Genomic DNA, 71531 nt, shown 5'->3' with positions numbered 1-71531 from the left:
TGCAGTAAAGGACAGGACATTGAATCCCCGTATTATCGACCTCTACAAGCATGCATTGCTGGAACCCAAAGCCGCCGATGGATTCCTATTGAAGAAAGGACAAAGTGGCCTTCTAGGGCCAAATTAAACTCCAGCGAACTTAAGATTCATGGTAATGGGGCATCCTCATTTCAAAAGTTTTAAATGTGGAACACTTTGTTACATGATGTTATTTAGTTTCCTCTGAACATCTAATGATAGTGCTCTGTGTTTTATTAGGTTTGTTATCTGAAGCTCTTGCTGAGGATTCCCTTAACTGGAATTCAGCAGTTAACAATTATTGGTCACTTCTTTCACCTTTAATATTTTCCGATCACCCGAAGAGACCTGGTGATGATGATCCTTCTCCTCCCTATAATATGCTTAGAAATGTGCTGGACATGAATGCCCATTTTGGTGGTTTGAATGCTGCTCTACTGGATGCTAGAAAGTCAGTGTGGGTCATGAATGTTATCCCCACTAGTGGGCCTAACTATCTTCCCCTAATTCTCGACAGGGGATTCGTTGGTGTTTTGCATGATTGGTAATTTCTCTTCTCTTTCTCTAGTGAAGGAATCCACTGGATAAGTATAAAGTCTTAAAACATGCAACATTTTCTAGTTTACATGATAAAGAACGCTAGATGCATAAATCTTCTAATAATTGTCATACCTCACAAGTCATATTATTTGGTTGAACAACACTTTTCACTTTTCACAACCTGTTGGCAGATGTGGATACAAAATTTGAAGTTTATGGGTTCTTATAATGATCTCAAATTAATATACGATAAAATTGAGTTCACAGTCAAATATTTATAAATATTTAGTGGATTTCTTAATATATATCCATGGTTTTGTGCAAAAGCTATTGTGTTTCCGTGAACCCATATATTGTGTTCTAGATCCATAATTGCTCATTGGTTCCACGATCTATATGATTGTAAGTTGTAACTAGGTTCAGTGACTAGATTTCCTTCACCAAGACAGCATCTTTCCGCAGAATTTCTTTGCCCTTATTTACATGAAATAAATTTTTTAGCTTTGGATTTTAACACTTAAAAGCTGGAGACGTTTATGCTCACTAGTAACTCATTTTTTGTGATTGAGATGAAGAGGGAGCATGTATATCATAAATAAGGAGCAAAGTACTGATAACTGAGTAACATGTTTGCCAATCTAAACTCTAGCACTTCTATTGACTTTCTGGGATCTTCATTTTATCCACTCGAAGGAACTTTTGGGCACTGGTTTGTGCTTGATCAATTGTATTTCTGGTGTTAAGAGAATACTGTATTGTATTGATAGTTGGCAAGAATCATACATGCTTGTAGATGACTCGTGTTAGTACACTTGGACCAACTTCTAAATGCTTTCAACATCGACTTGTTTTCAGTAATGAAAATGTTGACTTAAAGAAAAAAGGTTGATTGCAAGTCACATAAAAGCAGTTCATCTTGATTCATAAACTTTATCAAAACAACTTCGTTTTATTTGTTTATTTAATTTCTTTTAGGTGGATTCTGTGACTAATTTTGCTTTCTATTTCCTTTGCAGGTGTGAGGCATTTCCAACATATCCAAGAACTTATGATCTGGTACATGCTAATGGACTTCTGTCAATGGAATTCGGCCAACATATCAGATGCCCGATGTTTGACCTGTTTATTGAGATGGATCGTGTTCTTCGTCCGGAGGTATGTATATTTGTTGCTACACTTCTCATTTTGTAACTATGCGGCAGTTAGATGGAGTTCTTGATAGTCAACAAGTAGTGAATTTTCAAGCTCTAATGTATATAATGGTGCAATAAGACTAGAACTATAAAAACTCTATCATGATTCATCCACTTCTTTTTTACCAGCAACCAAAATGTTGTTCTGGGAATCAGAGGCAGGTCTTTAAAGTCTTGGTGGGATTTTGGTCGCAAAAGGAGTTGTGTGATTCAGCTTCTCCTGTTTTCCACTCCCATTAGTGGGTATACTGAGAAGTCTTTTTTCTTAGCTAGAGAGGCATTGAAGTGGGCTCCATAAGTACAGAACATAGTGGTGTAATGATGCAGCATATAATGCCCCCTCCAATAGCTCTTCGTCTTAGTTCATCCTTTTCTATCACTAGTTTCTCCTCCTTTTTCCTTCTCGTCCTTTGTTATAAGCATCCTTTTCTTCCTCCCACTCAAGAGCACAGGATTCCCACTTTGAATTAGTTCGTACAAGTTATAATGGTGTTTATATTCGCTCTTTGCAACCTGAATACTATACGTACTTATGGCATGTCTTATCGTTTCTACCTCAACATGCCACCATTTACCCTTTGATCTTGTATGCCAAAACACGTAGACCCACTTTCAGCTGTTTTTAATGTACCTGAATGCTGAGTAACGCAACTTCTTTTTCTTCGTCTCTTTTGTTAACCGTTATCTGCATGCTGCAGGGCTGGGTGATTTTACGCGACACTGTCCCTCTTATTGAATTAGCAAGATCTCATGCAGCACGGTTGAAATGGGACGCGAGAGTTATAGAGGTAGAAAGCAGTGATGAGAAGCTACTAATTTGCCAGAAACCATTTTCAAGAAGACAAGCTAGCTAAAAATTGGCAAGGATCTCAAGATTTGTAGATGATAATAGTCATTTGTTTGTTGGATCATATTAATTATTAAACAGCAAAAATTTCACACAGAAATGGCGGTAACGAAAACGAAATTTTTTGGACAGTCAGAAAAGCAAGAGAGAGCACAAGAAGAGAAGACAACAGAATGGTTCTGCAAAGGGACCAAAACCACAACTCCTATGTAGCCGTAAGGCTTACATAGGGCCATGTAATTACACATTTGAGGCACAGTTGCAAATGGGAATTGTTTTAGGGGCTATAGTTTTTTCCTTGTGATGTCTCATTTTATAACTATACAAGCAAAAACAATATGTTGATTGAAATTGTGAAGGTATTATAGAATAACAGCAATCCTAGCTGCTGTATCTTATCTCAATTGCTTTGGCTTTTGACTCTTTTTTGATACTTCATTCTTCATAATCTGGCAATTGATTCCACTTCATTTTCGACCAATTGTTTTAACCTTTGGTAAAATGTTTTTCAATTTTCTCATATTTTTACGAAAAATATTCTTTTCAACAAAATAAGTTTCTTAAAAATGACTAGAAAACAAAGAACGTTCTAGACTAATTGTATATTCATCTTCCAACACACCTCCGACCTCTTATTCTATATCCCCTATTCGGCTATTCCCACCATCTCCATACCTTAACTTTTAGTCTGTCTCATAGTAGTTGTCTAGATTATATACTGAAATGATCAACCGGACATCGTCTTAGTAATGGGATATACTTTGGTTTTACTCTGCCTCATGGTATTTGTCTAGACTATATACAAATCATTTTTAAATAATGTTTTGTAATAAATTACTAATGCCTCCACTGTGAAATAAGAACCGACCTTAGCTCAGTTGGTAGAGCGGAGGACTGTAGTGTGCTTCATAGCAATCCTTAGGTCGCTGGTTCGAATCCGGCAGGTCGGAGTTTTTCTTAACAGTCATCTCTTTCTTCTTCATTTTTCTCCCTTTTTGGCATTCTTAAACCCTACACCTCAAAAACCAGAAAAATCACAAACTAAACGATACAAAAAATGACAGTTTGGCGTCTCTTTTGGACCAAATCCACCGCCATTTCTTCAAATTCAAAACCTTCACAACATTTCTCCTTAAACCCTAACTCAACTTTCTCTCAATTCACTGCCCACTTCAGACAATTTTCCACTTCCTTCCTCGTCACAAAAATCCCAAAGAAATTCCGCAAGAAGCGAAAGAAAAAGGAATCCCCACGTACCAAATTGGTTCAAACTCAACCAAATATCAATCCCCATTTCGAAAACATTCTTTTTCGTGATACCCATTTCAGATTTCTTACTAAAACTAAAGAATTCCTCTCCAAACAACCCCATCATGTACTTCCCCTTGACGATGCCGGAAAACTCCACCAGCAGCTGGGGTTCCCTCGTGGCCGGAAAGTTGTCCGATCCCTCCAACGACACCCTTCAATTTTCGAAATTTATCGGCATGATGATGGTAAGATGTGGATTGGGTTTACTGATTTGATGGAACAATTGTTGGATGAGGAGGGTAAAGTTATGAATGAAATGGAAAGTGATAGGGTTAGTGTAGTTAGGAAATTGTTAATGATGTCGAAAGATAAGAGAATTGCTTTGAGTAAAATTTATCATAATAGGCTTTTATTTGGTATACCTGAAGATTTCAGGGATAGGATAAGAAAGTATGAGGATTATTTTAAGGTGGTTGTTGAGGAAGATGGGAAAAGGGTAATTGAGCTTGTGAATTGGGATCCTACATTGGCGGTGAGCGCATTGGAGAAGGAGTATATGGTTGATGAGGATAAGGTGAAGAAGGCGTTTAAGTTTCCGATAAAACATGGGAAGGCATTGGATTTGGATGAAGGTGATGAGAGGAAGTTGAATTTGTTGTATACGTTGCCATTGGTTTCGCCTTATTCTGATGGGAGTAAGCTGGATTTGTGGACGGTGGAGGCGGAGAAGTTTAGGGTGGGATTGATTCATGAGTTCTTGAGCTTGACATTGGAAAAGAGAGCTTATATACACAACATTGTGGAGTTCAAGGAGGAGTTTTGTCTTACGAAGCATACTTATCAGATGCTCTTGAAACAGCCTCGGACATTTTACTTGGCTGGTACAGAAATGAATTGGTCTGTGTTTCTTAAGGATGCTTATGGAGAAGACGGGGTTTTGCTAAATAAGGATCCGCAGGTGCTGTTCAATGAGAAACTTCATAGATATGCAGACATGAAAGTAGTGAAGCCAAGCAGTGATGCCTATGAAACATGAAAGGTTGAATTAGCTTTAACGTCTAGTGTAACTTATGGTGATGATGGAGCGTCGTAGAGCAGAATTTACTCGAAGAATGCAGAAGAAGAATTATGGTGGACCTCATCCACCTATATTATATATCAAAGCAACACAAGTCTTGAGGTACCTAGAGTTGTTTCAAACACTCATTTACCATTTTCCTGCTGCCTATTGTTTTCAGCTGTAAATTTTTATCATGCCTGTACTCTTGTCATCTTCGAAATGTAGAGCACTACTGCATTCACAATGTAAGATAATATTGAGTATCCTACTATTATTTGAGAAGTTTGATTTAATCGAAACAAGACTTAGTTTGGGCGTCTAAATGAAATAATTCTTCAAGTTTAAGGAGCTGGCTGTGTATTAAGCCTTAGTTTAACCATGACTTCCATGAGTAGAAAATAAAACTGTATGATATGCATATTTTGTGAACTTTGTGCACTAGTTGGTTTTGGCACTACCATTATTTGAAGAGACAGAAAATAAGATGTATCAAAGAAAATAAAACTGTCCTTTATTAGGCCTTCCTAACCTTCGATGACAAACCTAGGATTGACCTCTTTTGTCTTTGTATTATGGTGGTTCAATCAATTTATCATATCCCTCTTCTTAAATTATCTACACATCTAACCTATGCTACTCAGGCTTTTCAAAAATGTCGATGGGGTCGTGTCAAATTCTCCAAAATTGTTAGATTCTTGGAGATCCGATAGCAACACTTGCGTAGAGTCCTAACAACATAACATCTAAGTAATAATTTCACTTTTTTTTTTTACAAAGATATACATCAATCAACGACAACCAACTATTGGGAATTCAGTGCCCTTGTTATTGCTATAAAGCCAAAGCTTAAGCTTGAGGAAACAGTCTTCCATGTCAATTTGAATACTAAAAGACTTGATTTTTCCGGATCTCGTCTGTTATTTTCAGATTTCTTATGTGTAAAACTAAATACGGATTTGTGAAGGACTACAAAATCAATTGGTCCAAGCTCAAGGAAATGGCGATAGCCGATATGTGTTAAATAAAGATTCTGGTTATTTCACCTGTCAAAATTAGTGGGTATTTTTTGTTTAATTTGTTCTTTCAGTGGAAAAGGATAGCCCAAAAATAGACAGAATTAACACTACTGCTTAGCTCTCTTAAATATTCTAAAAACAGATGGTGTGGTCTTAAACAAAACACATCTTTAAAGATTAAAGCATATGATTTATCAGTCTGGTGATGATTTCCATATGACTAATGAGTTGTCAATTTTGTCAAGAAGTTGTTATACTTTCCAATCTAATACAGTAGTACGTCTTCTTTTTAGTGGTTATCGTTGAAACAAACAGTCCACAAAAAGTTGGAAATTTAATGACTCCAAGAATCATTGCTTCTGTGGCTCTAACATAAAAATAAAATATCGACCCTTGAGATTTTGACGTTATTTACGCCTCTTTTACAATGCATCTTTTGGATTGTCTCTTCCTCTTTAAGTCAAAGATTCTTCTTTTTTCCCCTTTTTCATCATAAAATAAATGATTGTCTCTCCCTTAATAATTGAACTTCAGCTGCTAAACCTCAAATTTACTACTGTTTTGGTATATAGTGTTTTCTATTAGCTGGCCAGCTTACTACTGGGAGCAAAGTCCCCCAATATAAGAAGGGGTCAGGGGCCGTCTAAGCCTCGTCATCGTTGGACCTTGTTATCGTGTCAAAAAAGAATGTTATAGCGACCTTATGGGTCCTTGTAGTCAGGGGCTCCTGAATTGTTAAATTCATCATTGGACCTTGTTATCCTACAGAAAAAAAAATGTTGTACTTGTTATAGAGACCTTCTTGACTTGTCTTGTGCTGAAGATTTTTTGTACTTGAGCTCTAAGAATGAAGCGAGCAATTCGAGGTTAAACTGAAAAAAGAAATTGGAATGGATTAATCAAAAACTTTAACTTCACATTTTCAATTACAACCAATCCCCTAAGGAGCAAAACATCACAGCTTTGGACAGCTTATGTCTATGATGCATTTCTAACATAGATATTATTGCTTTCCTCACAATCTATCAGCAAGATACTCCCCAGAAGTGTACTTTACATGCGAATGAGTGAAAAAAGCAGGTTACTGATAGTTGTATTACTTCATAGAAAACCAAAAAGATCTAACACAAAATTCAATATCAATCAGAAGCAGAATAGGAATTCATTTATTAAGGTCCAAATCAATAAACATGCCAAATTTGAACAATCATAGAAAGCCATAACTACCTTGCTCTCAAACAGATTTTACAGAATGAGGAAGAACCTCCACAACTTTTAACATGAACGCCTAAACCACTCCCTAGCAGATAGATCAAGGCCGTGGAAGACTAAAGTTGAGTTCGGCTTCTTAGCCTATGCCTGCTCTTTTGAGAAACACCTGCGCTGCTCCTATGCACGCTTGCAGATGAAGAAGATCCAGTGCTTACCTTCCTGGTTGCTCTTCTATGAGTGCCCCGAGTGCTACTGCCCAGTGCTGCTTTTGCAACAGCTTCTGTTCCTACATCCCGTGCCTTTTGGGAATTAATTGGCTGCTTGTTCAGGTAGGCAAGTTTTGGGAGCAGGCTGCAAGCTGCCTTTCGCAGTTGGTCATCACTTATATTGATCTGAATTGGATTTCCCAATAGATTTAGAGCCAGAAGAGAATTGTAGTTTGCCACAAGCTGACCAAGCGCTTTAGTAGTTGTTATCTTGTTGAAACTCAAGTCTAGAACAGTCAGCTTTAGAAGTCTGTGCAGCCCTTCAATATCACTTATTTTGTTACCAGCGAGGTAGAGCTCTTTGATGAGAGTACAATTCGACAAACCTGATGCAATTTGAAGACAAATTCACATATTCAGGAGGTTGTTTAAGGATATAAAACTCGGATATTTGTGAGTCACTAGACGATATAGTTTATCTTTAGTGGAAGGTCTAAGGAAGCCACATACCTTGTCCAATTCGAGAGATTCTGTTGTAACTTAGGTCAAGCAAGCGCAGACGTGTCAATTCCCTCAGTCCTTCAATTGTGTGGATCTTGTTCCTTGATAAATTGAGAACATGAAGACCCTTTGGTAGTGATCCCGGAGTTATTTGAACTGCATTGTCCAAGGAAACATAAATTATGTTAATGGGGCTCTATGACCATTTCCTTTAGTCTAAATTAGTCTAGTACAAGTTGTCCTTTGTTTACATACCTATAAAGTTGCCTGATAGATTGACAGATCGAAGGCTACATAAGTGTGATATAGCAGGGATAACTTTCAGACCAGCGCTCGCGATGTGAGCAACCGTTGAGGAAGAATTAAGAGATCGGATGACTGTATTAGCATGTGCAACCTCTTCTGGGACATTCATATTTGGGTATGGGCTAATGAGAGGTGATTTACCAGCATCGGGCGAAGGCGAGATATCAACCTCATCTTCAACATGATCATGTTCATCAATTAAGCATGGTGGATGACTGGGAAGTTCATTCACCCATTCATTGATTCTCATAAACCTAGAGGATTCTTCAGGGAAAGCAACCCACTGGTTCTGTGGCCAAAATCCGCTTACTCCTCGGAATCCATCCAAAACCTCCTTGCCCTTGTCATTCCGCCCTTTGTTCAAGGATTCTGCAATGAACGAACCAGGAGATCCCAAGTTGCTCGAGTCCATGGCTTTCCCTAGTTCTAGTGTGTCCGAGGAGTACCCACCCTGCTGGTTTAGAGCAGTCTTAGCAAGGATTGGTAGTTGTTGGATACCACCTGTTCCTTGCACGTTCCTATGGCTCCATAGGAACAGTTTCCACCACAATTTTCTATTTCTGGATGGTAGGAGTTGGCTTGAAGAATGTTTCTTCAACATAACTTTGTCAGCACTGCGATGCGTTAACACAGAAGCTGGACTTCCTAAAGTCATCTTCTCAGCTAGTCTCCGCATTTCATCAAAAGATTTGGTCTTTGAGAGTGATAGCTGCTCACTCAATTTATTCACCATATCCCTCATTGCTAAATCGGAGCAAGAGCGTTGCAGCTTCGGAGAAGCCCAAGATTCTACTTTACCAAACCCCGGATCACTGATGTGTCCACTTTTCACAACCTCTGCATCTTTCTCAGATTTGTTATGATCCTGTTCATTCATTTCACTTCCAAATGAACAATTACGACGAATCCCTTCATCGAATGATTGATCATATTCTCCCCCTGAGCTACGACCGCGTGCTTGAAGATCGAAATCAGAGTTATCCCTTTTCATTGACAAGCTTTCATCATGCTCATCTTCCCCTTCATAAGCCACCTCTTCTACATCTCCCTTGACAGGACTTCCATGATTAGCCACCTCTTCTGTATCTCCCCTAACAGGACTGTCATGATTAGCCACCTCTTTTGTATCTCCCCTAATAGGACTGTCATGATTAGCCACCTCTTTTGTATCTCCCTTAACAGGACTGTCATGATTCATCACCTTAACATTGCTCCTAGAACTCCCAAAAGATAAAGGAACAACAAAGGAAGACGATTTCGAGTCATCTGTTTTCGTACTAGAGTTTACAGAACCTTCAACCACTACAACCACATCAGCAGTTTTTTTAGCTCCCTTCTCCCCCTAAATCAAGAAAACATACAGAATAAGCTCAAAACTTACTAAACTTTGACATGCATGTTCAAATTAAAGGAAGGCAGGGCTGTATTGAAAATTGAAACACACACCTTATCTTTCTTGCTTCTCCTCCCTACTGGACCAGAAAAGCAATTGCAAATTGCCATATCTTTCACTGCTACAAATCAAATCCTTTCCTTCAATCTCTTAGCTCCTCCTCTCAACCCCACACACACGCAAAAAAAAAGTTTTGATCTTTGAAACTTCCCAATTCACATATCAAACAAACAAGCAAAAAATCTCAAAAAGATGTCAAATTAGCCGTAATCAATAGGCAAACGCCAAAGCAATGAAAGAGCCCAATTTGACAAATATGGAGATGAAGAAAGGTAAGTTAAAAGTGAAACTCCAATAAATATCCTCCTCCTAGCCTCAACCCTATCCCATTCACAAGGGGTTGAGCCCTTCACTGGAGTGTTGGCCAGAGTGTTAACTACTGCTGCTTCTCTCCAGAAGCCTCACCAAAAATCAATCCCCTGCTCACACACGCACAAAATAAAAAACACCCATTAGAATTCCAAAACTAACTACAGATCCTTACCACAATCTTGGAAAATCTGAAAGTAAATACAAAAAAGCTGGAATCTTTATAAAGTTTAGAAACTTCTGCGTACATTACAAGCAGAATACATAGATGTTGTCAATCAAAATTGTACCTCTGAAAAAGAAAGAGTAAGCCAGGCTGTGACTTTGAGGTAAAAAAAATAAAAATCAGAAGAGAATATATCTGCTGCCGATAAATCCGAGAAGAATCAAGAAATGGGGTTCCAATTTAGCAGTAAAGAATGAGTCTTTTGATAAAAGAAGTCAAGAAGAGAATAGCGGTATTTTGTGATTTGAGAAGGAAAAGGCGATGTTAGAAGAGACCAGAAATAGCAATATAAATTTTAATACAAAAGAGCGATATATATGTACGCGCAAAATACACGGACTGAGACAACCATCACCTGCGGCCACACAACATGCTGTTGTTTGTAGCATATAATAAATACTTTTCTAAATCGACTTCAAACCCTAAATATGGCGAAAATTCTATTTAAAATATCAATTTGATGTATTTGAATATAATCAGAGTTTTCGTAGAGGATATGAATATCGGATATAAATTGTCATTTTGTATCTGATTTGAATATAATCAGAGGAAGGCTATGAATATCAGATATAAATTGTCATTTTAATGGATTTTGTATCCGATTTGAATACAATTGTAGCTTCAATAAAGGCTGTGATGGTAGATAGAATTTTTCTTTTAATAAAAGAAAAGGCTCTTTAAATAAAATATTTCTTGTTAATTTTAATTTATTCGTCATATATATATAATTTTAATAATTTTTATGATATAATAAAAGATAATAAAATTTAAAATATAAAATTATTTTAATATATTTAAAATATCCTAAAATTAAGATTTCATTTTTTTAACTTTTATATTTTTTAATTTCTTGAATTTCATATTTCCTTGGAAAATGGTAAATTTCAAGTGTTTGTTGGGATAGATTTATTTTAGGTGCTTTTAAGTCAAAATAAATTTTAAACAGTTTTGAAGTCTATGTTTAAAGTTAAAAAAATACTTATAAACACTTATTTTAAAGCCAAAATAACAAAAATAAGTCAAAAGCCAGAAATTCTAACTTAGGACTTTTCGCTTATAAGTCATGAGTCAAAAATCAAACCAAACAGGCCCTAAAACTTTTTTAAAAAAACATTATATCAAGTCAAAATCGAAAAAATAATATATTTTGGATTATTTTTTTTTCGTTTGTGTTCAGGTTAGATGAAAAACGACTTTCATTAAACATGGTTTCTTTTTCCTTAAAAAGAGGAAAACATTTAGCTTGGAATTATTGCTTTTAAAAAGTATTCTACCCGTTCTAAAATAAGAGTAGTTTTAATATCAAAAAAAAATATCCAAAAATAATTATTGCTTTAAATATAAGATAAAAATACATTTGGTTAATATATTGTTAAACTCAAAGTCTTATATAAAACTATAAAATTGTGGTCCAGTATCTTTAATAACATAATGATTTCTTAAATTTGTTATCTGCTGGCAAATGATAACGTAAATATTTAATTATGTTTGTCCCACTCTCCTTAAATATTACCTACTTTATTCAATTGTATCCAACCACCCTTATTAGTTATTAACATCAGTAAATTTTTTGTTAGTTAATCAGCACCAAGTTGTTACATTAAAATAAATATTGTTAGTTATAGTCTTGTAGAAGTAATCTAATAATTAATAATTAAATTAGTAGAATATTCAGTTTGTTTAATATTTAGTTGTAAGAGGAGTATACTATTTTATTTACGTGGCTATACAAATTCAAAGTCTAATATTTAATGACTTTTTTTTTGTACAAAAATCCAGATGATTTCTTTCTTTGACTTCTTTTAACATGTATATACTCATGGGTCATGCACTTATAATTAATATAATTCAACTTTAAAATAGTCCAATTACAAACAATTTTTTTTATGAGTATGATAAATTAAATATTACTTGCATCAGGCATGAATTCTTACAAGAAGAATTATATATACTTGCAAACATTCGTAAGTATAGTTGATTTGATGGTTTCATTATGCCTTAATGTATCATTCAATATTTATTGTATTTTTAAAAAAATTATAAATTCAAAATTCATTAGTAACTAATGAAAGTTCTATTTACCAAAAAAAGAAAAGATAAATGTAATTGAGTTAATGCATGGACATGATACGTTGCATGCAGTGGCTTAGACGGTATCACTGTTAAGGACAAAAATGGCTTAGGAAGAAAATCAATGAAAGTTTTGTTTTAGGCCTCTAAATTATTTTATATTTTATTTTATATTTTATATTTTATATTTTATATTTTATTGTAATAAGTGGATAGTAAAAAAAATAAAGCTGTTATTAGAAATAAATAAAATAAAAATTCAAGCTCATATTAGAAAAAAATAGAATAGCAAAAAATACTAACCTGACTTGGAAATTCAAGACGCCGAATAAGAATGATTGATGAAAAATTCACGGAGAAAAGAACAGAAAGAAAACAACGAACTCAAAAGTATATAATTATAATTCTAATTGACAAAAGTGATTTTGAATTCTATATTAATTCTAAAAATAAAAAGAATTGTTAGATTTCGAATGAATTGAAGTGAGATTTTATTTTATTATGAACAAATAAAATAAAAATTCAAACACGTAATAAAAAAATAAAAATACCAAAAAAATACTAACCTGAATTGAAGATTTAAGATGCCGAATAATAATATTGATGAAAAAGAATAACAAAGAAAATTGAACAAACTCAGAAATCAAAATATATAAATACACGGATTTAAGGCAACACAATTCTTATGTAACTATAATTGTAATTGATAAAAGAGATTTTGAGTTTTTATATTAATGCTAAATGTAAAAAAAGTTGTTAGATTTTAAATGAATTATACTAGAACTATAATTCTAATCGATAGAGTTTGAGTTTTATATTAATTTTAAAAATTAAAAATTAAAAAAAAATTATCAAACTTTGATTAAATTAAAAGTGGGTAGATAGGTTTTAAATGAAAGGACCTTCGATATGCTTAAATCTGCCCCTGGTTGTATGCTACTTATATAATTCGATTTTTAAATAATTCAATTAAATACTATGAATTCAATATTTATTAATTATTTAATAATAATTTTACATACACAGAGGAAAAGTCCCACTCAAAAAAATATCGGATTCGATTAAAGTTTCAACGATTAAGCTTACGTCCACCCTGTCCACATGGTGCATCCTAGCAATATTATATCGTTCAACTTTTGATATAATTAGAAGTAAGACAAATTTTATAGCCCGTTTGGCCATAAATTTTTTAAATAATATTTAAGAAAAATTTGGCAAATAATGTTTGTCCATATAATTTGTTATTATTTGGCAAATATTTTTGGCAAATATTTCAAATTTTCAAATACTATTTTTTTCTAGTATTTGGGCCAAATATCATTATTTGGGATATTTTAAAAATTAAAATTTTATCCCAATCTTTTATCTTTTACAAAAACACCCTCTCTAGTATTTGCTTGCGTTGTATTACATCATTTTTTACGTGAACACCAAAATAGTGATGAAATATTTAGTGAATATTAAATAATGATATGATTGTTGATGAAAATTATTAAAAATTGGTTTTAGGTGACAAAGTCATGTATTTTATCTACTTCACGATGTATGGAATAATTCTTGTTGCACTCACTCCAAATTACCACATTGCTTCAGTGTCATGGACATTATTTGTTATTGTTGTAACTAACATTCAATTGACTTGTAATACAAACTTTTAGTTAGTTTTGATAGTTTTTAAAACTTGTGTGTATAAATCATATTTTTATAAAAAGGTGAAATATATTTCCCAAATTTTATGGTCAAACACATGGTAAAATTTCACTCAAATAATATTGCCAAGAATATTTGGAAATCTATGGCCAAACGCTAGCTTAGTGAAATTGAAAAGTACTTTCATCAAATTAGCTAAAATATTATTCTCCTTATCTCAATTTCTTATAACTATTTGACTTAACATATAGAAAAAAAAAGATTTAAATATCGTTTAATCAATTTATATAATTATAAGAGACAAGAATATATTTCTTTTTAAATGACATTTATTTATTAAAATTAAACAAATTTAAAAGAGGCAAAATATAGTACATAGTACAATGTAGAAGGTGACAATGCATCGGAAATAAAATAAAGACTACAATAATAATAATAATTAAGTATTATTTTATTGATTAATTTTTTATTTTTTTTTATTATTATTATTATTATTGATTAATTAGAAACAAATATTTCACTTTAAAACTTTTAATGAGAATCTTTTTCATGGGTCCACAACCACGTGGCGAAGTAATACGGTTTTTGGGACCAATTTGACAATAACAACTCCATTACTGTTCCACGTGGACACGGCTGAAAACGTTAACGTCATAAAAAGCAGAAACGATGTCGTTCCGTACGGTGTACGACAACAAAATTTTTAAAGAAAACGTTACCATTAAAAGACTGATATAAATAATAATGATGTTTCTCTTTTAATAAGAGATTTTAAATTCAAATTAAGATATTAAAAATCATTAATAAAGAGCAATTTTTTTAAATTATACGATACTAATTTAAAATAATCAAAATCCAATATTAATAATAAACACAAAATGAAAAAGTCATTTGAAAGGATCATATTTTAAAAGCAGCTTTTAGCAAATTTGAGGAGCCATTTAAATCGTGTTCTTATCTATAATTAAATTTGGAGATAGCTACATATTCCGCTAAATCTTTATTTGAGATCTTTATTTGATTCTCATGTTTTTTAATTGGAAAAGGGTTAAAAATATTTTAAAATTATTTTAAAATATTTTAAAATTTCTCTTATTCACTTATTGGGTTAAAAATATCCTTTCATCTATCTTTCTGGTTCACAAGTATCTTTAAATTAATAATCTTTTTTTTAAATTATTATTATTAATAATTAATATGTGGCATTATTGGATAAATTTAAAATTCAACTCACCAAATTTTTTCTACCATTTGATCTATATCCATATTCTTTGACCCAAATCCAATTAAAAATTTTATCGAAAATAATAAATTTCATCATCTCTTCTCTTTTCTTATTCAACAATTTCAAAATAAAATTAATGATTGAATCAATTAGTATTTGAAATTTGAAATTGACATAATGGTATTTGAATTTGATCGTATCAAATAGAACTAAAAAGCTCTTTTTGATTGTGCTTGAATTTGTCTTTCTTGATTCTTCCTTTTGGTTCATACCATGTGAAAAATTATTTTTTTTTTATGAGGAAGTTGCACTAGATAGCTCTTCTTAATCGTGCTTTAATAGTGAAAATGAGATAATTTGAGTTGGGTATTTTTTTTTTCCTTTTGATTCACATCCTTTTCAAAAGATTCAATTTTCATGGTTGAATTGCAGTAAAAGAGTTATTCTAGATTGTGTTTTCATGGTGGCATTGAGGAAACCTGAATTGGGTCTTCTTATTTACTTCTTTTTTTTGGTTTACTCTTTTCAAAGATTCAATTTTTCACAATAGAGTTGCACTAAAAAGCTCCATTTTATTGTATTTTGAGAAAAGGATCAAATATGTCTCTAAACTATTCCAAAAGTTTAGATATACCATCCGTTTAAAGTTTGGTTCACTCATGCCCTTACGTCCAACTTTTGGTTCAAATATGCCCTTATGGGCGTTAGTTGTCATGTTGACATATCAAACTCATTTTTCATTTATTTAAATGTCACATCGAATTATAATGTCATTTTAACCTTACTTCATGACATTTATATGAAAAAAGGAAAAATATTCGGACTCATAAATACCTAATCCGATCCATAATTCAAACCCCTTTTAAATAAATTATCCGACCAATTTTTAATAATTTTGTTTAATTTTTATTTTTTCGATAAATTTCAAAAATGAGTAATTGATAAATAAAAAAATATGAAAAAAATATATATAAAATTAACGCAGAAAATTCACTAATAAATATAGTAACCATAAATCTAACATTTCAATATTTTTTAAAATTTTTTAATTTTTTCGGTAAATCTAGAAAATGAGTAATTAATTAATAAAAAATATGAAAAGCATGAAAAAAAATATAAATTGACGCCAAAAATTCACAAATAAAAATATAACATTTAATTCTACAATTTTTTTCTAAATTTTTATTTTTTTCGACAAATCACGAAAATGAGTAATTTATTAATAAAAAGGGAAAAATATGAAAACAAAATAAAAAATTTACATCAAAATTTACAAATAAATATAGTAACCCTTAAATTCAACAATTTCCACAATTTTTTTATTTCATATCTTTTTCATATTTTCCTATTTTTTATTTGTGAATTTTTTGCGTAATTTTTAAATTTTTTCATATTTTTTGTTAATAAACTCATTTTTGTATTAGCCGAAATAATTAAAAATTAAAAAAAATATTGAAATTGTTGAATTTAAGGTTACTGTATTTATTTTTTAATTTTATATTTCTTTCATATTTTTAATTAATCAATTGCTCATTTTCGAAATTTATCGAAAAAATTATAATTTTTTTTAAAAAAACTGTTTAAATTGAATTTAAGGTTACTAAATTATTTTTGAATTTTTGGGGTTAATTTTATTATTTTTTTATATTTTTAATTAATCAATTACTCATTTTCGGAATTTATCAAAAAAATAAAAATTAAACAAAACTGTTGAAAATCGATCGGATAATTTATTTAAAAGGGGTTGATTTATGGGTAAGATTACGTGTTTATGAGTCCGAATATATTTCTATTTTAATATAAAATGTCATGTGGTAAGTTCAAAATGACATGACAATTTCATGTGGTATTTAAAGAAATTAAAAATGAGTTGGATATGTCTAACATGACAACTAACGCCCATAAGAGCATGTTTGGACCAAAAGTTGAACGGCGAGGGCTTGAGTGAACCAAACTTTAAACGGAAGGTATATTTAGACCTTTTCGAATAGTTTAGAGGCATATTTGACCATTTTTCTTTGTATTTTAAAGGTAGCATTTACCAAATTCTAACACAATCAAGAAGAGCTTTTTAGTTCTAATTGATATTAAATTCACTAGTTATCATTGATTGAGATTGTATATAGTGATGAGAAGAGAACAAGTTATTAGGTTGGAATGGTAGAGAAGAAATATTTAAATCTTTTAATTTTGATGAATTTTTAATTTGATTTGGATAAAAAAAATGTGGATATGAGTCAAATGGGTAGAAAATTTTTTGATCGATTGAAATTTAAATGTATCCAAAAGGAAGATGTCACATAATAATTAATAATAATAATAATTAAAAAATAAAAGATTGTTAACTTTAAGAGTAATTATGGACCAAAAAAATGAAAGGATGGATATTTATAAATCTTTTCGGATAGTCCAAAGATATTTTTGACATTTTTTCTTTTTTTTTAACTAACAATTTGGTTTGTTTTTTTGTTTTAAAAAATTGTAAATGATGAATAAAATAATTTTGACTATATTTTCATCACAAGAGAATCTTCTATAGAGTTCGTTAGGTGGTTAGTCAAGAAACATGTACCATAGTATTTTATATGATATTTGATTATTGATTTACAATTTTATATAATTAAATGTGTATAATTATAAGTCAGATTAATTTATGTGTTATTTTATGTTTAGTAAAAGATAAAATAATTGAAATATAAATAAAATTACGAGCAATCTGTCACAAACTTAGAGTCTTTCACTAATGTTTCGTGTGACATTTGATAATTTGCACAGACCATTTACTCACATTTGAAAAGATCTATTTTTATCAAAAATTTTAGGAACAATCTGTCACAAACTTAGAGTCTCATTAATGTGAGAAGCTGTTTTATAGATCTATTTTTATCAAAAAATTTATGAGCAATCTGTCACAAACTTAGAGTCTCACTAATGTTTCGCGCCGCATTTGATAATTTTCACATTTGACAATTTAGTCACATTTGAAAAGTTTTGAAAGAAGATCTTATATTGCTTGAAAATTGATTACAAATTTTTTTGGATGTCTTACAAATGAATATTTCGTCTATTTATACAACAACCTTGGGATAAAGTGTAATTTAAAATTGCTTTACAAGTTCATAAAGTATTTATACTTTGATCTCTCTCTAGAATACTCTACATATTCTTGGATCTTCCATGGCCTTCTTTAAAAATCTAACGGGTTTTAGAGTTCTCCATAAGCCTCTCCACAACTCTAGAATCTTCCACTCTTATATGGAGTCAAAATTTCACTAACAAACTTTCGGGATATGACAAATCAATCAATAACTAGAAATTTGAAGATTCTGCTAAATCTTTATATGTTTTTACCCACAATTTTGGCTGTTTCAAGGCTGCAAAAATTGTTTGATTTTAAAAAATATATATAAATTAGAATGAATTCTAACACAGTATGTTGTGATTTGTAAATGATGAATAACATAATTTTGACTTTGTTTTCCTCACAAGAGAATACTCAATGTTAAAGTTTGTTTGGTGGTTTGTCACGAAACGAAATATTCATGTACTAAAAAGTTGTTAAAAAGGAAAAAAGACACACTTCAAATCACAGAGAATATATATTAAAAAAAAAATTTAAACAACGTATGTATACACGTAGAGCATGCTTAATATAATCAATGAAGGAGCTAGAAGTTCAATTACGAGTTCGGACAAATTTAACAACTTTTACTCTAATAATATATTTATCTAAAAATATTCATTGTATATATTCTTATATTAAATTTAGAATCTAATTATTAATATTCCAATCATTATTTCAAAAATTTAATACCATAAAATTTAAATTCTAACTTCCCCTCCGATATATAGTATTCAACTTTGAAACAGCCCAATAACTAACCAGTTTTCGTGCAATTGAAATTGATAGTACTATTGTGCATGAAATTTTAATGATTTCTTTGCTCAACTTTTTTAACATTAATATATACATAGAGCATACACTATAGTGTTTGCCTTTTAAATAAATTAAATCTAGAACATTTTATTTTGAATGAAATTGAATATTATTGACTTTTGTTGTTATATTATGTTTCTTTTCTCTATTGGATTTAACACGATTTTTTTGTAGTTATTTTGCTTTGCACATTTAATTTGGGGTATGTGTTACTTAAAACTGAGATTTTATGAAAAATAATATTTTAATTTCTACTCTCCTCAAAGAAATAAGGTTTGCATCGCTCTATTATTTTGAGATCAAACTTATGAAATTATATTAAATATATTTATTGTTGATTTTTTTATACACAAAAGGAAAAATTTAATGGCATATCGAACATATTAATTAGAAAAATATATATAATAAAAAGCTTCAAATATATTGGATTGCCTAAATTTTTTCCTCTTTTAAGGTTGTGTTTGGTGCGATCAAAGATATTTTTCATAAAACATATTTTTTAAAAAAATAAATTGATATCTGACTTATTATCTAATATTTGATAAATAAATAAAAAATTATTATCTTTTAAGAAACAATGTAGCAAAATACGATATAAGGATAGAAGGCAGATGGTGGGGAGTGTGTATCCGTGTATGACATTCTAATTAACAGTTATATAATATTATATTATTTTATTATATGATAGAAATGACAAACAACTTAAAATTTAATAAATGAAAAAGGGTGATATCCTTTCCAATTTCCAAGTGCTTGATTTGAAGAAGTGCAATTTGGTTTATTCAAAAGATTTCACTTTTTAAAATATAATAAAAGAATAATCAAAAGTAAACAATCAAGTTGTATGAAATTTTTCCACAAGATGTTTTTTTTTGTTTTAATAAAGAAAAAAATATTGAGGTCTTATTATAGGGTCTTTGTCTATCGTAGGTAAAAGAATAGGTCCACGTGCATTTTACTTTTTATTCTTTTTGATCCGTTTCAAATAATATATTACCTGGTTATAATAAAAATAATATAATTTTTTTTTATTAATAAAATAATTTATAATTATATAAATATTAAATAATTTTTTAAAATTTTAAATTTAAAAGAAAAAATATATCATACCAAGCCAAATGACAAAGTTGCTACTCTTGTTTGACCTGGTATGAAAAGAAGACTTTGAAAATGCATGATACAAGCCTACAATACAATCATGGGGGACAAGAATTTGATCTAGACTTATACGTTACTCGATTGAAATTTATTTGTACGTCAACTCAACGTTAAAGTATATTTTAATACAAAAAGTTTGATGTAACTTGATATAATGTATTCCATCATTTTTTCTTAAATCTCGTTCGTTTTTTTCTTACCATCTCAATTTCACTTGCTTTCTCTCCTCTCTCTTCCAATTTTGCTCGCCTAGTTTTTGATTCAGTTATATTCATTATATAAATTAATTGTAGGAAATGGTGATACAATATATACATGTATTCAACTTTTCTCTTATTTGTTTCTCAAATTTCGCTCATCTCTCTTAATCTCGTTTATCTATCTTCCCTTCAAATATATATGTAAATATAATTCACATACAAAGAATCTATAACTATAATCAAACTAGTCTTTTTTAAAGTTGTTTTTAAAGATAATTAGTTCGGACATTTGGTGAATTGATTAGATTAGGGGCAACTTTCACATACAATAAACACAAAATGTATATTTGTATACTATAGCAAAGTTTGCATAATTTTGCTCCATAGTAAATATAAATATGTATAATCCTCTATATACAAAGAAAATAATTGTATAATTCGCTATACATATACAAAAAATAATAATTGTATACAGAAGATCAATTGTTTAATTTATGTATGTATAAAAAGAGAAAGAGAGAGACCAAAAAAATTGAGCAGGAGAATATTTATATTGTATAATTATAAGTGTATAGGACGAATATATATGTATTTGCATGTGGATATACAATTTCCTCTCGCTTTATACAAACAGAAACGTTATTTATACATTTCATTTTTGTTTGTAAAAGCGATATAGGTGAAGGTGGGGAGCGAGATCCGGGAGAGGGGAGAGAGGGGAACGTGTGTGTGTGTGTGTATATATATATATATATACACACACACACACACATAATTAACTAAAACGGTAAAATCATCTTCAACTTCACTCTATTTTATTTTACATTTTTTATATTTTAAAAATAAATTAGAGAATGAAAAATTGCACGAATAAGCAAACATAAACTATTAGTTATCTAACATAGTTATAATTTGAAATAATTAAAGCTCGCAACTTACTTTTAAGTTATATTTCCGTCACCTCTCTCCTCTCTTCCTCCCTCTCGCCTCTCTTCTCTTTTATACATATACAAAGACAAATTATCAAATACAAATTATATATATAAATATACAATTATATGTTAGATATACAAATACAAGACTCTCTTCTCTCTTCCAATCTTGCTCGACTCTCTCCTTTCTCTCTCAACCTCGCTTGCTAGATATAGTAATAATATATATATGTCAATTAAATATATACAATTATTTTGACAGATATACATATACAATTTGCCTCTCTCCACTCTCAGTTCTTTCTCCTCCCTCTCCCAATATCACTCGCCTCTATCCTTCCTCTAACGTGTAACTACATATCGCAATTAACAAACTATAATTATAGAGCATAATTAAACTATTTTTTAGTGGCTATAAGTGAAAAATCCCTTAAATTGGATCTCCAACCACACTCTAAAAAATTATCTATTCTCTATACCATAGGCAGATGACATATGGCATAAGAGGGTTATTTTTCAATTCACTTACTCAAATAGAAGAGTGTTTTTAAAGCGGTTAATAGTTGGAGGACTAAAGTGATAATTCACGACAAGTTTTGGATTGTTTTCAATACTTATTTCAATACAAAATATTATTTTAAAACTAAGTAACTCTAGAAATAAAATTGAGAGCCATAAACTTCAAATTCTTGCTCTGCCTCTGCTATCAGAAATGACAAGTAGAAGCCTTAAATTTAAGAGGAAGATTTTTGGGCCCTAGTGTTCTGAATTAACAGGTCAATGGGCCTTTGAAGAGAATTGAAAAGAAAAAGTTTGGAAGAGGGCGGCCCAGATGATTGTGCTCTATTAGTTGGGCCCAATGACATCTCCTTTTGAAACTAGATTTACAATATTGATCTTAAAAATGAGAGAGTGGACTATAGTTTTGACTTCTGATCTTAAAAATAAAAAATCACAATAATTAATGTGGCGAACTTAAAATAAATATTATCTTATTAAAAATAAAATGTTTCTCTTGATTTATGAATAAAATTAACAAACGTTACAATTGATATGTTAATTGTGGACTAATAAGAGTTATGATAGTGCAGTAAGTATTTCTTTATAGGAAAAATTACATAAATTAGTATATTTTAATAAATAATTACTGATTTTAGCAATACTTTTTATTTATTATCATTTATGACAATGCTATGTCAAATCTACAATATGAATTAAAAGTGAATTATGTATGCAATATATATGAATTATAATTGTTTTTTGAAACATATTATGTTTGTTTGTTAAAAATTTGACATATTGTATTATAAATGTATTAAAATATGCGATAAATGTATTATCCATTATTAAAATTTGTATTATATATGAATAATAAATTGTTATTTGTAATATGTATTAAACTTGTATTAAAAATGAATTAAAAGTGATCAAGTGAAAAAAAGATATTATTGCTATAAATGGTAAATATTTTTTTATTTTAGTATATTTATGTAAGTTTCCCTTCTTTATTTTTAATAAACAATTTGGAATTCGAGTCTTTAGGGTATGAGATTTTGTTAGTGGAAGTTTTACCTTTTAATGTGAATTTTTTCGACGTTAATCCACATTTAATTTCATTCCAATAAATATAACGAATACAGTGAAAGAAATCAATTAATAAAACACGTTTTTAGGTCAGCCAATTAAACATAGTTGGTATGCATTGAGTGTTGAGAAATATTTCTCGATACTAAGTTTTTATTTATTAACAAGTAATTAAGAATTTGAGTAAATGTTTTGAAATTGATAAATACAAAGAATTTGAGTAAATATTTTGAAATTGATAAATACAAAGAATTTGAGTAAATATTTTGAAATTGATAAATATAACAAAAACACACCTATTAAAATTTCACAAGTTGTTTTTGGAGAGTGTTGAGTGTACACATATCTTATCATTAGCTCGTAAAAGTAAATAAATTATTTTCGAATATTTTTTTAATAAACGTAGAAAGAGTAAAATGACAATTACAATAAGTTTGAATTCTAGGGTGTGACCTAGTGGTTCTAGATGCTTATTGGTTGATTAAGTTTGAATTTATGTATTGTAGATTCGATTTGTCGATGTTATAAATCTGCTAAATCGATAACCAAAAAAATAGATTCTAGTTATCAATTTTCGGTCCTTAACAATTTGATTTTTTATTTAACTGATAAAGAAAATGCTCTTCTAAATTATTTACTCTTGCTTTATCCTATTCTCATTTGTATGAATATAAAGTTGAATCTCATTAAATTAATAATATTCAAAAGTACAAATATATATAAGACTATTTAGTGAAATTTGATTCTATTATATTTTTTTTGTTAAAATTTAAATTTAGTATAAGTTTATCTCTAATTTTTTTTTTTATTGTATTCAAAAGTTTTTGTGTTGCCACGAATACAAAAAAAGAATTGTACATGTGGAATAATCTCTTTTGTACACACATAATGTTTTACATATTTGATTGTTATTATTGATTTTGATACTTTTAAATGAGAAGCCATTTTTTAATATAGTTTCAAAAAATTTCTTCTATTGTTTATATAGTTTATTCTCTTATCATCACACATTGAATATTTTTAATAAATAAACAATGAATATTATTTTATTATTTTAAAAAATAAATATTATGTATAATGAATTTTTGTTTATAATGAATCATTAAATTGTTTAATTTATTTTGCAGTTAATCATTTAACTAAAAATTTATTACATTGAATCATACACATTGTACTTTATGTCTAATGAATTCAATAAATATGATATAAAATTTAGTAAAATATAAAGTATAAATATATTCTAGCCTATTTAGTGAAATATAATTCTATTGTGTGTGTGTTTTTTATTAAAATTTAAATTTGATTGGAGTTCATCTTTAATTTTTCTTATTGCATTCAAAAGTTTTAGTTGTGCAACCACTACGAATCTTTTTAGGTGCATGTGAAATGATCTGTTTTTTTAACACACATAATGTTTTTACTTATTTGATTTCTCATTGTGTTGATTTTGTGACACATTTTAAATGAGAAGCCATTTTTGGATATAGTTTCAAGAAATTTAGTTTATTCTTTTACCATCACACATTGATTATTTTTAGTAAAGAATATTTGATTATTAAGAAAAAATAAATATTATGTATAATGAATTTCTGTTTACAATGAATCATTAAATTGATTAATTTATTTTATAATTAATCATTTGACTAGAATATATAATTCAATGAATCATGTACGAATACACAATCTTGCGTTTTTAGATTCAAATCATAATAAAAGACATTCCAAAAGAGAAATGTGAATATTAAAAGAAATAAAAACTATTCCCAAAAAAGAAATGTGACTATCATTTAGTAAACAGAGTTATATTATATATATAAACAAGTTGACAAAACTAAACAACAAAATAGTAGTAAAATCAAATTCTCCTTTCCTCCTAAAACTTATACAAATCATTTTCATGGCTTCTTCCGCCACCGTAGCAAACGGAGAATTTGAAGCAAAATCAATCAGAATTGTTGATCTCCGCCTCCTTTCTCAATCTGAACTTTACTTCCTCTCCCTTTGTTCCATCACTGATTACAATTCATGCCGAGATGACGAATTCATTATCCCTAAAATCGATCGTTCTGTTTTCAATGAATTCGTTGCTTCCCCTAAACGAAATCATTTTTGTATCCCCTATGCTTCCCGTGCTTTCTCTTTTAGCCGTAATCGTAATCGGATTGATAATTCTAAATCAGGCAATGTGAGTTCAATTCGGCAGAAAAAGAAACGAGCTAGAAGAATAAGAATGACATGGCAAATAAGGCACTGAAGCATAATATAGCTTAATTTGTACTTCGTTTATGGTAGGCACAACTGAATTTTGATCATTGATGATGAAGTACAAGGGGAATAGGATAAATCGTAGTATTCAAAATAATATGCATGATATTAATTTTGAAAATGAGTTGCTTCGTATTTGCTTATAAAAATATCATTCAATTTATTTAATTTTTATTTTGTTTTTATGTTGGCAAGCTTTAGAGCTCCCATCAAAACAGGCTCTTGGTTATTTATTTTTTAAGATATTTTGTTCATTTTATTTAGCTTAAATATTTTACTATTTACATTTTATGATAATAACATATGATTGTCTCCGTTTATAATTTGGCTCAAAAATATATTTATCTTCAATATTTTGGTTCAAAAATATCTATGTAGTCAATACTTTGGTTCAGTAATACACGTATAATTATTAAATGGGTCAAAAAATCCGTTGACCGGAATTTTGACCGGTACCGGGATGAACCGGACCGGAATTACCGGGATGGTTCATCGGTTCCATCCCGTTCCAGTATATACCGGGACGGAACCGGAATGAACCGGAACGGACCGGGATGGAACGGGACGGGATTAACGGGACGATATTTTTTAAATTACGAAAATATAATTTTTTTTAATTTTTTAAGTATAAATTAATAGTTTTTAAATTTATACTATAATTTTTAACTTAAGTTTATTTTAAAGATATTTTATTAATTTTTTTTATTATTGTTAAGTTTGCAAGTAATCTAATAAAGTTTTCAAAATTTAAATCTTTTGAAGTTTATACTTTATAAGTTATTACTTATATTTATTAATATTTATTTTATAAGTTATATTTATAACTTGTATCTTGTAAATATTAAATAAATAAAATTTGTAATTTTAAAAAAGTAAATTAAATTATAAAAATTAAAAAATATCAATTTAATTTATTTAAATTTGTAACAAATTACAATTTCAATTTACAACTATTAGTAGAGTACATAGCTTACGCAGCCACCTTCTAGGAAGGGTTCTGTTTCAACTATGTCTCGAATGTAATACTAATAGTTGTATAGTCCCGTAAATCCTCTTTCTAACTCAGCTAGGGATTGATTGTGATCAACTTCTGGTCTTGGTAAAGCTCGTTGACGATCTTGAATTTCGATGTCATCATCACTACCACATCCAATAGCTGAATCTATGAAAAGTTCAAATTGACTATCTAACTTTGGAAGTCCTTGATTTCTACGCTCAGCATTTATCCAGTCTCTAAATAACACTGATATCTCCAGGCTGTCTTCTGCTAACGAATATCTGTGGTCTCCAATTTGAAATCTTGTCGCGCTGAAAGCTGCCTCCGAAGCTACTGATGATCCTTGAATTGCAAGCACATCCTTCACCATCCTACTAAGTTTTGGATATTGAGCTCCACGATTTCTCCACCAGTTCAATATTTTCGGTATACCATTATCGTTTGTAATATCATCTGTACCCTGTTCAAGATATTTAACAAATTCACATTTATTAGAAGAGTCAAGACCAAGTTTATGTTTCACTTGTCCATGAGCACCTACTTGATTTGTAGACGTTTGAGGATTTTCAACATTATCTAAGAATGAATATTTATCATACATTTCTTTTGCAAAGTATTTTATACTATTTTGACATGTTACCAAATCAGGTTCTTCTTCAGGTTGAATATCTAAATTCTGATAAATGCATTCAACTAAAGTTTTTGTACCATATTCTTTATATTCGGGGTTGAAAAGAAGTGCAGTTAAATAAATTTGAGGAATAGGAAAAAATATTTTTTAAATTTTGTAATCATAACTTCAATAGCAGAGGTGAATAAAGTATTTGTTTTATATTCAGAAAAAATAGATGAAATCTCACATATGTGTATTAAAATTTCAGAAATAGTAGGATAATATATTCCAGAAAAAATTTTAGTAGCATCATAAAATGATTTCAAAAATATTCTAAGTTCATTTACTTCATCCCAATCACTATCATTAATTTTAAATTCAGGATAAGCATTATGATTATTAAATAGCGTAGTAATAGGTTGCCTATATGCATAAGCAACTTCAAGCATATCATAAAAGGAATTCCATCTAGTTTTTACATGCTTCAGAACTTTTCTAAACGGAAGTTTAAATGCATTACAAAGTTCTTTAAATTGATTAATTCTACTACTACTATTCATATGAAAAATGTAAAAACAAGCATTATCAATTTTATCACAACTATTTTCAAATAATTTCACACCGTCACTAACAACCAAATTTAATATATGCGCGGCACATCTAACATGAAAAACATATTTACTAATAGGACAAAGTCTAGGTTCTAGCAAATTAATAGCATTTAAATTAGCAGAGGCATTATCTAAAGTAATACTAACGACTTTATCACAAAGACCAAAAAAATCTAAAATTTCCAACACAGTAGTAGCAATATAAATTCCGGTTTTTTTCTTTTGACAAATTTTATAACCAATAATTCTTTTTTGTAAATTCCAATTATAATCGATCCAATGCGCAGTAACAGTTAAATAATCAAAACCATTAGGACTACGACCCATATCAGTAGTAATAGCAACTCTACAATCCATTAGTTCAAAATAGGCACGTAAATATTGACAATGTTTTTCTTGAAATTCGAAAATATCTCTTTTTACCATGCTTCTTGATAAACCTTGAAAACTAGGATTATATGTTTCACGAATATAAGCAATAAAACCCGGATGTTCTCCAAAACTAAAAGGTAAACCACAAACAACAACCATTTTAGCAAAGTTTTCACGATCACGATCCTTGTTATAGGTTCGATGTGTAAGAGGACCACTTGGGTTCGAAGTATTTAACTCACTTTGAACCATATTTGATCCTCTAACCGATTCTTCAACATTACAATTTCCACCAACTTCAAGAGAAGACATATATGCAAACCACTCTTTACTATGCTTGTTAATCAAATGTTTTTTTAATCCCCCCGTTGAACCTCCCGTCCCACCAGATGTATATTTAAAATGTTGTTTACAAAGATTACATATACTAAAAGTTTTTTCTTCATTCAAATAACAAAATTTCCACACATGTGATTTTAAAGAACGTTGTACCTTGGTCTTACCTCTAGTTGGAATAATAAGGGGACGAGTAGTTCCAACCGGAGGTGGAGCTTCAATACCTATACTATTGACTGTATTGAGGTTGGCGGCGGGGCTAGTCGGTGTATCATCTAAATCTACTTCTTCATCTAAATTTAATTGTTCATCCGTTTCCACTTCTTCATTTTCTTGATTAATACCATAATATCTTTCATAGAGTTCATGGGGAGTCGGACTATCTGAATTAATATTTATAGGACCGGGACGGGAAAAACTAGTTTCATTCACATGCGTAAATTCATCTGTATTTATTCTAACAAGAGGAATTTTAGATTTAGACGAACTAGCACCTTTGTTAGTTTTTTTAACTAATTTTTTTACTGATTGTACTAGACCTTTTTTACTTCCACTTTTTTTAGAAGACTCCATGATATAAAATTATAAATTATAAAATACGAAACTTAACAAGAACAACTTACAAGTTAAATAATAAATACAAAAAATAAATATAAGATTAGAGAGTGGAACGAAGTTACCAAACGTTTGTATAAGAACAAACGATTATAATGAAAATTAAAATATTGATGTCGAAACTTGAAATTTGAAGAAGATTCCTCCTCCGAAATACACCAAATGACCAAATGATATAAGTTATAAATATGAATGTAATTTGGAAATATATATTCTCTCAAATACTCAGATTATATTTGTAAGTTGTAAACTTGTAAATAAAAAATTTTTACACACAACTCTAATTTATACAACAAAAAAACTAGCCGTTTTAATTTTTCCGTTTAAAATTTAAGGCTGTTCTTGGGAAAAGGGTAGGGGGGGGGGGCCTGCACTGCAGCTGCAGTGCTGCTTTATGCAGACTGCAGTCTGCAGGGGCGGGCAGGCGCGGGAATTTGAAAAAAATTTAAATTTTAAAATATAATTTATAAAAAATATAAATATAAATTATATAAAATATAAAATATAAAAAAATTAATATATATTAAATAAACCGGACCGGAACGGACCGGACCGGAACCGGAACGGACCGGACCGGAACCGGAATGAACCGGTACCGGTACACCGGTACGAAACTACGGTTCCGTCCCGTTCCGTGTACCGGTTTAGAATATCCCGTCCCGTCCCGTAGGCAACCGAAACGGGACGAACCGGAACGGTACCGGTACGTCCCTTTCCGTTGCCCAGACTTACTTCATCTATCCTTTCAACAAATAATATATGTCATACACACACACACACATATGTATGTAACACACACGCACACGCGCACGCACACGCATATAAGAAATATTTTCATTTTTTATTTTTATCTGAACTTAAATAAGATAACTATTTTATAATTTGAAAGATATTGTTAGGAAAAGAATGTATTAAAAAGAAAATATATAATATATTTTATTTGGAAAAAAAAGTATTTTCGATTCATTAAATAACGATAAGGGCATTTTTGGATCAAAGTATTAACAGAAGGACGTTTTTGATCAAACTACAAAATGACATTTTTGTTTCTTTTGCGTAGTTTAAGGGCATTTTTATTCTTTTTCCGTACTTGAAAATAAAACTTTCTTTTTATCTACATTTTAAAAAAAATCACCTTAAGTTTGTCAAAGTAAAAGAGTTTATGAAACATCAAAATATATATAAACATAAGAACTAGTCTATTAAATTTATAAATGAAAATTATATTTATATTGTGTAATTTATTAATAGATTGACATCAAGAATTAGCGTAAAAATAAGTAGTAAAGATTGTGAATGTTATTTATATATATGATATTAAAAATAATGTAAATATACATGAATATGAAAAATGACATTCTAGTTTCATCTCAAGACTATGTGATATTATTCTTCACACCAAACGATTTTTGAGCAATTTGGTAGAGACTTTTTCATTGGGAGTTTGAGTTATACAACTGGCATTTCATTTTACCAATAAATCGATAATCAAAATAATAAAACATTTTTATCAGCTTTCAATTTATTGATTTTAATTCTTAATGGTTTGAGTTTTTATTCCAATAAAAAAATGTTTATAGAACAAATATTTCTTCTCCCACAATTTGACAAGATAAAACAATAATATGGATTTACAAACACTCATGAAAATAGAATAGTAATAACTACCATCAATATTACTATACAAGTATAACACAAGAAAAATTAAGAGGAATAAGGTTTTTAGTTTAGGTTTTGACATTTTGTAAATAAATGGTATGCATATATCATTTGTCATAATTTTGGGACTTTAGTTTCTTTGCCGTCCAAAATTAGATCATAATATATCTTTTATACTAACAAACATACACGTGTTACAAACTTGTCCATCGACCCAACATTTATTATATATCATACGACAGATAAGATTGTGCCACGTGTTCATGTTTAGTCTTCAATTAGAGTAAAAGGGCATATATGGTCTAGTTTTTTCACGACATGGGCACCAATGTCTCAAAGGTATGACGGAGGATACATGCATACAATTTATGATAGTTTAGAGATATATTTATCCTTTTTCCATTTGTATAATGCAAAGTTGTGAACTCAAAGTCACTATGAGTGTGAATTGTAGGCTAAAGAACAAAGACAATATTAATTAAGGTATTGAGATTAATATTTTATATTTATGTAGAAATAAAATAGTAAATTCTTATAGTCTTAATGAATTGTAATTCTTTTTTATGAAATCATTTACCCATTAACCAAATAATAATAAACTAATAACATTTTTCAATTCGATTTTTGCACATTGGAGTCCGAACATGGGAAGAGACATTTGCACACTCATATTGGAGTTAGGACATTGGAGGTGAAAGATTAGGAGAGACATTGATGTGTTTGGTATGAAGGAAAATGTTTTCCATGGAAAATGTTTTCCTAGTTTTTTGAAAACAAGTAGATTTTAGACTTATTTTCTCATGTTTGGTTGGTGAGTAGAAAATATTTTTCGGAAATGATTTTTAGTGTTTGATTTATGAATGAAAAATATTTTTGAGGGCCATCTTTTATTTTTACTAGAGTAGAAAATAATTTATGAAATTAAAAATATTTTTTAAAAATAATTTTTATTTAGGGCTGTTCGAGGGGCTGGGAAGGGGGGGGGGGGTTAGGATTGAAAAAATAAAAATTTGAACTTTATAGTATTTTAAAAAAATGAAATTAATTTTTTTGGGGGTTAGGGTGGGTGGGTGGGGGGGGGGTAGGAGTTTAAAAATAAAAATTTGAAGTTAAAAATATTTTTAGAAAGCAAATTTTTTGTTTTTTTGGGGGGGAGGGGGGGGGGGGGAATGGCCTGTGGTGGGTTAGTGGGGGTCAGGGATCGGGTAAAAAAATAAAATATTAAAATTAATTTTTTTTAAAAAAATTATTGTTTTTCCCAAAAAAAAATGTAACTTAAAATTGGAGGAGAATTTTGGAAAATATTTTCCTTAATTTTTGAAGAGAAGTCATTTTCCTTAATTTTTGAGGAAAATGAGTGGATTTGAAAAAACATTTTCCAAAACTTTTGTCCTTGTAATCATTTAAAATTTATTACATATAAATTTATAAAATGATTCGGATTATATTGAATTCATAAATATATTAATCCAAATAAATATTGTGGATTGATATAATTGAGTTAAATATTTAAGTCCAATAAATATGGATTTAATTAAAGTCTAAATTAATTGATTTGGGCTACATTGGATGAACCCAATTTGTTAAACCCAATCTCATCTCATTTCTAGAGCCCATCTTGGCGCCACGTGTGCAGATGATGTGGCATGCCAAGTCAAATAAGAAAACCAATAGAATCATGACATGTGTCAAAGATGACAAACCCGCTCCATAAAAGCCCAAATACCATGTCACTTCAATCTGATTGGCTGAAAGGAATCCTATTCAATCGCAACTCCTCTATTCTAAAACTATAAATAGGGGTCCTCATAATTCAGAAAAGAGAGAGAAAATTCTAAACAAGAAGCTAGAGAAACTCTGTGGTACAAACGCCATTTAATTCTCTACAAAGCTACAAGTTTAAGAATTCAAGCATTCAAGTTCAAGAACGATCAAGATCAAGACCACCGAATTCAAGAACAAGCTCGAAGCCCTTGAGTTCAAATAAAAGTCAAGATCAAGATAAAGTTCAAGTTCAAGTTAATCGTAGATTCAAGAACAAGCTTTAAATCCCTTGAATTTATATTTGAAAAGGCTTATTCAGAGGAATTATAGAGATTGTAACACTCGCATTTGAAATAATAAAATCGATTGTTGCTATAATTTTCCGTTCTTGATTATTATTTTCTCGACGCGAATTTTATTGTCTACAGTCCTAACCAAAAATGAGAAAATTATAAAAAAAAATTCAAAAAATGTTTTCATTCATACTAGACACACTCTGAGTTGATTTGGAGTGAAAACAATAAACTAAGGAGATAATTAAGTATGTAAAACTTTATTTTAGGAAAATAATTAAATTGAGAGACTTTATTTTATGGAAATAAGAATAAATTAGAAGCTAATTAAGCGAGTAAGATTTTGTATTAGGAAACAATTAGGTGGTAATCCCTATTTTCTGAGAATAATTAAGTGAGAGGAGTTTATTTTAATGAGATAATTAATTGTGTGGGAAAAAACTTTACTTTAGGCTATTTTAAGAATGTGATTTATTTTAACGTATCTGAATTCATTTGATAAATAATTAACAAATAGAAAAAAAAATACTCTCGAACTATCATAAATGATATGCAAATATATTTCGTCATACTTTTGGCATATTGATGTCATTGCCATCCAAAAACTATAACATATATATCTTTTATACAAACGGGCACACATATGTTATCATCTTCTTTATCGATTCGACATTTATTAAATATCGATTCAACGAATAAAATTGGGCATGTGTCTCTATTTAGTCTTTCGTCAGAGTGAATGACATATATACTCTAATTTTTAAACGATATAGACACTAATATCTCTAAAATATGACGGAGAGTATCTCCATACTATTTACAATAGCTCGACGTTTTATTGTTTTTTCAATAATAAATAATATTTAAAAGCTTAAATTGAATTAATAGGTATGATATAATTGTACATCTAATTAGACATTTTTTCCAAAAAAGAATTTACAAAACCATTTAAAAATTGTTAGTCTAATAATTCAACGCCGATAAATTAAGTAAAAATTATATTAGTTTAGTTGATTCAAATTTTTACCTATCTACCAAGGTGGTAAATCAACAATCTTATGTTCTTAGGTTCAATTCTTAATTAAAAAAAATGCGAGTGCTAATTTTTTAATGGTGATTAAAGGTATTTACGGTATAAATAAAAATTGAATCAAACATAATTAAATCCATTTTATTTGGTGACGTGTTTTTCTTTTTTTAGATTTTTAAAAATCGATATTATTTGGGTTGATTATGATTTTGTTCAAAAAATTCAAAAAAATAACCGAATCGATAATATTATATACATATACCTTATTATTATATATACATAAATAATTTTAAAGATTTTATATGTGTTTTCATCGGAATTTGTTTATAATTTACTTATGAAAGCAACATTGTCAACGTGATATATTTATCTTATCGGTTTTATATATATGAATTTCTATGACAATTCTTTATGAGATTGAAAATGTCACCGTCTCTTCCTTCTAACCCAAAATAATGAACTTTTAGGCTTTATTCACAGTAAACTCGATGGTTATTGTCACTTTTTTCACATTTTAACTAAATTATTTCTTTTATTTTTATCTATGATTAACAATTGAACTGAATAAAAAACAATCAAATCTATAAATAAATAATATTATATTTTAATTTAATTTTGATAATTTTAAAATCGATTAAATTCATGTAGTTTCATTTTTTGCTGTAAACATCCAAACTAAATAAACCAGGCCTATAACCTATTACCTCACTCTGCTTCATCTTCCAATAGAAAGAAGTTCACAAAACCAAGCAACAGTTAAAAAATTCATTGAAAAGTTAAAAACAAATCGATCTTCCCTCCAAACTTATACAATTCTTTTTTTTCATGGCTTCCGTTACCGTCGATTCTTCTTCCGCCACCGTCCCTGACGGCGCACTTCAAGCGGAATCAATCCCAACCGTTGATCTCCGACTCCTTTCTCAATCTGAACTTTACTCACTCTCCCTCTGTTCCCCCGCTGCTTTCAACCCTTGCCGGGACGACGATGTCATTATCCCTAAAATCGACCGTTCCGTTTTCAATGAATCCGCTGGGTCCCGCAAACAAACCTATTCCCGTCTCCGTCTTGCCCCCGCTGCTACCGCCTCTGCTTCCTCCGCCATCCGTAGCCGTACACCTCACCTCCGTAATTCTCCTCACCCTCTTCAGAATCCATCTCCTAACAATGGCCCAGCGAATTCGGAGAGTTCCCAAATCGTTACCCTTCTTAAACAGCTATTTGGTTCGGGTACTCAAAAGAACCCTACCGATTTGGTACCTATCCGTGTTGATTATTCCGATTCCTTATCTGTGCCCTCGCATGTGCCTGTTCCCGGCCTCGAATTGGCCAATGTGGGTTCAATTGGGCAGAAAAGGAAACGAGGTCGGCCTAGGAAGAATGAGAATGGTGTCAGGGTGGCTGAGGTTAAAGTGGATGAGGTAGTGAAGGACATTGTAGTTTATCAAAATGTGGATGATAGCGATAAAGAGATCATGAATAAGGATGGTATTCCAGTGGATTTGGCAGTTCTAGGAGCATCGGTGGATCCGTTTGGCCTAGAACTGAGGCGGAGGACAGAGGGGTTAGGGAGTGCAGAAGAGTTGTTAGGGTTTTTGGGGAGATTGAATGGGCAATGGGGGAGTACGCGAAAGAAGAGGAGGATTGTGGATGCAGATGACTTCGGGAGTATGCTGCCAAAAAGTTGGAAGCTTTTGCTTTCTATTAAGAGGAAAGAAGGCCGTTCATGGTTGCATTGTCGACGCTACATAAGGTTTTTAGAAATGCTGTTGTTTCTCTTATTGCCTTTTGTTACCTTTATTGGTTTTCTTGTCAAGAGTGTTTTATGGTTAGGGTATTAGAGAACTCTAGTTTGGCTTCAAAGTTCAACCTTAAATATTGAGCAAATGCATTTGAACAGAAAGCAATGAATTCAGCGGAATTTAACTAATTTAGGATTGATGCATAGTTGATTCTTTTTTGATCATTTATGGAAAACAACTGGATCTTGATGTCTCTCGGGGCATGATTCTCATCAAAGCCTACATAGATGATAATGAAATAAATGAAGTGATTTTGCAGTGACTCTTTCATTGGGGAGTTAGAGTTATACAGGTAGTGTTTTGTTTCGTATCATATTTATTTATTTTGATAACAGCATGCCTAGCGTTATCCTTTGGGGAGGGTGGTGGTGTGTACACAACCTTTCCCCTACTTGTCATGTATAGAGGTTGTTTCTGATAAGCCCTCAACTCAAGTAAAGCATAATAAAAACCAGTATGGAAAGGAAAATATAGTAGTGAGGCAACCATGCTGAAACATAATGGAGATGAGAACAGTAGCAATAACACAATATGATATCGGAGCAGAGAAAACAATAAGTAATAATAGAATTGAAGGAAAAAATAGCATATGAGTAATAATAGTAAAACTGATGAGGAAAATAGACAAAGTTTGACTACCTCTTAATCTTCTACCCCAGTTGTTGACCTCCATATCCTTATATCCAGGTCATGACGTCATGTCCTTGGTAACAAAATGGTCTGAAAAGATCACACAAGCAGGACTTGTCCAAATTACATGACAAGACTCTAGCAAATCCTGAAAATCCAATACATCAGTTGCAAAAGACCCTCTATTCCAACATAAATTATGAATACATTTAAATTTTGTAACAGGTACTCATTCCCTCTTCCCACCATAGCATCTTTTAATCCTTTCTAGCTATATAGTCCATGCTATGCACAAGGGGACTGTCCTCCGAAGTTTCTTATGTCTCCTGACAATTCTTTGTGTTTGCCAAATATGAGTAGCTCTCTAAAATTTGGTGACATTACCCAATGAACTCCAAAAATGCATAAAAAGATAGACCAAATCTGCCATGAAAGTTACTAGAGTAGCATGTAATTCACCGATCCACTATTATTCTCACATAAAAGCACCTGCTGCAAAGATTAAATCCTCTTTTCTGCAGCCTGAGCGTAGCACGCCATCCAAAGCAAGCTACTTTGGTTTGTATGCCTAAAACATGGTGATACAATTTATAGGTTTTGTATGCCTAAAACTTCTTTACTTGTGGCTGTTGCAACTTTATAGAAGTTACTCCCTCATTTCATTGTCTTGGTTTGCCTAGGCTCAAAGTTTAAAGAATGTAGGGAAGATTTCGAATCTTGTGGTCTTTAATTAAAGGTGTGTATAACATATGAAAAGTGCCCTTTCAATCTTGTGTTTTAGACACGCAGTATTATTTTTACAAGGAAGTGCTATTAAGGGTAAAGTGATTGTGTTGGAATTCAAAAATTACTAAATCTAGAAAGTTGATGTACTACATGAAGTAAACTAAAAAAGAAAGTAGGACACGTATAATGTAACAGAGGGAATATTTGCTTTGAAAAAGGTTCATGGTACTATGTTGGTATACTGATTAGAAAAATGAAATTATTTGTAGAATTCTTTTGGTATGTAAGAATTTTATTTACCAAAGGGAGATCAGTACAGTTACAATTATTGGAAGAATTTGTCCTTAAAAATATATTTGAATAGAATGTGTATTCGAAGATTGTGTGTGTGTGTGTGTATATATATATATATGACACTGCTTTTTTCCTTTTCCGCTATGACCTTGTTCAGTTTGGTCTCTTTGATGTCCTCAAGGACATTTATAGCCTCTTTGACCAAGCTTTTGACAAGTTAAAAGCATTTTTTACATGGTAGAGAAGGTGCCAATTATAAAGACTAACTAAACACCTAGTCTTAATGGTGCTTATGGGAGTTGATATTCCATCAAAACATCTGCAGTTCCCCTCTCTCCAAATGCTCCACAAAATTTACTGTTGGGATCAGCCTCCAAGTACTTTTGATGGTGTTATCACTTATCAACTCTCCTACATATCCAGCTAGCATAAGCATCTTTGATGGAGAGGGGCATAACCCATTGGAGGCCAAACAATGAGAAGAAGAAATGCCATATGCGACTGTTGTGGAGCAGTGCAAAAAAAGATGGTTGAAACTTACATTATCTTGTTTACAGAAAAGACATCTGTTGATGAGATTGATGCCCTTTTGCCTAGGGTTGTCTTGGGTTAAACATGCCTTATGTAGGGCTGCCCATGCAAAACAGGAAACCTTAAGAGGTTGTTTGGTCCTCCAAATATGCTTCCAGGGCAAGTCTACAAGTATGCCAGTCTGGGCGCACTAGTAGTTGTAACTTTCCTTCAGTGTAGATCTCTAATAGGTTTTTCTTGTTATCATAATTTGCAAATTGCTGACATTTGTATCTTGAACAAAAACCAAGCCCATCCAACAGTTTACACATGATTCAGAATTAATATTGTGATATTTGTTTACTCCTCTCTCTCTTATATGCGTTCAATTTAGATGATGTAAGACATTTGAATTTCTCAGCCCTAATGGACGGCAATTTGGCACATGCAAGGAAGTCTCTTCATATTTGCTCTTTCTTCGTGGTGAAAGGAATGAAAATCTTCCAACATATGTAAATGGCAGTGGAACTGTTGAGATTACTAATGCATGTGCTCTGGTTAGTATAAGCTTAACCTTTTTTTTTTATAAAAAAAACAATACATTTTTTCTTGTCCTGCTTTATTTTCCCCTTACATGGAGCTTTGATGCATGAAATATGTTTCAGACTTCAGATCTCAGAATTCAAGATGGTGGCAAGAAGGAAAGCTCTGTTTTTCATAACTCATCCCCTGCTGTTGGTCATGGGGAGTTGCAAGTTCTACTGAATTTTGGAGAACTATCGGAGGTCCAAGTAGGGGACCTTTTGCAGTGTGACAAATGCAATGTGACGTTTAATAATAAGGATGATTTATTGCAGCACCAGTTATTTTCTCATCAGAGAAGGAAATCTAGAAATGGTGGTCAATCCATTACTGACGGGGTAATAATTAGAGACGGAAAATTTGAATGTCAATTCTGCCATAAGACATTTGAAGAAAAGCATCGGTACAATGGTCATGTTGGGAACCATGTTAAGAAGCAGGTAAAGACTGTGGATGGATCGCTTCCAATCAAAATGGGAGGGGGCATTGAACCTGTGGTGCCTAGCGGAGCCATGCTAAGGGAACCCATTATGCAGGATTCAGTTGTTTTACCGAGGAACTTGACAGAAAATGCTGGTGTAATTACAGATGCTGGTGATAATCCTGCACCGACTACTAAAATCCAGGAGGATCACATGGAGACTGACAATAAACTAGAAGGTCTGGGTGAGGCTATGGATACTGACCCTAATAAAACTACTTTGAGTTTAAGTTTTGAAGCAGTTACATTCAATAACAATGATAATAGTTATTGTGGAACACCACATGACTCATGTTTTCTGATCTTGCAGCTGAAGGAACCAGTAATGGTTGTCATAACCAGGAAGGGAGTTCTGTGAGCCGTTCCCCTATTTCATCGAATGAAAAAACATGTGTGGATATAAGCAAAGTAATTGTAGGCTCCAACATAGAAGAACCTGAACAGGAAGGTTTGCTTTGTTCAAATGACATTGTTGATTCATGTGGTGTTAGTATGGAAGATGGCAAGTTTTTCCCTACAGTGGATGAGAGCAAAGTAGAGAATGGTCGGTCTGTGGATACCGACTCAACAACTGTTTTATGCAGTAATCCCAGTCTGCCGGGTGGGAATAGTTTGATAAAAGCCAGACAAATTCCACATACTGAAGATCACTCAGGGAAGAACATTGATGATATGAATGGTGTATCCTTCCTAGCAGAAACATCTAAAGGAAACAGATATTTAAAGAGCAGCACAGGTACCCCATCTTGTGATAAGGAAGGATCCACTGTAGATTATGTCGGAGTTCTTTCTGGTTGCATAGGTGAGCATAGACCTAGTAGCATTATGTCTGATATTGAAAATAAGGAGTGTGGCAGTCTTAATTCAAATGACAATAAGCTGATTATGAAAGAGGACAATAATTCAATTGCTCAACATCTAGATAAACATGTAAAAGATACAGCTGAAAGAGATGCAGTTGATGTTTCTGCTTGCGTTCTAGAGGAGCTTGGACAGAAGAAAGGTGATGAGAGTAGTCTACTTTCTCCGGCATGTGACAAGAACAGTGAGGTTGAATCTCTGATTTTTAATGATTTGAAAACAAGTGCAGAGGAGCCCAAGATTAGTGAGCTGCAGAGTGTTAGAAGTAATATAGTGGGATTTACTTCTAGTGACAATTATGCTGTGAAAAAAGTTGCTGCCAGTGACACAGAGAAGGAAAAAAGTCTAGCATTCTGCCCGCTTTTTCCGGCCATGAATGCAAGGGCATCATGTGCAGAAGATCACGATACCAAAGTTTACCAAAGCACACTGGAAGGTAATGATCTGCAAAGGTCCGCAAATGCATTGTTTTCTACAACCAATGTACCAGAAGCTTCTACCAAGGAATATACCATGCACAGGAGCTATAACAACTCTTTGAAAGAATCTAAATTTGATGGACTAGAACACCCAAGACATCATGATCTAAATGTTGTTTTCGGCAATTCTCATGTGGATCTAAGTGCAAATTTGAACTGCACACCTTTCCAACTTGGCATGGAGGAAACCTATGGCGTTCAGGATAATCTCCAGAAAAGATTGGAGACCGATAAACATGGAGAAGTAGGGATTGATTTAAGTGATTCGTCTTTCAAGGGAAAAACAGGGGATTTTGGAAGTAACTTCAACACTGTTTTTCCTAGTCAATTGTGGAATGAACACAAATTAAATGAAGTTGATAACTCTGGAAAGAAGATCATTACTAGTTTTGGTTGTGGAGATGCCAAACCTAATGAGGACGTCATGGCTGGAAGCATTTGGAGAGTGGGTGTAGAAAATGTCATGCAAGGTGGCTCAGCAGGCAATTCAACCTCAGTAGCGCAGTCATCTAATTGTTTCCAGACTTACGATGTTTTGTCAGATAAGGTATGCAATATAATATATTGGACTACTTTTCTCTCTGTGTGTGTGTGTGTGTGTGTGTGTGTGTGTGTGTATAATATGCGTATCTGTGACTATTTTAGTTTGAGAAATACATCATTCTGCCATGCATTTGAAGAAAAATGCTATAGCATATTAGTTAAGTAGTAGTTGCAGTTCTCTTTGCATATACTCTTAATGAACCCATTTTCCTATTAGAAACAATGAAAAAAGACTTGCAGATATTTTTTAAGTTATGAAGATTGATGTGAAATTTTTACCCATTATATTCGATAACTTATCATATATTTCTTAACTTGCTATTTTGGACAGGTTCCCAATCTTTATGGAGAGAATGAGAAGTATAATGGCAACACTGGCTTTGATGGGTTGAGCTCAGACAGAACGGGACCGGTGGAATATAGTTTCATGAGCACACAAAGTTCAAATTCGCTTCAAGAAGAGCCTCGAGTTTTACCTTACGATGTGGATATAGAACAAGGATTTAATTCCTCATTTTGGCTCGGAAAAGACAATTTGATGCCAAATTTAGCTGGCAGTAATCAGGTGACTATGGTATGTGTTTGGTGCAGAAATTTGTTTTATCAAGATTCTAACCAGTTAGAAGCTGGTTCAATTGGTGCAATGTGTCCAACCTGCAGTGGGAGTACTGCAGGGCAGTTTAGCTTTATGTAGCACTTGTCATTGAAAATAGACTTCAGACAGAGGATTAGGTTAAAGGGAGGTATTTGTTCATCCAGAACTGGAAAGCAATTAGAAACTCCAGATTGATGTTAGTTATGTTAGTAGGTAACCTTCCCTATTCTTTTGACTGAAATAAGTCAAACCACCAACTGTGTCTTAGAGAAGATAATGAGATTTTTATCTTCTTTAGACTTTTTTTTTTTGAAACAATGCAGTCCCAAGTATCAGTTATACATGATATGGTAGGATCAGGATCCATCAGTTGGACCAAAACATTTGATGATTTTTAGATTATTAGGTAGTTGCTGAATGTGTCTCCGATTTGAGTTGTGGATGGGAGAAAATGTAGAAGCAACTTTGATCGGTTAGCAGCAGCATGATGGAGGATGGATGAAGAAGCTATTTTTGAGATCAGTTTTGCAGAGATGACAATGATATCCTCCCCTACCCCGGTATCTCATTGAGATTCTTCTTTCAAATGATTCTGTTACTGTTTACTACTTTGGGCATTTTTAAGCTTTCTGGTAGAAGTTGGTTTTTGCAGCTGTGTTGCTATGTTTTCTATTTTTGCCTTGTGTTTACTTATTAGACAGGCAAGCACACTAGTTGTTTAGGTAATGCAGCTTAGCAAATTATGTGATTCTATACAATGCTCCCTTGACTTACAAGCTTGGATATTATTAGGTCTGAAAGTTCCCCTTTTGCATGTGATAGTGTTTGGCATATGCGTAGAGAACTTTCGATTTGGAATGCATCTCTCATTTCATTAGATCGACTTCAACAAGATTCAACCAGTTAAATTTATATTTTATAAGCATATTAAAAAATTTATAATAAAATTATACTTATTTTAACCAATTAATTTTAAATCTTGCAAGAGTTTTGATAGCTTAGATTCAATAAATTAATAATAATATAGCTCAAGCAACTTGGTGTGCTCATCATTGTATGTCAACTACCAATCATAGTCTTGTAGGCCAATAATTAGGTGTGTAACATTTCTTATTTTTAGAATTTGAGTTTTAAATTGTTTCATCATTCTGTTTTCAACTCTATGATCTCATGATTGAGCAGGTAATATATATGCTTCCTTTTTGTTTTGCCTTTTTGCAAAAGATTCATTGGATGTTAGAATGTGGTTGGTGTTAGAATTATTAGGTATATGATATTATTTGTTCGATTTGAATTTATCTTTTGTTTACAAAATAGGAGCAAAATTTTCATTTCAAATCTTCAATTATCTAAAAAGTAGGACGTCAAATTTCAGTTGCGAGTTCATTTTTTAAAATTTTTTATAAATTTATGTTTTGTAATTTTAAAAATGCTAGACGTGAATGGATGATTTGAACCATTTTAATATTTTTTAAAATTATAATTAATGAATAACTAATTATTTTTTTGATTTTCTAGACAATTAATAGATTTTTGTGAACATATGTGTGAATTTGAATGTTTATAATAACATATGATCGCAAACATTTATTTATAAAAGTACTACACAGAGATATGTGATTTATCAATGTCGTGACTTACGATATTTTGAATTTTGTTTATAAATTATAATTTGCTCATTCGTAAGATTATATAAGAATTGAGAAGTTTTTATTATTTCCACAAAATTTATGGGGCTTTTTCTATTTATATTCTCCTTTAATTATTGTTTAGATATGCTTTATTTGTATCGAATTTCTATTATAAACACTCTCTACGCACACAACAGCCTCTTTTCACTCAATACCTTATTATCGCTAAAAATATATATGATTTCTTATTAAATCATAATTAGTTTTTTTTGTCTACTAGAAGTTGAGAGCTTCGATATTTTTAATGCATAACACTGAACACAATAAAAAAAATACCTAAGTTTAATTTCATATAAAGTATACTCACCATAAAATTATAGTTTTTCTTTTAACTCACCCCTGCCTTGAAGGTGTTCTCATGACTCTTTCAGGTTAAAGTTATGAATTTTGATTCGACTTAATAAAGTCAGTATATACTTAATGTTTTTTAAACCTCATTTAAGTGACATTTTATCCTTATTATTGTTTCTATATGTTACTCTTATGACCAAAACTCATGCATAAACAATTAATGTAAATATCAATTAAAATTATAGTGGAGTGATCAATACGTCTTTATTATAGAATTTTACTTGTTAATGTAAATTTTTTAATATAAAATGAATTTAATTATTTTTTATTATAAATATCATTATACTGGATACAAAATAAAAAAATTAAAAAAAACAACCATTTTGATGAATGGACTGTACATTTGATATAACGTGTGTACTCTGCTAAAATAGTTCCTCAAATTCTAATACGATTAACATATCATTATCTCAAATAATAATAATACTAAAAAATCTAAAAAAGTATAACAAAATCAGCAGAAAGTACAAACACAGTGGTCCATTTATACAGAGTGGATTTTGATGTTCCAACAAAACCAAAAAAAACAACAACTGTTTTTATCGTTTAATAATTTTTATTTTTTTAAAAAAAATTCTATCTCTACTACTACTATATTCTCCTCTCAACAAAAATCTGGAGCCTTAACGCTAACATGCGCTGGGCTCTATTTTCCACCGCCGCTGCCACCGCCACCGTCGATTCGTCGATCTAGGGTTTCTCTCTTGGTGGGTTTCGGAAATTTTCTGATCCAATTTTATAAGAACAGAGAAATCTCTTAGTTCTGGAAAAATGGGTCTTTTAAGTGCTTTTGCAGCTGGGTTTGTGGTTATATTGATGGTCTTTGAAGGGATGGCGTCGCCGGAGACTGCTAATGTGTCGGTTCGCTCAGTTTGTCCATTGAAATCTGTTAAAGATTCGATTTTTATGGGGTTTCAAGATTTGACTTGTCCATTAGATGGGATCCAATCTTCTTATGTGGCTGAAGTTATTCAGGTATAGATAATTTTTCTTTTGTATTGTATGTTGTGTAATATTTTCACCTTTTTGTTTGAATCTGTTGGTTTTTGGGTGTTTTACCTTGTTAGCAAGGTGATTAATAAACTAGCGGGGTACAAATTGGCAGATGCAGTAAAATTTATATTTTTTGGGCGTTTAGTGAATAGGTGGTGATGATTCTTGTCTTTTTGAGTTGAATTATGGCAAAGTAATTAGTTAGTTTTTTTGTGACATTATTTTTGGATGAATTTCCTGTTTCTAGAGAGTGACCAGAATTTTGAAATATTTGTGATTAGCTGCATACCTTTTGAGTTCTGTTTATAGAAAGGAATTTCGACTAATTGGACCTTGTGTAGGATCAGCATATGCAGAGGCAAGAGTAGGATAGAAGGTCTACACCGGACTTGTTCGGATGAGTTAGAGCTTTTAGATGAGACTCATGAACTCTCTTGGTTTCATGTTTGAGTATTCTAGTCATATATATAACAAACTGTTTTGTTTATTTGTCAATCTCGAAGAAATGGTGAAAGCTGCATTGGGCTGTGTGTCTGAGCTTCAATGTTTTTCAATAGTTGTTGCTGTTCAAATGTGTTGGTTTGAGTAGCTAAATCTTATTCCGTGTAGAACGAATTTACTGGTCTTGTTTAACCATACTGCTTTGAGAAATCAAACATATGGAATGCAGAGTCTGTGGATATGTTTCAGTTTTTTGGCACCTTGAGCTACCCAAATCAAAATGCATTGAAGATTATTCTGTATAGTCATGTTGGCGTCAGCCTGCCCTTCACCTAATTTTTAATTTGGCTTTATCTAATATTGGTGGTTAATGTGGTCATTATGCTTCATATATCTGTAGATTTGTATGCTTTTTTTGTTCAAGGTTTTGCTCAACCGTGCATCTGCAATGTTAACGTGTCATGGGCGCTTGCTTAGATTTTTTCCAGCGGATTCGTACTAAGTGAAAGATACATGACATGTGTGGGCTTAGGTCTTCATTCATTCACTGCAGGAGGATCCCACACCACTGGATCATCATGCATTTTCCCTAGGGTGCCGAAAGGAGAAGCAATAAACCCAATTTGTACTGGTGAAACAAGAAATAAAAATGAAGAGCAAAGTTGCTCATGCTCTTACCTTGCAATTACTCAAAAGAGTACAACTTTTTTTAGTCTATGTACCGCTTCCGTGAATCTAGGGTTTCAACATGAACCATTTTAGATGTAAGAGTACGTGAGTATCAAGTCAAGACATTACAAGGTCGATGCCTTGCAATTATCAAATTCTAAATGTAGGGAAGTTAGAGCACACCAAGTTGAATCACTTCCGCTGTTGAATGTGCATTACCAGTGGGTACACCCTGTGTCATATGTTGAAATATCAGAATTCTTTTTTAAATTGCTGACCTCCTCCATCTGCATTTAACTTCTTCCCTGTGTTCTTATGATGTGAGGACAACATACATAGGATCCACCCCTGCCTTCACCCACAGAAAATGTGATTGTATTTTCATTTTTATTTTCTCGAGGAATTCTAATGGTTCTGCGTTTTATTTTGAAGGGAGATGAGCTGTCATTGCAGAGGGCACTAAGTATGATTCACCGGAATACACATGATTATGTTGCTTTGCTTTTCTATGCATCCTGGTGTCCTTTCTCTAGAAGTTTTAGGCCAAAATTTTCCATCATGTCTTCTTTGTATCCTTCAATTCCCCATTTCGCAATTGAAGAGTCAGCTGTTAAGCCAAGGTTAGTGTAAAACTAATGTTGTATGTCGTATTGCTTTCTCTATATTGTGCTGAGAACTAAGAATGTCCTTTCAGCACTCTCTCAAAGTATGGAGTTCATGGGTTTCCGACTCTCTTCCTTTTAAACTCAACAATGCGCATGCGGTATCATGGCTCTCGCTCCCTTGATTCAGTGATTGAATTCTATGGTGGCACTACTGGTAAGCGTGTCTGTTAGATTGTATTATGGTGTTTGAACTCAGTGCCCCTTAAAACAAAATCTGTATAGATTGAGTAACCTTACCCAATTCAACCCTTCAAACTCTCCAAAAAGAGAATTGCCTTATTGATCCTGAGAGTTTTGAAAGTAGGAATGAATTGACATTGGTGGTAACTTTTTCACTTTTGCTAAAATGGTTTTGCTCAATGCACTTGCATTTTTTACATTTTCTAGGCCTCAGCTTTTCTTTTCAGAACTTCCATTTCCCTCTTTGCCTTTCGTAAATTGCCTGTCTAATCTATTTGATATACATGCGCATGTTCAATTACCTTTATTTTGTAGCTCGAAGTAGGTTTCGAGCTAATGCATGTTACATCAGAATAGTGAAGTATGGTGTTCATTTATTCTTTTAGGAATGCAGCTTATTATGTTCAGCCATCGTTCAGATCTTCTTCTCCCTGCTGTTTGACTTTTCTACCGCTATCGAAGTATTTTAAAATTGTTCCTTGTGTGACATCCACTAATATGGGAAGACTCCTGCTTAAGTTGCCTCTTTATCTTAAGCCTCTTTTAAATTTTAAACAGGTTTTCATAGTGCTTCGGTGGATGCCACTTCTCTTGGCAAAATGGGATGCTCCTCAAATCTTTTGAAACTGCATGGAAGTGACCAGGAAAACTGTCCATTCTCCTGGGCCAGATCTCCTGAGAACCTTTTTCAGCAAGAGACATATTTGGCCTTAGCCACTGCATTTGTGCTATTGAAAGTACTTTATATGATATTTCCAGCTTTACGTAAGATAGCTCAAATTGGCTTGGGAGGTTGCATATTACAAATAAGAATAAGAAGCTTGTGGGAGCTTCCTCTGCTATACCTGAACCGAGCTGTACAATTATGTAATTCACTGAAGGAGCCATGCAAAAGAAGCAACTTGCAGGAAGGAGCTATGAATGCCAAGGCATGGGCTTCAAAGTCTTTAGCGTCTGTCTCATTCGGAGAGTCTAGCGCTAGCCGGGTGGAACCAGTAAGTTCAACTCACTAATTGCTTTGATGGCCATATCTATAATCATAGTGCTCTTTTATAATTGTTTTAGCAACCATAATTGGTGCTGGTATTATCCGATTGGCGCAGCACTATGCAATATCAAGCTTTTGAAACGATATGCTTCAATTTTATGTAATGTAGATTAGAATTTTTTTCTCACCGTCGGAGAAATAATGTACCCACATTGTATATAGCTTTAACTAATAGGCAGAGCTTTTGAATTCAGATCTTTGTTTATTTAATTAAATCAAGACACTGTCTAGTTCCTTTTGTATGCTAAGCTGTCTTGAATTACATCTTTTGTGAAACAAAATTCAGGTGAAACTCAGAACACATGTTTTTGCTTTTTATTTCTAAACCCTCTGCATGCAGAGGCACTAATGAGAAAAAGTGCAGAAGTGATTAAATCTGTTCTGAAGAATTGCTGGGAAACGATACACAATCCGGGAAGAGTTCGGTTGGTTCCAAGAAAGGGTGAGCATGAAATGCTTTAACTTTTTAAGTTGTTGAATCAAATAAAGTTCTGAGGCCTTCCTTCTTCTTGAGGATTCTCATTTCCTATTATACCAAGTGTTGAAGCTTTTGTATGTGATATGGTTATTCTCGGCATCCGGCCTCATGCTTTACTCTAGGATAGTTAAAATAACTAGAGGATCATTTTGTAAGGCATAAAACATAATTAGACTGTCCCCTTTTCCTATTTTAGGCATTCAAAGTGGTTGGCAACTGACAAATAGTGATTGTTTTTAATCACAAGGTACTCTGCCTTCTGGTTGTTGCTTTACTGTGGCACTTTTGAATTATTGACACACTATGCACTTTTGACTTTACACCATAGTATTAGAGAAAATTGAGGTCTTTATCAAAGAAAATATGATAAAGAAAGTGTGTACATCTTAATCATGAATAAGGTTGTCTTATCTTTGATTTCACATTAGACCATAACCCAAAACCTTCTGAAGCAAAATCCTTGTTCACTTTTCTGGGTAGTCCAATCCCTCGTTATAATGAACTTGAATTAAGTGTGTCTTGTTAAAAAAAATATTATGATGATGATGATGATGAACACAGATTGAGCTTAAATGAAGCAGCGGTCATTCATGCAGCGCTGTGCTCCTTCTCTTGCTTAACAATCTGATTGTGTGTGTTGGTTTGTGATGCTCACCTAATAGCTTAGAGTCCAGTATTACACATGCTACCTCCCACCAGTAACAGATATGGTGGAATAGTTTAGATATGCATGAGCTGACAAAAAGAATAAAAATATTCCTTATACTCTGTAGAAGTAGTTATCATTTTAGTTCATATATGTTATCAAGTATACTCTAGTTTAAGCAAAAAAAAAGATGTTAAGTTTACCTGGAATACCCATTTTTTGGTTCCTTGTACAATATTTTTTAACAATAAAAGACACAGTTGAGTTATGATTTTAAAAGGCAAAAACATATATTTATTATCAATACAATAGTTTCATGGAAAGGTAGTAAAAGTTTAATTTTTGTTAGGTCAAATGTTTTATTCAAAAAATAATAATAAAGAGAGAGTGTATTACACACGTCATAATGAGAGTATAGTCAAATTAGAGATCTATGTTAAACTAATGAGTGAATAATTTAGTTGGTGGAGTTTATATAATGAGAGTATAGTCAAATTAGAGATGTATGTTAAACTAATGAGTGAATAATTTAGTTGTGGAGTTTATATGCTCAACAATTAAGGTATGAAATCGTATTTAACTTTAGAAATATGTTTATTTGCACGGTTAGTTTTAAGGTTTAACTCAAATAATTCTTTTCATATATATATACATTAGGATTATTTTAATTACATGGTATTATAAGGAGGACCAAATTATATTTTTATACGTTAAGAATTATTTCCATTGATAATATGTATGAAGAACAGAAGTAATTATTTTCTCACACTCTCCGTTTAGATGCATAGTATATTATATATAAAAAGAACTAAAATAGTTCAACCACTACATTAGTGATCATTTTCTTGGATAAACGTTAGTATGAAATTTGGTGTAAAGAAAAGTTTAGATCACATCTTTAATTTGATTAAGTCTAATATAGTAGTTTTTAATTCTTGAAAGTTACATAAATACAAATTAGATTTTATCAATAAAAAAAGAAAGTCTTAGTGTGGTAGTAGAATAAGTTCTCTTTTTATAAAATTAGTAGGATTTATTCACTTCTCGTCTTGCTTTTTCTAGAAGATTTGACCTTTTCTCTTTGAAGTGGAAAATACTCCCTCAACATTCAAGACAATGTGTAAACACCCTATTTTTATTAGCATTACTGCTATAACTTGGCTTTACCGAACAACTCTGTCTTTCTATTTCGAATGTGCACAAGTAGGCATTTAAATTTGTATGAAATTGAATAAGTAGACACAAGTGTCTTACGTGACACAATAGACGTAGGAGGTCATGTAAGACACAAAATTGCCATGTAAGGTGCTATGTAGTGTGTCCATTTGCTTAATTTTATACAAGTTTAAATCTGTACAACCAGAATTAAAAGTCATAATTGTCAACTAACGCCAAGTTAAGGGTCATGTTTCTGCATTATGCCTTAATTTTTATATGTTTACTTTTGGTTTTTTATCTGGTGTTTGATAATCACATTAAAATCTGATTAAATATGAATTCTCGTCTTAGAGGGGTAGAACAATCCCTAATAAAGATGATCAGTTCCACGGGAGAGTTGTATGTAAGACCTCTGAATAAAAATAAAAAAATTACTTATTACAACAACAAAACATTCTTTAATTGTTATTATTAATCCCTATCAGATGAATAAATTTGTCAAAACATGGCCTATTTTTCTTGAATTGAGGTAGTAGCCAAATACAATGAATTTCCACCTGCAGAAAAATTAGATTAGGACGTGTACCAAATCTATAGGTTGTATTCTATTTCGTTCGAGAGCTAAATTTGCTTCTCTCTCTTACAATTTTTTTTATATTAGCTTTCGTTATTTCAAGAATATATTTTGTTTTTTGAGAATCAATATTTCTAATATCCTTCTCCGAATTATTCACTGAATTAAAACAATAATCTCGTTAACACTTATTCTAGCAAAATCACTCATCACATCCATTATTAATAATCGATCATTAAGGCGTATTTTAATACTTATATATCGATAGGTATAACAATAGGGCGCGATATGATAGTCCTTATTCCCATATGGATCAACGATTATTTTTATATATATATAATCAGACCCTTTAAAATAAGATTCTAGTAAAATTTAAGTTTTTCTTAGAAAGCGATCTTCTTGATTTGATATATTAAATAATTTTTATAAATGAAAATGAGACGAGTTATGAACTAATGAAGTAGGAAATGCAACCTTGGAGGATCGTTTAATACATTGAATATATGTTAATATCTTGAATCAAATAAGAATAGAGTTAATGATCAATTCAATTACGTCATGTACCAGACGACAAAGTCGAGATTGCTTAATTGAAGAATTGAAAGATGTAGGAAAAAGTTGACGTTGACAAAGCATTAGTGGAAAGACACATTTGAGTGGCAACCAAACATATACTAATTGATGACTTGACTGGGCCAACCTACCACGTTATTCTTAGCTAATTTGAAAGAAATGGTCAAGGCCATCATTCAATGGTAGTTGGGACCATTCATGCTTCAATTCAATCAACTTGTTCTTCATCATTCAATTTTTGGCTATCAACTTGCTTCTTTTCCGGATTTTGCTTTTGGAATCTACAAGCAAGTGTTACATCTTTCGGGACTGAAGTTTCAACATGTGTTTGGTCATAGTTTCTGAAAACATATATTCCTATAAACATGATTTTTAACTTGATCTTAATTGAAGTCGTCTATGTTAATCTCCAACTTTGGGCGTACTGTACAAATATACACTTAAATTTGTATACAATTGAACTAGTAAAAATACGTGTCTACATGACAATTTGCTTGAAATACGCTCGAATTGATTTATACTATGTCACGTAATGTCCTAAATGCTACGATTCTAATTCACCAATGTACTTAAATGTTATATTGATGCACCAAAAAAAAATTTGAATTTTGATGCTTTACCATTGGCTATAACAACAATTGTAGTCAAAAGTTTGAATCTGAAAGTAAAATATATACAGATTTTATCTTTGCCTCGCGGAGGCGGAAAGACCATCAACAAATCATTGGTGCTAACGTGATATATAACTTTATGAAGAAAGTACTTCAGGAGCACCAGTGCTGATTGCTGAAGTGGAATGAGGAGATAAAGATTAGTTTTGATTTTTGATTTAGTTTTTGGACAAGATTTATTAGGAGATTTTTTTCCAAAAAAAAAATTATTCTGTCTTAGGACATTTTAAACTCAAATATCAAATTTTAGTGTAATCAATTCTAACTTACTGCATCAATTTTATATTATTATTTCTTATTTCATAAAACAAATTCTTTCTAAAACATTCACCATATATGACTCATATATTTCCCTTTATAATTATTTAATATAAAATTATTTTATATCATAATTTTTGAAATAATATAAATTGCTGGCAAATATTATACATTATTATGGATCATACAAAGAAAAACTGAAATCATTAATGAAATACAATTAAATAAGCATTATATAATTGAAAAAATTATTTATAATTCTACATAAATATTCAACTTTATACATATATATTTACTCCGATGCTCCCTGCTCTATTAATGAATTACGTAGTTTAATATGAGCTTTTTGTCCTTTATTATTTTTATCGAGCTAAAAATTATTGAATTGATAATTTTCATCCATTGTCATTTCTACTGTTGGAGTTGAACTTTCCGACGCATCTTGAATTAGTGCATTAAGATCACGCTTATCTTCAATTGTATTATTTGTTTAAAAAATTATATGTTTGAATTTTTAATTTTTGTGAAGGTTAATCATAGTTTATATAATGTATAGTAGAATTAACATAAATATAATTTTTTTAAGAAGTCATATATAGAAAAATTAATTTATAAAAAATCTAAATTTCATATCTAAAATTAATATTATAAAAATAATTAATTATACAAGAGATTTAATTAAGACATACAATTTATACAATATTTGATTAAAAGTTTCTATAATAAAATAATACTATAATCAAAAAGTTATTTGATGTGATGAATAATGTCACATCAAATCTGGTGTACCACTATTCACACACCAAATTTAATATGAAAATTGGTGTAGTTTGAAGCTCAAAACACCAAAATATTTATACCAGATATAGAAATTAGTGTAAAATTTGATGTTGGATAGAGATGGTCTTACGATTAGCTTTTGTTTAAAGGCACTAATATGTCTTCTGAAAACCTATTTTATGATCCAATTGGTACAGATATATCCATAATATTTGTTATATAAGATCTTTTTTAATATATCGATTTGTCAAAATTTTACTGTAAAATTTTATTTTATTTTTGTACACCTGAAGAATGAGATAAAGATTAACAAGCACATGATAAACTTGACTATTAATCTACGCTCATTAACGAGACGGTGATATAGAAAAGAAAGTATATCCTTTGCCACTTTACTTATTACTTAAAACTTAAAAGTATAGAAAAAATACATATTTTAAAATTGATCAGATTTAGGATAGAATCAAATAGCGAATACACTTGCGATTAAGACAAGTCTTTTGCAATTAAAAAAAAGTCTAAATATATCTCTCGCAGTAAAAACAATATTTTTAAAGAGTTAATTTTTTGACAAAAAAGAATTTATATATTGAAAAGCTTCCACCCTTAATGAATAAAATATGATAATATTATAGTTGACACAATAATTATAAAAAAAAAATAAAAAAAAAATAGAACCATTTCACAAGATCTAGAGTAAATTTGAACGTGTCCTTTTCCTACTTGTAGTGTTCTTCTATATCACTCACTTTGTTTTTTTTTTTTTTTATTCATCGTGCTAAGGTCAAATTAATCATAATGTATATGCATACAAATTACAATTAGGACAAAACATATGCTAAATCAAATTTATTTACTTAATGATTTATCTCAAATCCTATCACTTCAATCTTATTAGAGACAATTTTATTTTAGGGAGATTTGATAGGCTAACATCAAATTTGTAGCATGTACTTTTTTTTTATATTTACCAATAATTATGTTGTATGTCAAATAAATATAATGACTAATGTAATAATTGAAGCATCGTCTTAAGCAATAAAAAATGTCCAAATATTAAGTTTAAATCTTCCTTGATGTGACTCCCATCATTTATGCAAGATGTACATTTGATTTTTTAATTTTATTGTTCAAGAGATTTTAAAAAGCAAAAGATAATAATAATATAGCTTAGTGCCGGTGTTGTTCAGTTGAATATTTACCCTTAAACATTTCACTTTATCGATTTTTAAATGTATTAATTTAATTTATAAGATATTGATTGATTTAATTTAGATTTAAATTTAATAAAGTTCTCGATCAACTTACTTGTTTATCAACAAAAAGAAAATGTAACATGCAAAAAGGTTATTGTCGAATATAAATACACAAATGTGAAGCAAGTAAAAAATATGACTTTCAAATTTATTATCTTCTAAGCCAATTGATAAATAAGAACACACAGTAGCAAACACAAGATATTAGAAAACAAAATTCAAAAAATCAAGGTAGAATTATAGAAGGACAAACAAAATGCCTAATTAAAAGAAACTATTCAAAACATATCACACGATTTATTCAAAACATATCACAGGATTTATCACAAACATTTACTTCATGAGTACCAAAATTATTAAACGAAAGAAAACAAAACTGAGAACGTACCTAATTATGTTCACCAAATAGGCACTCAACAATATTACTTTGACCACCATAATAACTAGAAAACAAACCAACAAAGAATTATGATGGAGTAATATGTAATCGTTTATTTTTAATGTTAAAAGTTTGGCTCATTTATGTTATTATTTTAAAAGAAAAAAATTTATTCATGTCATTATTTTTTAATAATGGTTTTGCAAAATCATTTTTGACACGTGGTCAATCATAATTCAGCCACGACATCAATATTTTTAATAATTAAAATTCTGAACAAAAATTGAATTATTTTTTTAATTAAATAAATTAATAATGTGATCGAATCATAATTGATCACGTCATCAAACATTTTTAATTAAAAAATAAAAATTCTGAATAAAAATTGATTTTTTATTAGAAAAAATTGATGACGTAGCCGATTATAATTGACAACGTGTCAAAAATGGTTTTGCAAAACCAATTGTTAAAAAATAATGGCATGAATGAACCTTTTCTGCAATGGTAATGACATAAATGAGCCAAATTTTTAACTGATGGCATAAATGAGCCTTTTCTGAAAGTTCGATGACATATTTGAGCCTTTTTCCTATTTTTAGTTAAAGGTTTTGAGTTCGAAATCTCCTGAATATGAAGTTATCTTTATTAGAAAATATTTTACCAAATTAATCGAGCTTTAATATAAATATCAGACGCGAAATAAAAAATAAATAAAAGACACTCCAAACAAATAAAGCAGAACTCATATATAAAGGATATAAACACAATATAATTATTCCTAATTTGTAACGATTTGTCTAATAAAGAGGTTTGAGCAATACATATCCTACATCGTTAAGTCGTTAATTGTAAATTTTAATATTTTAACTAATGGTTAATTCAATAGTCCAGTAATAATTTATGAATTGATTTTATAGTTAAATTATTGATTTTAATTCAACTTTAAGAAAGACATACATACTCTATAAGCATCACATATATTAGTATAAAATTCTAAAACATTTTTCCGTTTCAAATAGTCCATATAAAATACTTTAGTTAATTTCATAGATCTAAAATTATATTTATTTCTTAAAAACTGAAAAATATTTTTTATAATTTTTAAAAATTGCGTTATTTTTTAATTTAATCATCCGACAATATTCAAAACAGTTACAGTAAAATCTTAGTCAATCCGACAGCCATGTGACCGACAGCTTCCTGTTAACATCATGCTCTGCACGCTCAATCAACGGCTGTGATTCTCTCTAACCTCATCATCAACGGTCCAGATTTAATCGCCGGCAATTTGAGAAATCCAAGGTAGTTTTAATCGCCCACTGTTCCCACTAAAACCAGTATCAAAGTACATCCCCTTTGAAAAGCAGTTACCAAATGCCGCATAATTTATTTTTTCTTACTATTAAAAAAAGTGTTTAATTATAAAAAAATATATAATGTATATTCTCGTCTAATAGGTAGTTGAATTAATATAATTATATAAAGTAAGTAAAATAAATTTAATAATACATATTCGTTTTGATAATATATCATAATTTAGACAGTTTTATTTGAGATTAATGTGTATATGATATAACTAAAGAAATAATATATTTTATATGAATAATTTAATTATTTAATATTGCGTTCAGAATTATTTGTTATGTTGTGTTTATTAAAAGTCAATTTGATTAATTTTTAAAGGTAAATTATATCACATAAAAAAAATTAGATATTCTAAAACTATATGAAAAGTACTATAAATTATAATTTTTTGCATATTAATATGATGAAAAAATCATCTTAAAATGTTAGTCAAAATTTTTATAGTTTAACTCTAAAAATAGAAATTATAACAAACAATATCGAACGGAGGGAGTAATTGAACAATACTTTCAAACTTGTGTGTTCTAGTTTCACATTTTTGAATTTGTGTTTTTCTTATTCTTTCCAGTAGACAGTTAAGTTTAGAAAATATATAGTATTATTTAATTATACATTTGAGTTAATAAGTGGTAAAATTTTAAATACTTAAAGGAGATGATATAATTTTTGGGATTAGCTTCAGAATCAAATATTAAAGTGCTAATACACGTGAGTTTTGCTTAAAAAACTTAGAATACAACATATTTAAGTGAAAAACTTAATTAGGAATTGAAGTGTTTTGATTAAAAGATTATAGTAATATTTTAGTAAAGTTAAAAAGAGGGCCTTAATTTAGTCATTTTTTTGTGTGTTAAAAGACAAATAAAAGGGGGGAAAAGAATAGTCCAAAGAAAAGGTAAAAGTCTTCACATATAGAAGAGAATCATCATATAATTCAATTCAACGCAGAGAAAATAGGCAGAGAGAGAGAGAGGAGAGAAATGGAGAAGGAAAGAGAAAAACAGGTTTACTTGGCTAGGCTGGCTGAGCAAGCTGAGAGATATGATGGTATATACATTTTTCATTTTAAATTTCTTTAATTTTTGTTGTTGATGCTACTGTAGAAATTTAGTATCAGTTCTTTGTTTTTTCTTTGATTTCAAAAGGGGGTTTATTAATTTGTTTTTTGGTTGCAAAATCTGGGAAAAAAAATACTGGGTGTTCTTTGGTTTTGTCTCTAGATGGGGTTTAGTTAATTTTTTTAGTTGCAAAAAAATCTTGTTTTTTTTTCCCTTTTGGGATTTCATAAAGTTGTGATCTTTTTTGCTCATATGCTTTGTTTCTCTATTCTGGGGTGCCCCTTTAGTATGTAGTTGCTGATTGTTCTGCAAGATTGTCTTTTTTTATCAAATTAGACTGGAAATTGCCTTGAACAGTTCTTGATGTTCTATAAAAGATGTTTTTTTTCTTTATAACCATGGTGTCTAGTCAGTTTGCTGGCATCTCAACTAATTTAATGGGGTAGTTTATACGATCCACCAGCACTGAACCTGGTAATTCTATCTATGAAGTTTGGACTCATAGGAAGAAATCACCTAGTGTTTTTGTCTCCGCTAAATATGGACTGAATTAAAAAGCCCTTTCGAGGAGAATGATTTTCTCTAGGAGTAGTGGTTGCTTCTTGAGATCAATTGAGAGAGTTTTTACTAAGGTGTAGGGAACTATTGATGAATAATTTTGGCTTTTATTTGAGATGATCTCTGAGCACAGATGTCAACTAAAGTGGACTTGGAAGAAAATCGTTTGCCTTTATAATTTGTTGTCTAAGTTAATCTAGTTTATTACATAGCAGGACATGTATTTGTTAGGTTGTATGTAGTACTGCAGTGGAAAATACTGTGGAAGCTAATGTGAATGCACTGTTGTTTTGCGAAAAATGGGGTAGTATATATGATGTAGAAACACATCTTATGATTGATGTATGGTAATATAACAATAGGAAAAGTTTTAAGTTACCAGATGTCATGTTGAGAGATGAAAGTCATTGTGATTATGATCCTAGGATGAACATTATAACGTAAAGTGATGAGTGGATATATAACAGATCATTTGGCTTGATCCCGTTGGTTTTAGTCTATCTTATCTAATCTTTCGTTTAGAGGCGAAAGAACTATTGTGTGTAGAGCCAAATAATATGAAGGAGAGAAGCTTGAAGCTTTCAAATTGATGATAAGAAGTGATGTTGAGCATACAGGCAGGCAATACAAATGAGAGAAGACTTGAAGCTTTACTATTCATAGTTAATATGTTTGTGCAATCTTTTACTTACTACTACTATTCGGTTTTCTTAAAGTTTGATAAATATGTGATTATGCATTATATTTTTGTTGTCCCAGAAATGGTTGAAGCAATGAAGGCGATTGCTAAGATGGATGTCGAACTGACTGTTGAAGAGAGGAATTTGGTGTCGGTTGGGTATAAGAATGTAATCGGAGCAAGAAGGGCTTCATGGCGGATCTTGTCTTCGATTGAACAGAAGGAGGAGAGTAAGGGTCATGAGCAGAATGTTAAGAGAATAAAGACTTACAGACAGAGAGTTGAAGACGAGCTTACAAAAATATGCAGCGACATTTTGTCAGTGATCGATGAGCACCTCGTTCCTTCGTCCACTACTGGAGAATCTACTGTCTTCTACTACAAGATGTAAGTTGCTGACCTTTTTTACTTGTTTTCTTCTCTTATTTGTGACGGAGATGTATACATATTTGCTTTCTTTGAGACCCTGTTTTAATTTATTTAGGTTGGTTGTTTTTCTTCAGTTTTATCCCCAAAAATTGATTGATGAACTTACAAGTGTACCTCCTTTTACTTCACATCCAGGAAGGGAGATTACTATCGCTATTTAGCAGAGTTCAAAGCAGGGGATGATCGTAAAGAGGCGTCTGAACAGTCTCTTAAAGCTTATGAGGTTTCTTTTGTTCAACTGCTTTCAAATTTGCTCAAATGTTTTTCTACGTCTGTATAAAAGATCTGCAGCATTTATTTCCTATATTTGTTGTTCATGATTGCACATTATTATATTTTCTTTGGTTTTACGTCTTGTTCCTAATTTAAGTTATTGCTCAATTTTTGTAGGCTGCTACTGCCACTGCTAGTTCAGATCTTGCTCCGACTCATCCAATCAGACTTGGACTCGCATTGAATTTCTCAGTTTTCTACTATGAGATTCTGAATTCACCCGAGAGGTTAGATAACAACTGTATGGACAGAAGCTAAACATGTTATGACTAGACAAAAGATGTTAACTTACCATTGTCCATCAAGTACACCCCTTGTTTCATCTTCCCCATTTCATAATGAAACGAGCTTGGAGATTCTAACTGGAGAACTTTTGAAAATGATTTTCTCATCAAACTGTGAAATTGTGAATCGGGGAAGATGATATTGAGCTGTTGCCTTTTCTAGTATAATTACACATAGAGTTGAAGAGTAGTGAGGAATCAATCTTGTGTAAAGAGCGTCAACGGATAATTTTGGTAGTCTATGAGTATTTGACATATTAGCCATCCTGCTTTGAAATCTTTTCTTCTGAGCTGAAAGTCTATTGGGCGCAACCTCTCTACCCCACAAAGGTAGGGGTACCCCACTTTTAGGACTACACTGGATATGTCGTTGTTGTTGTATTGATTATTTGACATTTCTTCTTTTTCTTTGTACATGTGAGATCGTGCCGTGCGAAGGTAATTAACCTGTGATCTGGTTTTATTAAGGATACTTCCCGTACCTAATTTCTTTTTCTTTTGTTTAATCCACCTCCTACCAGGGCATGCCACTTGGCTAAGCAGGCATTTGATGAAGCTATTGCCGAACTTGATAGCCTCAGTGAAGAATCCTACAAGGACAGCACCCTTATCATGCAGCTTCTAAGGGATAATCTCACTTTGTGGACATCAGATCTTGAAGAGGGAGGTACGTACTTCTTATGGAGATGCTTCAATGTTTTCTTAGTTATTTCGCTTTCTCATGGTTGTGGATGTTCAAATGCCTGCTACATTTGGTAAATAGGAAAAAGCTGTTGCTTTTGCAATTAGTTTTTGCCTTTTTATGTTGCATAGCTCCATAAAGACAATTTTTGTTGACTGTAATATATATTGATCCTGACTTAAAAGGGATATATGAGAGAAGACTAATTTGAATCCATAGCAATGAATAGGAACTATTGTAATCAAACGTTAATAAGTAAAATAGTTGCCGATTGAAATGACATTGATATGTGATCATTTTGTCAGGTGAGCATTCTAAGGGTGATGAGCGCCAGGGAGAGGTATGATTTTTAACTGGTTGTTCGTCTTCAATATCACTGTTATGTTCTTGTTGAAATGATCCATATACAACTAGGCCGGTCTTGTCACGTTAATCGCCTTCTTCTTTTTCATGTTTACAGAACTAGTTGAAGTTCAAGAGGTGTCGGTGAATCATTGTGATGCTGGCTCCTCAAGAGACATGTTAGCTTGTGGAAAGTCTTTGTTTTCATATAATGTTCAGGGATTCATGCCTATTGGCTTTGTACTTTCTTCCTCCATATACATAAACATTCCCAGAGTACTTCTCATTTTCAGTAAAAAAAAAAATTGCTGCTATTGTTGCATCATGTGACTGACTGTTCTATTCGAAATATAGCTAGTTGGGTCTAAACAGTTGCAGAAATGCATTGCTATACGTCAATGAATCGTATAGTAGCCAGCATTTTCATGTCACAGTGTGGTGGTTGCTTTGAATGGCCTTTCATTTTACGAAATCCCAGAAAGAAATCGAGATTTGAGAGCAACCATGGTAGTTGTTAATAGTTAAAATGTTTGTGCTATCTCTGAATGAGCAATACAAGAATAAAATAGCAAAACATGGAGATGATACATTATGATAAATAGATACATCATAGTAGGCAGCAAGTGAATCATGTTTGGTCCTGAGGGGGAGCACTTTTTGTGGTACCCAAAAGAAATGCTTTCAAAGGCTTATGAAAATCTCTTGGTTTCTCATAGAGAAAACCATGGCCTGCATTCTTAATGACTACCATCTGAGCATTTTCCCCTAAATGCCTGCCCAAAAATATTCACAAAGTCAGTCACCAAGCATATGATTCTATCACTATATATCTGCGCATGATATAATTTATGTCTATCGAGCTAGGGGATGTAAATATTTTGACTAGTGTATATCAAAATTTCAACTAACCCAGTTGGAGAAATGAACCTTTTCAATCTGTGGCCTAGTTCTAATGGAAATATTTTGTCTTGATCTCCCCACACTATTAATGTTGGCTGCAAAATAAAGAGCAATATTAGGAAAAATTTCTTGATCAATGTAGTAGAGGATTGTGGGATATTATAATAAACTTAATTATGTCCCGCGAATATTGTTAAAAGATGGAGAGAAGGAAAAGGGAAAAAAACCTGAGTGATCTTAGGTAAATCAGAAAGCTTTCTGTCTTTAGCAATTGCAAGAAGCAATTCTTTCTTCTCCTCTACATATTGTGTAAACATTTCCTGCTCATATATAATAACACCCAAATATTCATTGACTATTTCCATTACAATATAGAACAGTAAAAGAAGAAACAAACAAGGGCTTTTTATTTAATATTGTATAAAAACAAATTTGTACACGTGACACATCAATTTTGGAGGTGGCTAGATAATCATTTTTGTAAGTTGGAGTATGCAATTAAGACTATGGAAACAACTGACATGTAAATGTAATGGTGTTTAGATATGCATACCGAGTATTAATTACGGATTAATACTCTATGATTGAGACTATTATATATCTTTCGTAAGGGAAGCCTAAAACCCATAAAGATACATAAATATGTGTTCAATTTGGTTTCCCTATTTAATAAACTCAGACCTTTCAACAATAATATGACAGAAATTTGTTTAGGTAAACAACACATGAAACGTTTTCATTGGAGGCACCTAATCCGCCAGATATTGCGATTCAACAAAAAAGAGAAATATTTAAAAATATTTTCTGCTTTTGAAAAATTTACGTTAAGTTGTCCAATATTATACTTGGAAAATTATTATATGTAATATAGCAAACTTGTATAAATTGTATAATGGTGTATAAAAGATGTTTACACCCAATGGTTAAATCCTGATTTTTGTACACAAAATTTGAGCTACGTAGAGACCATAAATTGACGTGGGAGATGTTCTTTAAATAATTAAACATTATTTTAGTTATATAATCTATTTCATAAAAGATGGTAAAATCAACACATAAAATATTTAAATAATTAATATTTAAATTGACACACATATTAAGAAAATAATTAATGACGTAATAAATTTTTTCTCTTCTTTCTTTTTTATTTCGGCTTATTTTTTCAGGGGTCCAGAAGACTAAAAGGTGGGGGAGAAGGAAGTCGAACCTCATTTTATCCCTATTAATCATGAAGTGGATGAAAAGTTTTACATTTTTCAAAGTAATTAGTCATTTAATTGTTGGTATAATAGGTAAAAAAAATTGTCCTTTCTTGATTTATCAAAATGAACAAGTAATTAGGCACAACTATAAAGGAAAAGTGGACAAGTAATTAAGGACGGAGGTAGTATTTTGCACTTATTTTATCCTTGCTACTCCCTCCGTCCGGAATTGTTTGTCATGTTTTCTATTTTTAGAGTCAAACCATAAAAACTTTGACTAACATTTTAAGATGTATTTTGACATCATATTAACATGCAAAAAATTGTAATTTATAGTACTTCTCATTTAGTTTTAGAATATCTATTTTTTTTGTTAAATCGAATTAATGTGATCTAATTTACCTTTAAAAATTAGTCAAATTAACTTTCGATAAGCGCAACATGACAAATAATTCCAGACGGAGGGAGTATTAAATACTCCCTTTGTCCCTATTTAGCTGTCTACTTTAGAAATGACACACATATTAAGGCATCAATGATTATCATGAGTTAGTTACAATTTTATCCTTAAAGATTATGCAACTTCCTAAGTATAATAAATATATTTTCTGGTTCCAACAAGCATTAAAACTTAGTACTAGAAATTTTCTAGAATTAAATAAGGACATATTAGGAAAAAAAATTATTGTCCTTTCTTGATTTGTTAAAATGAACAAGTAAATAGGAACAACTATAAAAGGAAATATAGACAAGTAAATAGGAACAGAGGGGGTATAATTTATTTTTCAATGCTTAGATCACTAATACTTTCTCTGTGCCTAGTTACTAGTCTGTTTTTTAATTGACACACCTATTAAGAAAATAATTATTGACATAGTGAGTTTATTATTTTACGTCTATTAATTATGAAGTGGATGAGTTAAAAATTTTAAGATTCTCAAGAAGCACTACCTTTTTCAAAGTAATTAATCGAGAATATAATATTTAAAAAAATAGTCCTCTTTTTATTTGTCAAAATTGACAAGTAATTAAAGATAACTAAAAAAGGAAAAATGGATATGTAATTAGGAACGAGACTCGGGAGTATTGAATAGGGAGATTTTGGTAAAATACTTCTATCATAAGTATCATTTACTCTTAATTTATAAAAAGAAAAATAAAAAGAAAAATAAGTTATAATTTAGGGCTTATTTTTATTATTTTAACTTTCATTTTTATTATCTTACCCAAGCATTGTAAAATAGAATCGAATTTACTATATCTTTGATATCATCCCTTATTGAAGAAGATCTTTATGTGGTTTATCTCAAGGAAAACAATATGTTTATATTCCATACTTGTATTTTACGCTAGTATATAATTAGCTTTATTGATTCGTGTTGTAAATGTAAATTCCGGATGTTAGAAATATTACATATTCTTAATTACTTATCGATTTTTAAAATTGGTATACCTATTAATATTCCGAGTTTACTATTATATCCCTGTTTATTATAAAGTAGATGGATTAAAATTTTATATTTTTTAAAAAGTTTCTTTTTTTTTAAAGTAATTAATTGAGAGTATAATAATCAATTTTTCTTTTGATATTTTTTAATTTATCAAAATGAACAAATAAAAATAGACAACTAAAAAGGAACACCTAATAACAAACAAAGTAATTAGGTATAGAGGCGGAGGCAGTAATCCTTGCTTAGACTCCTATTATATTATAAGATTTCATAAAAAAAAAACTTATCTGGATCAGGTGTTTATATCAAGTCAGTGCAAAATGCATTATTATATGATTTAATGAAATAAATGAACTATAAATTTAAACACATGACATGCATGTATTGACTTGATATAAGCACTCGATGCGAATAAATTTATCCGATTCTATCTATTATATAAGATCAAATAATTAAATAGTTATTATAACATTAAACTGGTACATCTATTTCAACGGTCCGTCACAACGCATTCATTGTCTTTGCTTCTCAACAACATATACTACAATTGAATTTAAGAAGAAAAAACTATTCCCTCCATATTACGTGAACTAAAACATAGATTTTTGAAGCAAAATTAGTATATTCCAATGACATAAAATATTATATTTCAAAATTTTCGTTAATTCAGACACTAATCTTCAAAATGAAAAATCAATTTTTAATTCTCCAATAATATAGGGACGAAAGTGGTGCTAAATCATAATTAACACTATCAATAATTACCATTCTTATCGTGTCAATTTGTTTGTGAGATTTTAATGTGATTTGAAAAAAATATCAAAATGTCTTTTAGTTTTAGTTTTGTGACCGCACCAAAAAGGAACGGTATATATATTTTTAAACAATTAAAAAGGAAAGTAAATAAAATGGAAAAAAAAGAAGAAGAGAGACTTACATCGATGAAGTCAGTAAGCAAGCAGGACGGCAACACTTTGGCCGGAGCTTTAACAAACGTATAACCCATAAGCTCTCTCATTTGCTCCGCCGTCTGCGGCAGCAATATATTCGCCGCATCCTCCACACTACTCACCGCAAATAGCCCTTCCTTCAAATCCTTCTCCTCCAAACAAACTCCCGCGCAGCAAATCACCACTTTCTCAACACAATCCCCAAATTGCGCAGCGAAATCATACGCCACAAATCCGCCGTAGCTCAGCCCTACAACGCTCATCTTCGTCACCGAGTTCTCCTCCATAACTCGCTTCACACACTGAGCTTGAAACGATTCAGTTCGTTCCGGCCGAGTGGTGTACGAGTCGCCGAAGAAGAGTAAGTCCGGGACGTAGACGTTGAAGTGACGGGAAAGGATCCGAACCGTTTCGCTCCATTGCCACATGGAATTGGCTCCGAATCCATGGATCAGGACCAAATCGGGTCGGGTCGGTTTTTTGGATTTGGGTACCCAGCAATGCATTATGGTACCATCTTTGAGGTCAGTGAAAGTAGATCGGAGTCCTCGGCTACTGAAAGTGGATTTGAGGCACCGGTTTTTAGCTGCGGTGAAGCTGAAGCACTTGGGCATCACTGAAAAATGCAAATTACAAATTTTTTTTTTGTGTGTGTTTTTTTTTACAGAATTTGAGAAGAAAATTAGAGGTTTATGGGGAATTGTAATGAAGAAAATGGAAAGTGGATGAAGAAAATTCTGTATTTATATTTATAATGAATTATATTTTGAGGTCAAAAGGAATGGTCAAAAACATAGATGAGTTTGATATTGAATAAGTAAATTTTCGATAAATTTTGGAAAAAACTTATTCCCATTAATTAATTTAATTTTTCATTATTATGTAATTTAATAAAGTAAAATAAACTAAAAATTTAAATATCTAATAATTTAATATAAACATTTGATGCGAATATTTTATCGTTGTTGGCTTCTCTTCATGTCTTAAGCATGAATATTTTGGGGAAATTAATTAATCTTTTCTACTGTTTTAAATTATTTGAATAAGGATATGTAAACAGATGTTTTTAAAGTTAGAAGTAATTTTATGACAAATAATTTGGTACCAAGTTGTTACTTAAGAGATTTTCTTTTTTTTCTTGAAGATTTTTACCATTACTTTCTAAAAATATGAATACTGTAAGAAGGAATAAATGATCGGAAACAATTTCTATATCAGTGTCTATACAATACATTACGCAAATTGGTTTGATTATAAAAATATTCTATTTTTAAAAAATATATTTTGAATTATTTTATTTGATTATGGAAATTTCAAGTTTAATATTATTATATAACTTATTTTTCAATTCACTTTTTACTTTATAAACTATATTAAGCAAACTGAAATTTTAAGAAAAGTTTTTTTAAAAAAATATACTGTTTACACGTTTTATATTTCATTGAATTATTATAGAATATAATTCAACGTAGTTGAGCTATATTTAACTTTACAAAAGCAGTAGAATAAAGTGGTTTAGCATCAGAAACTTCTTGAAGACTAGACAAGTCATTATTAAAAAATATAAAATAATTTAAGAACAAAACTAATAGAGCACCATATGCTTTGAAGTTTAATGTGGAAATTTTTAAGAACGACTCATTTCGATAAATAATTCTCCATTTTCCAATGGTAATCTAACGTCTTCATCATAAGAATATTCTTGTGTTTTGAATTCTTTTCGTGGACTTCTATATATTCCTTTCTTCTTTTTTTTTCGTAAAAAATATCCAATAGCTAGCTAGATGAGGTGTCTGGGGCTAGTTTATTTTATTTATGTAATTAGAAAAAAAAACTTTAGTTTCATCGTGAAGGAATATTGATTGTATTCAAGTGTTGAACTAATAAGGGAATACATGGGAGATATATATAGGAGATATAAGAAGGAGTACTAATCCTAATAGGACTAGCATTAAGGAGTACTAATCCTAATAGGATTGGATTAAGGAGTACTAATCCTAATAGGACTAGGATTAGTACACAGTAAATACTAATATTATTTAATACTATTTATTTAATACTATCTGTTATTATCCCCCTCAAGCTGAGCTGAGCGGAAGCGAACGGAAGCTTGGAACTGAGGTAATCGTGCTGTCGTCTCGGGAGAGGCTTGGTGAGAATATCAGCCGGTTGTTCTTCAGTGGGTACATACTGCACAGTCATGGTGCCGGCCTGAACTTCATCGCGAACAAAGAGACAATCGGTATCAACATGCTTCATTCTGGTGTGTAGGACGGAATTCTTAGCCACACAGATGGTTGATTTGTTGTCACAATAGAGAGCAGGAACAGTGTGAGTGGCGCGGAGTTCGCGAAGAATATATGTGACACACATGGTCTCAGCAGCAAGAAGAGCAAGGGCGCGGTATTCAGCTTCAGTCGAGGACCGAGAGACCTTGGGTTGTTTTTTTGTACACCAGGAGATCAGGTTCGGCCCCAAAAAAACGAGAAATCCCGATGTAGATTTTATGTCATTTTTATCATTCACCCAATCTGAATCTGAGAAACCCCGAAGCTCCAAGTCCCCGGGTCGAATGAGTAAACCACGACCAAGAGTGCCAAAAATGTACCTGAGAATGCGTTTTAGACAATAGTAATCATGTTCACTTGGTTGATGCATGCGCTGAGCAACTCGGTTGACAGCAAACTGGATGTCAGGACGGGTAATGGCTAGATACTGTAGAGCCCCAATGAGGCTGCGGAAGTGGGTGATATCGGCAAAGGGAGTGTCGGCTCCATTCGTAGACGAAGAGACTGCCATCGGTGTTGGTTGACTGGTGCATTTTTCCAGTCCAGCTTTCTGCAACAGATCTCAAGCATATTTTGACTGATGAAGAAACAAGCTGCTGCCTGTCCGAGAAACCTCCATTCCCAGAAAATAATGTAAAGGGCCAAGGTCCTTCATTTTGAAGGTAGTATGCATAGGTCGAGTGACATCCTGAATGATAGCTGCAGTAGAGCCTGTAATAATGATATCATCTACATAGACAAGAAGAATGACTGTACCGTGTGCTGAATGTCGAATAGACAGACTCGTGTCGTGTACGCAACACGTGAAGCCGAGTCCCTGGAGAAACGTTTTCAGACGTGTGTACCAAGCACGGGGGGCTTGCTTGAACCCATACAGAGACTTCTGGAGTTTGCAAACATGTTGAGGGAAAAGGGGATCAACATAGCCCGGTGGTTGCGTCATGTAGATAGTTTCATCAAGCATGCCATGAAGAAAAGCATTGGAAACATCCAACTGATTGATGAGCCAATTGTTGCGCACAGCGAGTGACAGTACCAGGCGAATGGTTTCCTGCCGAATAACAGGATTGAATGTCTCGGAGTAATCAAGCCCATACTCCTGATTGTAGCCTTTAGCAACCAAACGAGCCTTGTACCTGGAAATACTGCCATCTGCATTGTGTTTAATTTTGTACACCCATTTACAGCCTACTGGGTGCCGCCCATGGGGCTTAGGTACAAGGACCCAAGTTTTCTGACCAGTCAAAGCCTTAAACTCGTCATCTATAGCATGACGCCAATAAGCATTTTTTGAGGCAACAGAGTATGTTGTTGGTTCACTATCGGGAAGGGGTGTATTTGGTAGTATGGTAGCCTGAAAGGTTTTGGGTTTAAAGATACCGGCTTTGCCACGGGTTAACATGAGATGAGTATTGGGGGTGGCACGAGTGGTGGTGATTCGGGGGTGGCCGGGAAGGACCCAAAACGGATCGGGCTGGAGATGTTGTGGGTATGGGGTGGTTCGGGTTGGTTGTGAGTGTGGGTGGTGGTTGCGGGTGTATTGTGGGTGACGGTCGAAGAGGTGATGAGGGGTGGTTGGGTAGTGGGTGGAGGTTTGGGGAAAGGTGGTGAGGGACCCTGTGAGTATGTTGGAAAAAGGGGAAGGACGCCAATGAATGATGTACTTGTGGGGGAGGAAATAGACTCGTAGGGAAACTCATTTTCGACAAATTTGACATGACGAGATATGTAGACTTTATGAGTTTGTGGGTCAAGACAACGATAACCCTTGGAGGTAGGATGATAGCCCAAAAAAATACAAGGATGGGATCGGGGTTGTAATTTGTGAGTAATATGAGGGCATAGCCAAGGGTAGGCAAGACACCCAAAGACGCGGAGGTTGGTATAATTGAGAAGTTCGTGGTAAAGGAGTTGATAGGGTGATTTGTTGGAGAGAGTGTGACTGGGCATTCTGTTAATGAGGTAGTTTGCGGTGGCTAGAGCTTCTACCCCAAAGGAGACAGGGAGATGAGATTGATGTAGAAGAGTAACCACCGTTTCAATGAGATGGCGATGCTTACGCTCAGCCACCCCATTCTGTTCGTGAGTGTATGGACAGGAGGTTTGATGTATAATTCCCAGGGATTGCAGAAACTGGCCAAACATGTTATTGACATATTCCTTTCCATTGTCACTTCGAAAAAGTTTAACATGAGAATTGAATTGTGTTTGGACCATTTTTTCAAAAGTGACAGGTGGTGTATGCCTGTGATTTGTGTTTTAGTGGGTACAACCAAGTGTATTTTGTAAAATCATCCACAAAATAAATATAATAGCGAAAACCAGCAAATGAAGGAACAACAGTAGGACCTCATATGTCAGAATGGATAAGTTGAAAAGGTACAGTTGTACGCTTCTCAGATAAAGTAAAAGGTAATTTATGAGATTTAGCAATTGAACAGGAGTCACAATTGTTTACATGAATGGAAGAAAAACCTAATTGAGACATTAAAGAATTTATTATTTGAGTAGATGGGTGACCCAGACGACTGTGCCACAACAGACTGTGGCCATCAGCCGAAAGAGCCACCGGAGCCACAGGAACGCTTTCTGAAACTGGGTGGGCAGACGAACTTGTGCCAGGAAGAACGTACAGACCATGCTCACAGGGCCCTGAAAAATCACCCTCTTGGTAGTATTGTCTAGGATTTGAAAATCATTAGAGGTGAACAAGAGTGAGCAATTATTGTCTTTTGTGAATTGGTGAACTGAAAGGAGATTGGTTTTAATAGAAGGGACGTGGGTAAGGTTACCTAGGTGAAAGATAACGGTGGGGGTTTTAATGGTACCCGTGCCAGTGTGAGAAATATTAAGGGACTCACCGTTGCCAACAGTAATACCATTGAAGCCATGATATGGATTTGGAGCGTTAAGCTTGGATAGATCAGAAGTAACGTGCATGTTGGCCCCAGTATCCAACAGCCACTCAGAGGAAGGATCGGCTTGAGATGCATAATTGGCACGATTATCACTATTTCGGCTCTCCTCATACCGAAACCAGCAACGAACAGCGGTGTGTCCTGTTTTCTGACAGATTTGACAAGTTGGACGATCCCGCTCGTAAGTGCCCTGCCCGCCACTGGAAGATGACTGCCCGCCGCTGCCGAAGGAGTGCAGGCTGTTGTTGCTGTCGTGCTGCTGACCGTCGTACGGCGTACGACTGCCCTGCCGACCGCCACGCCCGCGGCCTCCGCTGTTTCTGCCGTAGGCGCCGCGGCTCCTCTACCGGCCGCCACCACGCCCCCCGCGATAGTTCTGGCTTGCAGTGAGGGCAGTGGCCGGCTCCATAACAACGACTTCTCGGAGAAGAAGTTTGCTCTCCAGATCCACGTTGATTTCTTCACTTTTTAGCCACGAGGAGAGAGTAGTCAGGTCAACGGGCGTTGGACTGATGCGAACCGCCTGTTTAATGGAGGAGTAAGCTGATGGGAGCCCCCGAACGACGCACATGACGAGATCTTTTTCGGAAATGATTTCGTTCACGGTGTCGAGGGCTGTGATGATGGTGGAGACCTCGTCTAAATACTCCGCCATAGTTTTCGTGCCTTTGGTAATTGTGTGGAGATGATCACGCAATTGAAAAATATGAGAGTGGGAAATTGATGCATAGCGTGTTTCGAGGGCCGTCCACAGGGCTGAAGCAGTTGTGTAGGATCAGACGTGTTTCTGAACCATGGGAGAGATGACCGTAATCAAACATGATCGGATCTGGCCATCCACGGCTTTCCAGGCGGCATGGGCTGGATTGGTTTTTTCTGATTTGTCCGTGGTGGTGATGACTGCTGGCGGCGGTTCTGTGCTTCCATCGACGTATTTGAGAAGGTAATTGACCTCAAAGGCTGTAAGAACGGTGATTTTCCATGTAGGGTAATTTATGTCTGATAATTTTTCGGGAATCAGGGCATGAAGATGCCTGAGAAGGAGTTTAACGCCAGAAGGAAGTGAATCGAGAGGATCCACCTCAGTCGTTATGGCTGCCGCCGCCCAAGAGAAGAGAGGGAACGATCGGTGCCCTAAAGAGAGAAAAAAACCTAGAGAAAAGAAGATCTAGGTTTTCTGGCTCTTGATACCATGAAGGAATATTGATTGTATTCAAGTGTTGAACTAATAAGGGAATACGAGATATATATAGGAGATATAGGAAAGAGTACTAATCCTAATAGGACTAGGATTAAGGAATACTAATCCTAATAGGACTAGGATTAGTACACAGTAAATACTAATATTATTTAATACTATCTGTTATTATCGTACTAATTCTATTGAGACAGAGAAAAACTTTTATAATTTTCTTGTTTTTCCTGTAAAATGATTTTTTTTCCCTATTATATGATGTGTAAAAGTCATTTGCAATTAATTCACAGTAATATATATAGGTTTCTACGTCTTTCATTATACGCTTGTTTCGGTTTGGTTTTCTTAATATATGTTTCCTCCGTCTAAATTAAAATTATGTTAAATGTATAAAATTATCATTTAATCTTATCGCCTTAAACATGTCTCGTGAAAAACTGATATTAAAATGTTATAAAAAATCATTCTTTTTAAAGCGGAGAAAAATTAAAATTTCTTTCTTTCCGTAAAAAAGAAAAGGAACAATTACTGTGAATCTAGAAACAATGAAGAATATATACAATCAAATTGCATTTGATATTCTGATTAAAGGATAAAACTTATGCACTAAAAAATATCTATAAATTACCTTATTAGAGATTTAAAATTGCGTCATTCTATTTTCATTAGCTATTATTTGAGATAGAGATCATGCAAAACGTTTCTTTTTTCTCTCTCGATATACATATCTATAGATCTTTGGTTAGTAATGTTTGATAACAAATCTTGTAATATAAAATTTTAGTTTGCTACAAAATTACAACAATGAATTTACATAATTTTAATTCGATAATAATAATGTGGCGGAGAGAAACGACAGATGGGAATTTTCAAGCATTAAAAGCGTCGGTACGGCAGCCACATAATTTTCATCTTCCAATGTTTGGTTACCTACACCTCTACAAAATAAATAAATCAATAACAGACAAAACAATGAAACTCTATAAACTAATTTCATTTAATTATGAAACCTTTCATAAATAATTTTATATTTTCTACTCGCATTGTTTCTAATATGTTTATTCAACACAAAGTTTTACCAGCTGTTCCAACTTGAAATTAAAAAAATAGTTTAGTGTTATCATGTCAACTTTGCGGAATTTTTTTTGAGTTCGAAGTCTAAAGTGAATAAAATATTAATAAAAATTTTAAAATGG

At 31.9% G+C, this 71531-nt stretch overlaps 7 protein-coding genes and 1 non-coding gene across 10 annotated transcripts in view; 6 read left to right on the top strand and 2 right to left on the bottom strand.

Annotated features, from left to right (window-relative positions):
- Positions 1 to 3002, top strand: part of LOC101257558 (probable pectin methyltransferase QUA2) — a 7095-nt gene extending 4093 nt beyond the window's left edge. The window contains exons 6-9 of the mRNA XM_010321877.4: positions 1 to 151; positions 259 to 562; positions 1575 to 1713; positions 2450 to 3002. The exon at positions 1 to 151 is cut by the window's left edge and continues 25 nt beyond it. Coding sequence (XP_010320179.1) covers positions 1 to 151; positions 259 to 562; positions 1575 to 1713; positions 2450 to 2605 — 750 coding nt within the window. The 3' untranslated portion in view covers positions 2606 to 3002. The remainder of the gene's footprint in view (positions 152 to 258; positions 563 to 1574; positions 1714 to 2449) is intronic.
- Positions 3003 to 3432: 430 nt separating this feature from the next.
- On the top strand, positions 3433 to 5232 carry LOC101257259 (protein WHAT'S THIS FACTOR 1 homolog, chloroplastic). The gene has a single exon (XM_004237872.5). It carries the CDS (start codon positions 3656 to 3658, stop codon positions 4883 to 4885), a length of 1230 nt encoding a protein of 409 aa, XP_004237920.1. The 5' UTR covers positions 3433 to 3655; the 3' UTR covers positions 4886 to 5232.
- On the top strand, positions 3462 to 3548 carry TRNAY-GUA (transfer RNA tyrosine (anticodon GUA)). The gene is given in 2 exon segments: positions 3462 to 3498; positions 3513 to 3548. It is a non-coding gene; the product is annotated as a tRNA-Tyr (tRNA).
- Positions 5233 to 7057: 1825 nt separating the features above from the next.
- Positions 7058 to 10503, bottom strand: LOC101256969 (uncharacterized). Its single transcript, XM_004237871.5, has 5 exons — positions 10203 to 10503; positions 9597 to 10022; positions 8100 to 9492; positions 7854 to 8000; positions 7058 to 7729 (listed from the first exon to the last, which is right to left on the bottom strand). Exons 2-5 carry the CDS (start codon positions 9651 to 9653, stop codon positions 7254 to 7256), a joined length of 2073 nt encoding a protein of 690 aa, XP_004237919.1. The 5' UTR covers positions 9654 to 10022; positions 10203 to 10503; the 3' UTR covers positions 7058 to 7253.
- Positions 10504 to 34117: 23614 nt separating this feature from the next.
- LOC101267888 (uncharacterized) lies at positions 34118 to 41726 on the top strand. 2 transcript variants are annotated; one of them, XM_004238481.5, is made up of 5 exons: positions 34118 to 35200; positions 37831 to 37966; positions 38075 to 38651; positions 38783 to 40359; positions 40687 to 41726. In XM_004238481.5, exons 1-5 carry the CDS (start codon positions 34275 to 34277, stop codon positions 41047 to 41049), a joined length of 3579 nt encoding a protein of 1192 aa, XP_004238529.1. In that variant the 5' UTR covers positions 34118 to 34274; the 3' UTR covers positions 41050 to 41726. The 2 variants fall into 2 exon arrangements, with proteins under 2 accessions (XP_004238529.1, XP_010320178.1); XM_010321876.4 differs by having other exon boundaries at positions 38075 to 38657.
- Positions 41727 to 43494: 1768 nt separating this feature from the next.
- Positions 43495 to 47230, top strand: LOC101256478 (5'-adenylylsulfate reductase-like 4). Its single transcript, XM_004237869.5, has 4 exons — positions 43495 to 43967; positions 45528 to 45715; positions 45790 to 45914; positions 46499 to 47230. Exons 1-4 carry the CDS (start codon positions 43764 to 43766, stop codon positions 46951 to 46953), a joined length of 972 nt encoding a protein of 323 aa, XP_004237917.1. The 5' UTR covers positions 43495 to 43763; the 3' UTR covers positions 46954 to 47230.
- Positions 47231 to 56032: 8802 nt separating this feature from the next.
- TFT7 (14-3-3 protein 7) lies at positions 56033 to 59745 on the top strand. The gene is made up of 7 exons (NM_001247708.2): positions 56033 to 56173; positions 57502 to 57808; positions 57986 to 58073; positions 58241 to 58350; positions 58929 to 59074; positions 59395 to 59429; positions 59550 to 59745. Exons 1-7 carry the CDS (start codon positions 56107 to 56109, stop codon positions 59553 to 59555), a joined length of 759 nt encoding a protein of 252 aa, NP_001234637.1. The 5' UTR covers positions 56033 to 56106; the 3' UTR covers positions 59556 to 59745.
- A 177-nt stretch (positions 59746 to 59922) lies between these two features.
- On the bottom strand, positions 59923 to 64788 carry LOC101255986 (uncharacterized). Of its 2 annotated transcripts, none has more exons than XM_004237868.5 (4): positions 63922 to 64788; positions 60559 to 60651; positions 60359 to 60426; positions 59923 to 60204 (listed from the first exon to the last, which is right to left on the bottom strand). In XM_004237868.5, exons 1-4 carry the CDS (start codon positions 64546 to 64548, stop codon positions 60060 to 60062), a joined length of 933 nt encoding a protein of 310 aa, XP_004237916.1. In that variant the 5' UTR covers positions 64549 to 64788; the 3' UTR covers positions 59923 to 60059. The 2 variants fall into 2 exon arrangements, with proteins under 2 accessions (XP_004237916.1, XP_004237915.1); XM_004237867.5 differs by having other exon boundaries at positions 60341 to 60426; positions 63922 to 64773.
- Positions 64789 to 71531: the final 6743 nt, after the last annotated feature.

Source organism: Solanum lycopersicum, chromosome 4 (genome assembly GCF_036512215.1).
Source record: "Solanum lycopersicum chromosome 4, SLM_r2.1".
Classification (NCBI taxonomy): Eukaryota; Viridiplantae; Streptophyta; class Magnoliopsida; order Solanales; family Solanaceae; genus Solanum; species Solanum lycopersicum.
This window is presented reverse-complemented; position numbering and strand designations above follow the sequence as displayed.

Bases quoted from the DNA above. Each gene is read 5' to 3' on its own strand.
- LOC101257259 (XM_004237872.5), top strand. From the start codon at position 3,656: ATGACAGTTTGGCGTCTCTTTTGGACCAAATCCACCGCCATTTCTTCA.
- LOC101256969 (XM_004237871.5), bottom strand. From the start codon at position 9,653: ATGGCAATTTGCAATTGCTTTTCTGGTCCAGTAGGGAGGAGAAGCAAG. The intron at 8,001-8,099 runs GTATGTAAACAA...TGGACAATGCAG, and splicing joins TCTATCAGGCAACTTTATAG to TTCAAATAACTCCGGGATCA. The intron at 7,730-7,853 runs GTATGTGGCTTC...AAATTGCATCAG, and splicing joins AATCTCTCGAATTGGACAAG to GTTTGTCGAATTGTACTCTC.
- LOC101267888 (XM_010321876.4), top strand. From the start codon at position 34,275: ATGGCTTCCGTTACCGTCGATTCTTCTTCCGCCACCGTCCCTGACGGC. The intron at 35,201-37,830 runs GTTTTTAGAAAT...TGAATTTCTCAG, and splicing joins CATTGTCGACGCTACATAAG to CCCTAATGGACGGCAATTTG. The intron at 38,658-38,782 runs GTGAGGCTATGG...CTGATCTTGCAG, and splicing joins CAATAAACTAGAAGGTCTGG to CTGAAGGAACCAGTAATGGT.
- LOC101256478 (XM_004237869.5), top strand. From the start codon at position 43,764: ATGGGTCTTTTAAGTGCTTTTGCAGCTGGGTTTGTGGTTATATTGATG. The intron at 45,716-45,789 runs GTTAGTGTAAAA...ATGTCCTTTCAG, and splicing joins GAGTCAGCTGTTAAGCCAAG to CACTCTCTCAAAGTATGGAG. The intron at 45,915-46,498 runs GTAAGCGTGTCT...AATTTTAAACAG, and splicing joins ATTCTATGGTGGCACTACTG to GTTTTCATAGTGCTTCGGTG.
- TFT7 (NM_001247708.2), top strand. From the start codon at position 56,107: ATGGAGAAGGAAAGAGAAAAACAGGTTTACTTGGCTAGGCTGGCTGAG. The intron at 58,074-58,240 runs GTTTCTTTTGTT...CAATTTTTGTAG, and splicing joins AGTCTCTTAAAGCTTATGAG to GCTGCTACTGCCACTGCTAG. The intron at 59,075-59,394 runs GTACGTACTTCT...TCATTTTGTCAG, and splicing joins ATCAGATCTTGAAGAGGGAG to GTGAGCATTCTAAGGGTGAT.
- LOC101255986 (XM_004237867.5), bottom strand. From the start codon at position 64,548: ATGCCCAAGTGCTTCAGCTTCACCGCAGCTAAAAACCGGTGCCTCAAA. The intron at 60,652-63,921 runs GTAAGTCTCTCT...ATATATGAGCAG, and splicing joins TGCTTACTGACTTCATCGAT to GAAATGTTTACACAATATGT. The intron at 60,427-60,558 runs GTTTTTTTCCCT...TTTATTTTGCAG, and splicing joins ATTTACCTAAGATCACTCAG to CCAACATTAATAGTGTGGGG.